A 70,152-nucleotide genomic window follows, 5' to 3' on the forward strand; every position below is an offset into this window, starting at 1 on the left:
AGTATGCAAAGGAGTCAGAGTACAGGCTTCAGGGGAGACTCGAGACAGGCTGTCAGTCACAGCTCTGTGCAACCATCGGTGGGGAGTAATACCAGGAATCAGGGACAGTACGACTGCAATGGTGGGGGATGTCGTGATAATTGTTTTAGGAGTTTCTAGCACACTTCTTGCCCTTCATGTGGCAGGAATCATCACGGCCCATGTCGTATTGGAGATAGAGTTTGTTATTTATGTGGTTAGCCTGGACACATCAGGAGATTCTGCCCTACTTTATCTCAGAGTGATAGCTCTGCAGGAGGGACAGCCTCACAGTATCGGCCTTACTCTGGCCAGACGACTGCTCTAGGTCAGAAAGGAGTGCAAACATGAGGTTCTACATCTACCTTTAGGAGTCAGACGACTGCTCTAGGTCAGAGAGGTCAGCCTAGTCGATCTCATACTCAGGCTCGAGTTTTTGCTTTGACGCAGCAGGAGGCACGCGGTGCACCAGAAGTTATTATGGGTATACTATCTATCCTTGGCCGCGAGGCTCATATTCTTATTGATCATGGATCCACACACTCTTTTGTTTCTCGTACTTTTGCTATGCACATAGAGCGAGAGCCTGAACTGCTAGATTGCGATTTAATTGTTCGTACACCTACCAGAGAGTCATTACTTGCTTAGAGTGTGTATCGAGATTGTATGATTGGAATAGGTGAACATGAATTTGAGGCGAATTTGATTTCCTTAGATATTCATGACTTTGATTCTATTTTGGGTATGGATTGGCTTGAATCTCATTATGCTACGGTGGATTGTTTCAAAAAGGACGTTGTGTTTAAAACGCCAAGGAAAACTGAGGTGAAATTCTGTGGGGAGCGCAAAGTTCTACCTTCATGTGTTATATCTGCTATTAGTGCAAGAAGGTTGCTAAGAAAAGGATGCTCAGCTTATTTATCTCATGTGATAGATACAGAAGCTCGAGAATTGAGATTGGAGGATATTACAGTAGTTAAAGAATTTTCAGATGTATTTCCAAATGAACTTTCTAGGATGCCACCTAACAGTTGAGTTTTCTATTGACTTAGTCCCTGGAACATCTCCAATATCTATGGCACTGTACAGAATGGCACTGTACAGAATGGCTCCAGTAGAATGGAAGGAACTGATGGTTCGATTGCAAGAGTTGGTGGAGAAAGGGTTTATTAGACCTAGTGTGTCCCCATGGGGAGCTCTAGTCTTATTTGTTAAGAAAAAGGATGGGACTTTTAGACTCTGCATCGACTACAGGCAGTTGAATAAAGTTACGGTACGCAATAAGTATCCACTTCCGCGTATTGATGACTTGTTTGATCAACTCCAAGGGCCAAAAGTATTTTCTAAGATCAATTTGCGCTCAGGTTACCATCAGTTTAGAATTAAAGATGTCGACGTTCCCAAAACAGCATTTAGGACCCGTTATGGGCATTATGAGTTCTTAGTGATGCCATTTGGGTTGACAAATGCCCCAGCTGCTTTTATGGACCTGATGAATAGGGTATTTCGCCCGTACTTGGATCGGTTTGTGATTGTATTCATTGATGATATCTTAGTGTATTCCCAAAGCGATGAGGTGCATGCAGAGCATTTGCGGACTATTTTACAGACTTTGAGACAGAAGCAATTGAATGCCAAGTTCAGCAAATGCGAGTTCTGGTTGGACAGAGTAGTATTTTTGGGCCATGTGATATCAGCTGAAGGCATTTATGTTGATCCTCAAAAGATTGAAGCAGTTGTGAAATGGGAACGACCTACAAATGTCACAGAGGTTCGGAGTTTTCTTGGATTAGCTGGTTATTATCATAGATTTGTGGAAGGATTCTCCAAGATTGCTACTCCTCTGACACAGTTAACCAGAAAGAATGCTAAGTTCCAATGAGATGATGACTGTGAAAATAGTTTTCAAGAACTTAAGACACATTTGACCTCAGCACCAGTTCTTACACTTCCATCTGGTAATGAAGGATTTGTGGTTTACAGCGATGCCTCTAGGCAGGGATTGGGTTGTGTATTGATGCAGCATGGGAAAGTGGTGGCTTATGCTTCTAGACAACTTAAGAAGCATGAACAAAACTACCCAACAAATGACTTAGAGCTAGCAGCAGTGGTATTTGCAATCAAGATATGGCAGCATTACTTATATGGGGAAACGTGTCAGATTTTCACTGATCATAAGAGCTTGAAGTATTTGTTTACTTAGAAGGAGTTGAATTTGAGACAGAGGAGATGGATCGAGCTGATTAAGGACTACGATTACACTATCGATTATCATCCGGGTAAAGCAAATGTGGTAGCTGATGCACTAAGTAGAAAGTCTTCCAGCTCTATAGCTCACTTGCAAGTGAAATATGTGCCTCTGTTGATCGAGTTGAGATCTTTGGGAGTCGAGTTGAACGCTGACAATCGTGAAGCTTTGATAGCTAATTTTTGAGTTAGGCCGACTTTGATTGACAAAGTTCACCAAATGCAAGCTCAGGACCCACAATTAATAAAGTTGAAAGATGATGTGCAGAAAAGTTTACGAACCGATTTTATGATGGGAAATGACGGAGTCTTATTCATGGGTAATAGACTCTATGTACCTGATATTAAAGATCTGAAAGAAGAGATTATGGAAGAAGCTCATTGTTTAGCATATGCGATGCATCCTGGTAGTACGAAAATGTACCGTACCCTGAGAGATCATTATTGGTGGCAGGGCATGAAGAGAGAGATAGCAGAATTTGTTTCTCGATGTTTAATCTGTCAGCATATTAAAGCTGAACACTAGAGGCCTGCAGGGTGTTCTCAGTCGCTTCTTATTCCTGAGTGGAAGTGGGAGCACATCACCATGGATTTTGTAGCGGGACTTCCACTAACTCAGAAAGGACATGATGGTGTTTGGGTGGTTGTTGATCGACTTACAAAATCTGCTCATTTCTTACCTTTCAAGACCACCTACTCGATGGACAAGTTGGGGAGTATTTATGTGGCTGAAATAGTTCAACTTTACGGAGTAGCTGTGTCTATAGTCTCAGATAGAGATTCCCGGTTTACTTCTACGTTCTGGACTAGCTTGTAACATGCCTTAGGCACCAAGTTAAACTTCAGTATAATTTTTCATCTACAGATTGATGGACAGTCAGAGCGTACTATTCAAACTCTGGAGGATATGTTGCGAGCTTGTGTTATGGAGTTTAAAGGTAATTGGGATAATTATTTACCTTTGATGGAGTTTGCTTACAACAACAGTTATCAAGCTAGTATCAAGATGGCACCATATGAGGCTTTGTATGGTAGAAAATGCAGGACTCCAGTATGTTGGGATGAAGTTGGTGAGCGGAGGTTATTCGGTCCAGAACTAGTCCAGGATACGAACGAGAAGATACAATTGATTCGGGATAGATTAAAGTTGGCCCAAGATAGACAGAAGAGCTATGCAGACAAGCGTAGGCGGGAACTTGAATTCGAAGTTGGTGATAGAGTTTTCATACGGATATCTCCTTGGAAAGGGGTGCTTCGATTTGGGAAACGTGGGAAGTTAAGTCCACGTTACATTGGGCCATATGAGATCATTGAGCGCATCGGTCCGTTAGCTTATCGATTGGCTCTACCACCCGAGTTATCCAGAATCCACGATGTGTTTCACGTCTCAAGGCTCCGGAAGTACATATATGACCCGAGTCATGTGTTATCGAAGCAACCAATTCAGTTGAAGGAAGATTTGACTTACGAAGAGGAACCAGTAGAGATACTAGAAGAGAAACACCAAGTTCTGCGTTCTAAGACCATTCCTTTAGTAAAAGTGCGGTGGATGAATCATACAAAGGAAGAGGCTACCTGGGAACGCGAGGACTTAATGCGAGCTCAGTATCCCTATCTTTTCTTATCAGGTACGTAAATTTCGAGGACGAAATTTTTATAAGGGGGGAGGATTGTAACATATGTGAATTTCAAAATGAAAATGAGGCGGTTAAGGCTTTTATAAGTAAAAGCATAAGCTGGAAACAGGGTAAAAACATGCACGTGAAAGCGTTTCGGCCGAACTTGGTACCAATCTGAAGCGTAGAAGCTGACCGTCGTTCCCCTGGCCGAAAACCAACCGGAACGCCGATGATCGAAGCTTGAACCCGTTACTGTTTCACTTTACTCCGCCGGGATTTTCGACGGTTTTGGATGACACCACCGGTTGGATCTTGTTCCCAACGACTCCCTCTTCCATTTTCGACCATCCATAGGCACCTAGAGTCACTGTGTTGCGCCGGTCAATTGTTGGAATTCACGGCTGCCGAGCTCGATTCCGGCGCCATTGCCGCGAGTTGGAGCTTACCGCCGGTACCATTGAACTCAGCGTGATTGGAACTTTCAGATTTGAGCTTCCTAGCCAGCGTTGACCAAATTCCGGTGACCGTTGGCCGGCAAGGGCATTTTGGTAATTTCACACTATGAGGGCAATTTTATAATTTCTGATCCTGTGGATATGTTAGTAATTCCTAGAATTGAGGAGTGGGTGTAATTACGATTTTGAGGGTAATTCAATGATGTACGATTTCAGAGTATGTGTTAATGATTTACGGACTCAAGGGCATTTTAGTAATTTTATGAACACGGGAGTTGTCAATTATGGATAGATGTTCGTTTCGAGTTTATTGCATAAATTTTATCGTAATTCCGATTTACAGAAAATAATTATGTCGTTTCCTTGATTTAGGAGGATCCACGAGCGAGAACTGGTCTGCGGACGTGGACGATAACCGACCGTGAACACTGTCACTGTGAGTGAAATATGCAAAACCTATTTTTATAGTTAATTATGATAGTAAAGCATGTTTGCGAAATAAGTATTTTGAATGTTCTGATTTAATGATTTCCTCGAACTAGATTTTATTCACGCATTGGTATATTATTAAAATGTTTGGTTAATGATTTTGCGTATCGACTTTGAATAAGCATGATAGTATTTTAAAGATAAGAAAAGTGGATTCAAATGTGGTATGATTTAAAGTATGATTAAAATGTATGTGAATATGAGTATAATGATTGTTTTTTAAAATCATTAGACAGTACCCTTCCCTCCAGATACATGTGATACAAATGAGATGAGAGGCCTTTGGGGCCCGTCTGAACACACATAGAGGCTTTGGGCCGTGTGTTTGGGCGCTTTTGCCTTTTGGGGGAATATGCATGCGGTATGATGAGTACAGATATACTGATATGAGATACAGACAACCATTGAAATACAAATGATACATATGATAAAGATGAGATACAGGCCTTTGGGGCCCATCTGAGTACACATATAGGCTTTGGGCCGTGTGCTTGGGCGTTTTTTTCCTTTGGGGACTAGATTATGCATGCACGGATATGATGAGATATGAGATGGTATTTTCCTGTCTATCCGTGTAGCTCTGGGGCGTGACGTTACCCAGATAGTACGTCATTGCCCGTCCATTGAGGTCTGGATATGACGAGATTATTTCCCTGGGTACTTGTTTGGTTATGATTTTCAGATTTGTGAATTCTATATGATATTGTGGTATGACTTATTACTGGTTTCTCGCTTATGGTTTAATGAAATCGTGTTTGGAAATGGTATGATTATTTCTTTTAAAGTAAGAATTAATTTTCAAAACTACTATCCACTCACTGATCTCACTGAGTTTTAAACTCATCCCGTTTTTATTATATTTTCCCCCCTCACCAGGAGGTTGCAAGTACACCAGACCGATCCAGCGACTGTAAATATATTTTGAGTCTTGGCCACGTGATGGTGTTAGAAGATATAGATGTTTTTGTTAGGACATCTTGGGCATCTTGTTCTTTTGGGATTGTATACTTTTGTTATATTATTCTTTTGGGAGTAAGAATAAATTGAGATATTAATATTAGTTATAATATTATCTTTTGAGACTCTAGAGATATAAAACTCAGCATTTTGGTTGAGGATGTTGAGCACTAGGGTTTGTTGTATATTGAATTGTATTAGGAGTGTTATATTCATATTTATAGATTGGGAGTGTTATATATATAAAGGAGACTCTGCCGAATTTTCGGCAGAATCTTTATGAATAGAATTATTATCAAGTCCGTTTTGATGAGACTAGATAGACTCGCCTGGGGGGATTCGGGAATTATTATTATGAAATGACTATAATGCCCCTAAAATATATAAAATACCTAATTAAAATAAAATAAGTAATTAAATCACAAGAGGTTAAATACATAAAAGTAAGGGTGTTAGTAAAACTTGAAGTGTAAAATGACGATTTTCTTCTTTATAAATATACATTTTCTAACACTCAACACACCCCCCAACCAGCTTATTGCTAGTCCCTAGCAAATAAAGCAAAAACAAAATTTAAATCCAAAATGAATTTTTTTTTCAACACTTGTGTTTATTCAATCAGACTAATGATAACAATCAAATAAAAGTATAAGCATTATCTCTAGTCTAAAGAAACATCACATTCACATCAACCATCCACATGAATCTGCCCAGTAGACTTTGTCACAGCTACTTTCAAGAAGACATGTTAAACCACAAAATCTCATTGGAAATTCTGACACTCTCACAAAGAAATTAAACCCAATAAAAATAGTCACTTCCAATAAATGGTAATTGAGAGAAAATAATAAAGAAGTGTTATCACATGCTCTCACCAAGATGAAAGAAATATGTCCTTAGCTTAGAAATAATACGATCTCAAGTCAAATAAAAATGCTAGTCAACCTAATTTATTTATCTTTTTTTTATTATGCACCACTACATCTTTTTAGCCCATATAACTAATTTCTACTTCAGATTATAGTTCCCTAAAATCAAGAAGAACTTTTATTAGGACATAACATATGTTAGGGACATGGCTAACAAATAAGGAAAATAAGGAAAAAAAAGTGTATGTTTGAGAACAATACTGATATATTTTTTTTTTAAAGTTGGAAGGTGGATTTCACCTATTATTGTTTTTTTTTCTTTTTGAAACAACAATTTTTTTGTTTTGTTTTGTTTTTTTTTTTTTTTTTGCTTTTGTTTGGCACAACGTCACTGAACAAAATAATTATTTACATTTTTCTCAAACATAAATAGGTAATGGAACTTGTAAGATATTAGGTAATACTCTAAATCGGAGTGGGTCAAGATGATAAGTTTGACAAAGAAAAATTTTTTTTTTTAAAGGCTCAAAAGGGTTAACTATGGATATTTGATCAAAGGGATGGCTAGAAAGGCTCAAACGAATCAAAGATGACCTTTCCATCATTTTTTAGGGCTCTAAATAATCTTTCATATCTACTAGTTAGATGGGCCTCCAAATGTAGCAACACACATTTTTTTTCTTTTTTTTTTATTTTATAAAATTTTTTTTAAGGGTTAACTCAAAAGAAATCTAGAGATCGTGTATAAAATAATAAACTGCTAAGCTGTATAAATAATGGGCAAAAGGGTTACTCTCCAAGAAAAATGATAGGTTCAAAAACTCACTTGGTACTTATTATGACATGTTCATTCCTTCAAGCAACTCATATTTGTCTCCGACATATTCAGTCATCTTCGACTCAAATATTTGAAAATGTATATATTATAAAGGTGAAATTAAAAAGAAGAAGAAAAATGAATATCAAAGCTTAATAAAGAAAAAGAAAATGTCTGAATTTTTTTAATTTTTTTTTTCAAACAATGAAGATGCGTTTCTAGAGTCACTACACTCCATATTCAGCCATCTTCAACACTAAAAGTTAGCAACAGTTAGTTTCTATAACAAAAAATCGGTAAAAACTGAACCAAGATTCCACAATTGTCGACTATTCCCTCCCCCCAACCAAAACGAAACATTATCCCCAATATTTTAAAGGAAAGAAGTAGAGTTTAGAAGACATCACCTGAGTGGTGTAACACAGAAGAAAATATTTACAGGCAGAGAATTAAATCTAATTTGTACTTCTTACTGCGGCTACTGTTACCATCATTATTTGGACGCTCCACCACAAAGGTCCAGGGGTCTGGTTCTGGTTTATATGCTTGTAACAGATCAAGTAACTCATTAGCAGTGTGAGCACAAATAAAAAGCTTTTTCGCTATGGAAGGAATGAAATAGTTTTTTATTACATGGTTAAGAAATGCGATAAAGGCATCATAAAAGTTAGTGACATTTAACAAACTGATGGGTTTTTGGTGAATGTACAGATGGGCCCAGGATACTAGTGTGATAAGTGCCTCTAGTGTTGCAAGATCTCCTGGAAGGAAAATAAAAGCATCAACATGATTAAGCATTTCAGTTGTTCTTTCTTGCATACCTGAGACGACTAACTCTTCTCCAGTCGATGAGTCAGACAAACTGCCCAAAGGTTTTAGGGCTCTTGGGATGATGCCTAATGTTGAGTGTTAGAAAATGCATATTTATAAAGGAGAAAACCATCATTTTACATTTCAAGTCTTACTAACAACCCTTACTTTTATGTTTTTAACATTCTTGTGATTTAATTACGTGTGTTTTATTTTAATTAAGTAATTTATGTATTTTAGGGGCATTATAGTCATTTCACAATAAAAGAGAGATCAGACGGCAAAACGGACATCACTTTTGAACTCAGGACGGTCGAAAACCTTAGGAGGAGCATAAAAGGAAAAATGGTACTATTCACATGTATGGTACTATTCACGTATACGGTATTGTATACGTTAATGTTCACAGCACTGTTCACATAGACGGATCGATGACGTGGCATTGACCGATGATGTGGCATTGACTGATGAGGTGTCACGATCCTGTTGGACTAAAATTCTTATGTACTGTTGATGGTGACGTGGCAGCATATCAGTGGACGAAAAATCTCGCGTACGGTGCATGCATCACACAGGATTATTTTCAACCAAATCGCGTTACTGTTCATCCAGGTCAAACTGTGTTACTGTTCATCTGCGTGGTCAAACCGTGGACTGTTGACTGATGACGTGGCGCAATCCTGAGCGTCCAAACTGTTTTTAATCCGATGGACATAATTTACTCCATGTATCTATAAAAAGGGGGCCTTCCCCCCCTAATTTGATAGCTCTGAATCCATTTTTGGGATCCATTTTCTGTAGTTCCTTCTCCATCTTGTATTTTCTTCTTATTTTAATAAATTCTCATTTTACCCCTAGTTCAATTATGAGTGGCTAATTTTCTTTCAAGCTTGGGTTGAAGGTGAAGTCTCAACATGTGTCATGGGCTTAATTTGGTAAATTTATTTTTTTTCCCCTCTAGTTTTTGTAGATGTTTTGACTTCTCGTCGATAAATAATAATAGTCTTGTCTAGATACCGCCTTGGTTACACCGGCCCTCTAGTACAAGGTTATTATTATTTGGCACGATAAGCCCTTAGCACCATATTGATTAGAGCGTGGTTCATGAGGTGTGGATTCCCCCCTCATGATTTAATTGGCATTAATACGGATTATTTAGCCCATGATGCATGTTGATACGGATCCAGATACCCAAGTACGACATTTCAATAGAATTCTCTTCAATTTATTCTCGCCATTTCAATTCTAATTTTAGAATTTATTCTCGCCATTTTAATTTAAGTTTTAGCATATTCCAAATCTTTTCCACCACAAATCCAACTACTCATTTTCAAAATTAATTCTACACACAATTAAAATCCACCTTCTCGTGGGATCGACACTCGTTACCATTGATCTATTCTACAATAGATTCGTGCGCTTGCGAGTACATTAAAATTTGCACAACAAGTTTTTGGCGCCGTTGCCGGGGAGGTAAGTAATTTTAATTCATAGAATTAATTTTTGTGAATAATTTCTTTTATTTGTTTTCTTGTATTTTTTTTATTAAAAAAAAAGAAAAAGAAAAAAAAGTGAATTTACATTTAAAGGTTAGTATTTCTTTTCTTTTTCTCTTCTTTAAAATTCTGTAATTTAATTTTCAATTGAATTTTTTTTTTGTTTATCTTATTAATTTATTTTTAGTTAATTTAATTTCACGTATTTGTTTTTATGTATTTTTATAGAAAGGTTGTAATAGCGCAATAAGGTTAGTATCGTAATTTCTCACTCTTCTTTATTTTTATTTGTTTTGTTTCCATCTTTATTTTTATTTTATTTGTTTTGCATGCATGGTCGTAGGTCATTATTACCTAATCTTGAACCTATAGACCTTAAATTAGAAAAAACACTTTGCACACACAGGCACATTAAAATAAAATTTGGAATGGATTTACAAGCACCACAAGAGAGGCCATTTAAAGACTATTTTAGTCCCTTAGCTAATTTGAGCACATCATGCATAAGATACCCATATGTAGCTGCTAGAAGTTTTGAACTAAAACCTAGTGTGCTAAATTGTCTCCCCACATTCTATGGCTTAGAAAATGAGGACCCATATAATCATCTGAATGATTTTCATGCCATTTGTCAAACATTTAAATATGAGAATTTTTCAGACGATGATGTTAAACTCAGATTATTCCCATTTTCTTTAAAGGATAGAGCTCGTTCATGGTTAAATACTTTGCCTACTAATAGCATCACATCATGGGAACAAATGGTTACAAAATTTTTGAATAAATATTTCCCAGTGCATAAAACCAATGCTATTCGCAGGGAAATCTCGAAGTTTACCCAGAGAGAGGACGAGCAGTTTTTCGAAAATGGCACCAATGCCAATACTTTTTAGAGGGATTATTGCCGAATGTGCAAGAATGGCTAATGGCAACAAGTGGAGGAGAGCTAATGTCAAAAAGTGCATCAGAGATTTGGGAATTCTTTCAGCGACAAGCGGATAATTCCCAACAACGGAGTCGATCACTCAGGAATACTAGACGAATTAAGGGAGTAAATGAGGTTCAAATTGGCGAGTCAACTTCGGGAATCAAAGAAGTCAAGGAGATGGTTGAAGGTCTTGCTCGACAAATAGCATCGTTATCGACTGCTAAATCAACAGAGCCACATGACCATGACTCATACTCAGATCAAGCCAATGCCATAGGTGTAATGAGAAAGCCATCAAATTACAACCCATACTCCAACACATATAACCCTGGATGGAGAGACCACCCCAATTTTTCATGGTCCCAAGGAATTCAACATAATGGACAAGTAGCTCCAGTTCCACCAATTCCACAAAATCCCCAAGCCTCTCAGCCCCCATTCAGACCATACAATCAGAACCAAAACTATTCTCAACCCAGACCATGGGAGGATGCATTCCAGAATTTCAGGAATGTTACTCACTCCACGATTGAGCAACAAAACCGCACCATTGATGGACTACGAAATGAATTGAGAGCGAGCTTCAACTCACAAGCCCAATCAGTTTCAAGGCTCGAGAAGATGGTGGGACAACTTGCTTCTTCAGTTCAGACCTTGGCAATGACTGTTGAGAAAGGCAAATTTCCAAGTCAACCAGTGCCTAATCCTAAAGGAGTGCATGAAGCAAGTACAAGTTCACCACAGCAGCATGGAGAAGTCAAAGCAGTTATGACCTTGAGAAAAGGAAAAGAAGTCGACAACAAAGTGGAGATGCCGGTGACAAAAGAAAATCAAATTGTACCTGTGAGTGTTGAGGACTCATCACCGAAGGAGAAAGAAGAAACCAACCCACAAGAATATGTTCCTAAGGCTCCATTTCCTCAGAGGTTAGCTAAAGGAAAAAAGGGAAAATCCACAGGTGAGATTCTTGAAATCTTCAAACAGGTAAGTGTTAACATCCCTTTGCTTGATGCTATTAAACAAGTTCCATCTTATGCCAAGTTTCTTAAAGACCTTTATACTAAAAAGAGAAATATGTATGTTCAAAAGAAGACATTTTTAACAGAAAACATTAGTTCTATACTCCAACATAAAATTCTTTTAAAATGCAAAGACCCAGGCTCCCCCACTATCTCATGTAGTATAGGGAACCACACAATTGAGAATGCTTTGTTGGATTTAGGAGCTAGTGTAAATCTTTTGCCTTACTCTGTATTCGTGAAACTTGGACTGGGAGAATTACACCCAACTCCAGTGGTGTTACAGCTTGCAGATCGGTCCACGAAAATACCTCGTGGCATTGTGGAAGACGTGCTTATCCAGGTAGACAAGTTTTATTTTCCTGTTGATTTCATTGTAATTGACACTCAACCAATACAGGACTCGAGGAAGCACATCTTCATTATTCTAGGCCGACCTTTCTTGGCAACTGCGGATGCTCACATTCAATGCAGAACTGGAAATATGCAGTTGTCCTTCGGCAATATGACTATGGAACTGAACATCTTCAACATTGCCAAACAACCTCACAATGCAGATGATGGAATTATTGATGTGGATTTAATTGAAACAATAGTTGATAACACTTTTCTTTCAAACCTTAGTGATGATCCTTTACAAACATATTTAACTCACTTTGGTTTTGATTTTGATATTAACAGATCGGTCTATGAGGTCAATGCCCTGCTTGACTCAGCACCATCCATGGACACTAATAAATGGAAGTCAAGAGTTGAACAACTAGCACCATCAGAGAAGAAATTCATCCCATCATCAGAATCACCACCGAAACTCGAGCTCAAACCATTACCCAACACTCTGGAATATGCATTTTTAGGAGAAGAAAGCACTCTGCTGGTAATTATCTCATCATCCCTCAATGACGAACAAAAAGGTAAGTTGTTGGATGTTTTAAAAGAGCACAAAGGAGCATTGGGATGGACCATAGCAGACATAAAAGGTATAAACCCAGTAGACTGCATGCATTACATTCACCTCGATGAAAATGCTAAATCTACTAGGGAAATGCAACGTCGGTTAAATCCTAATATGAAAGAAGTTGTTAGAACTGAAGTCCTTAAGCTATTAGACGCATGTATCATTTACCCAATTTCTGATAGTTCATGGGTCAGTCCTGTACAAGTCGTCCCCAAAAAGTCAGGAGTCACAGTAGTTACCAATGCTGATAATGAATTGATACCCACTAGAGTAACTACAGGATGACGTGTATGTATTGATTATAGAAAATTGAATTCTGTCACACGTAAAGACCATTTTCCTTTACCATTTATTGATCAAATGCTTGATAGATTAGCAGGCCATGAATTTTATTGCTTTCTGGATGGCTACTCAGGATATAATCAGATTCCCATAGCACCAAAAGATCAAGAGAAAACTACTTTCACTTGCCCTTTTGGCACATTTACATATAGGAGAATGCCATTTGGATTATGTAATGCACCTGCTACATTTCAACGATGCATGTTAAGCATTTTTTCTGATATGGTTGAACGATTCCTTGAAGTCTTTATGGATGATTTTTTTGTCTTTGGTGACTCGTTTGATCAATGTTTACATCATCTAACACTAGTTCTGCAGAGATGTATCGAGAAGAATTTGGTCTTAAATTGGAAGAAATGCCATTTTATGGTAAAACAAGGTATTATTCTCGGTCACATGATTTCGAGCAAAGGTATTGAGGTTGACAAAGCCAAGGTGGATCTCATTTCTAATTTTCTTTCACCTAAAACAGTCAGAGAAGTAAGATCCTTCCTTGGGCATGCTGGTTTCTATAGACGATTCATTAAAGATTTTAGCAAAGTTTCTAGACCCTTATGCAATTTACTTGCTAAGGATGTACATTTTATCTTTGATGATTCATGTCTTGTTGCGTTTGAAAAATTAAAGCATTTGTTGACATCATCACCCATCATTCAGCCCCTGAACTGGAACTTACCATTTGAGCTCATGTGTGATGCATCTGATTATGCAGTAGGAGCAGTATTAGGACAAAGAGTTGATCGAATTCCCCACGTTATTTACTATGCTAGTATGACATTGAATGATGCACAGTTGAACTATTCAACTACTGAAAAAGAAATGCTAGCAGTAGTGTTTGCATTAGAGAAATTTCGATCTTATCTCATTGGTTGTAAAATAATCGTGTTCACAGATCATGCTGCTCTTAAATATCTTCTCACAAAGAAAGATGCAAAAGCTAGACTAATTCGTTGGGTGTTACTTTTGCAGGAATTTGACTTGGAATTCAAATATAAGAAAGGGACAGAAAATGTTGTGGCGGACCACCTCTCTCGTCTCCATTTTGACACAATTACAGAACCATTAATATTGAATTAGTCATTTCCAGATGAACAATTAATGAGCGTGGAAGTATTACCTTGGTATGCTGATATAGTTAATTATCTTGTTACAGGTAAACTTCCAGAGCATTGGACCAAGCAAGATAAGGCTAAATTCTTTGCAAAGATAAAGAATTTCTTTTGGGATGACCCTTATTTGTTCAAGTATTGTGCAGACCAAATTGTTAGACGATGTGTCCCAGAAAATGAAATTCAGAATATTCTTTTATTCTGCCATGAACAAGCTTGTGGAGGCCATTTCAGTGCTAAGAAAACAGCGACTAAAGTTTTACAATGCGGTTTCTATTGGCCATCTATATTTTGAGACGCTTACACTTTCTGTTCTTCATGTGATAGGTGTCAACGAATTGGGAGCATTACACGAAGGAACATGATGCCACTAAATCTAATTTTAGTGGCTGAGATTTTTTACGTATGGGGTATCGACTTCATGGGACCCTTTCCCCCGTCTTTTGGCCATCAATACATATTGGTTGCTGTTGACTACGTATCGAAATGGGTAGAAGCAATTCCATGTAGGACCAATGAGCACAAGGTGGTGATAGCATTTTTGAAAAGCAACATTGTTTCACGCTTTGGATTCCCTCGAGCAATAATCAGTGATGGTGGTGCCCACTTTTGTAACAAAGCATTCAAGGCTCTTTTGACAAAGTATTCAATCACACACAAAGTGGCGACCCCGTATCATCCGCAAACCAGTGGCCAAGTTGAGATTTCCAATCGAGAAATAAAGCACATATTAGAAAAACGGTGAGGCCAGACAGGAAAGATTGGTCATTAAGACTTGATGATGCATTATGGGCATACAAAACGGCTTTCAAGACCCCGATTGGGATGTCACCCTACAAGCTAGTGTATGGAAAAGCTTGCCATCTACCTGTGGAACTCGAACATCGTGCGTATTGGGCCATCAAGAAATTTAATTTTGACATGCAGCAAGCCAGCTCAGAAAGAAGATTACAGCTGGCAGAACTTGAAGAAATTCGTAATGACGCATACGAAAATGCCAAGATTTACAAGCAACGAATGAAAGTCTTCCATGACAAGAAAATTATGAGAAAATCATTCACTCTAGGTCAGAAAGTGCTTTTATTCAATTCTCGCTTGCACCTATTCCCAGGTAAGTTACGCTCTCGTTGGTCTGGCCCATTTATTGTTCATACTGTTTTTCCACATGGAGCAATTGAAATTAAGGACCCAAAGAACGGTGTCACGTTTAAAGTTAATGGTCAAAGATTAAAGCCATATCTAGAATACCAACCACATGAAGAAGACACCGAAATAAATTTGAGTGACCCACCAAATTTGAATTGATTTTTTTTTCTTTTCGTTGATTTGATTTTTCTTTATTTCTTTTTATTATTATTCTTTTGCTAATTGAAATTGTTTTTGCATAAGTGTGTTTATTTTACCATTAAGTTTTCTCTTATCATTTTTAATCATGAGTCTCATACTTAGACCGTTCCTTCTGAACATTCTTAAACCACTTCAACGTGTCAAAACTCATCTCAAAAGGCAGATTCAATTTTGTAAAACACAACGCATTTGGTCTCTACAACCACCAAAGTTAGAAGCCTATGTTGAGGGTTTAGAACGCCAACTCAGAGACATTGAGAGAAGTGTTTACGACATCCAGTTGGAGCTTGAGGTAAATTCAATAAGAGGACGATTTTAATTTTCTTTGTGTGTTTTAATTTGTTTTTCTATTTGTGTGCTTTAGTTTGTTACCCCGGTGAAGTGGCGGATAACGGTACTCTATGACAATCAAGTCGGTTACTTCAGTTTCCCATAATAACTGATATTCTGAGGCGAAAGTATGGACAGAAATGAGATTCTAGCGAAGCTTCAAAAGCGATTCCCTTCACTTCCTCAGAATGCCCTCCTTACGATCTATAAAGCTCGGCCCGAACGCATGCGATTACTCATGAGGAATAACATACCTGCTGACATCCGTTGGTTAGTCGAGGCTAAAGTACGATCGGCAGGTGAGTTACCTCCAAAATTTATTGCATACATGCCTGGTTGTGCTAAAGGAAATTATGCAAGAAAACGACGAGCTCGAAGAATTTCTGTTGCTTGTCATAAGTGTGCCAGAATGAGTTGCAATAAAAACCCATGTTCTTTAGGAATGGTGTCTGATAACAGGGAAGATAAGATTCAATTCATTAGGGATGGCTTGAATAAGGAGTCATTGGATGATATCCTTTTGTCTCTTGAAACGCATCCCAGTGGATATGTGCAAGGAGCGATTCTCCAATTATGGCCATTATTCCAGAAAGAGCATGCACGATAAAGTCTCGGGAATCTAACTATAAACGACCCTGTTTGCCAGTTTGTAAGAAAACTGGATAGGAAGCCTATCCTCGACCCATAGAGGGCGTTCAAGCCGTTTCTGGACGTAAAACCAGAGGAAGATGTGAGCCACAGTCGCAACTACTTGTAAATATCCTTTTACTTTACTGTTATTTTATTTCACTATTATTTTATTGAGTGCATTATTTTCTTTAATAATTTTATTACTGTTTGCTTTTTTCTTTTTATTGTTTCCTTTTTTACTCGCGAGCCACGTGCTTTACGCGTTGACACTGACATGTTACCTCATATACAACTGTGACCCACTGTCACCAAGACTCTTAAATGTGATTTTTTTTTTATCAAGCACTCACAAATTATTTTTTGAGAAGTATCACAATGGCAGCTACTCCCAATAGACAATTCAAGAACATTTGTGTGTTTTCTGGATTTACCTATGGCAAACATAAAGAGTTTGTGGAGGCAGCCATAGATCTTGGCCGAAGCATAGCAGCGAGAAAATTACACTTGGTGTGTGGAGGAGATAATCGAGGGTTATCAAAAATGGTCTCAGAAGCAGCTTTTATCAGAGGCAGCCAAGTGTTAGGCATCATCCCAAGAGTTCTAAAACCATTGGGCAGTTCGTCTGACTCATCAACTGGAGAAGAGTTAGTCGTCTCAGGTATGCAAGAAAGAATAACTGAAATGCTTAATGATGATGATGCTTTTATTTTCCTTCCAGGAGATCTTGCAACACTAGAGGCACTTATCACACTAGCATCTTGGGCCCATCTGCACATTCACCAGAAACCCATCGGTTTGTTAAATGTCAATAACTTTTATGATGGCTTTATCGCATTTCTTAACCATGCAATAAAAAACTACTTCATTCCCTCTAATGCGAAAAAACTCTTTATTTGTGCTCACACTGCTAATGAGCTACTTGATATGTTACAAGCTTATAAACCGGAGCCAGACCCCTGGACCTTTGTGTTGGAGCGCCCAAATAATGATGGTAACAGTAGCCGCAGTAAGAAGTACAAATTAGATTTAACTCTCCGCCTGTAAATATTTTCTTCTGTGTTGCACCACCCAGGTGATGTCTTCTAAACTCTACTTCTTTCCTTTCAAACATTGAGGACAATGTTTCATTCTGGTTAGGGGGAGGGAATAGTCGACAATTGTGGAATCTTGGTTAAGTTTTTACTAATTTTTTGTTGTAGAAACTAACTATTGCTAACTTTTTGTGTTGAAGATGGTTGAATATGGAGGGTAGTGACTCTAGAAACGCATCTTCATCGTTTAAAAAAAATTAATTAAAAACAAAAAAAATTCAGACATTTTCTTTTTCTTTATTATGTTTTTATGTTTATTTTTCTTCTTTTTATTTTCTCCTCTATAAATATACATTTTCCAACTTTTGAGTCGAAGATGGCTGAATATGGAGTGTAGTGCCTCTAGAAACGCATCTTCTTTAAAAAAAAAAATCATTTTCTTTTTCTATCATTTTAAGTGTAACTTTTCTAATTAATTTTTCTACATCATTTTCACATTTCTGCATGCATATTTTTCTTTTATGTTTAGAATAGGCTGGGGGGTAGAATGTTGTTTTAAAAAAAAAAATTTGTGTGGTTTGTTTTAACATTGGATGACATGATTAATTTTAAATTTTAGTATTTGTATTATCTTTGGTCTTAAGTAATGTTACACTATGTTTGCTACTCTACATGTTGATGTCGGAGACAAATATAAGTTGCTTGAAGGAATGAACATGTCATACATAAGTGCCAAATGAGTTTTTGAGCTTATCATTTTTTTTGGAGAGTAACCCTTTTGCCCATTCTTTATACAGCTTAGCAGTTTATTATTGTATACACGATCTCTAGATTTCTTTTGAGTTAACCCTTAAAAAAAAAAAAAGTGTGTTGCTATATTTGGAGGCCCATCTAACTAGTAGATATGGAAGATTATTTAGAGCCCTAAAAGACGATGGAAAGGCCATCTTTGATCCGTTTGAGCCTTTCTAGCCATCCTTTTTATCAAATATCCATAGTTAACCCTTTTGAGCCTTTAAAAAAAAAAAAAACTTTCTTTGTCAAACTTATCATCTTGACCCACTCCGATTTGGAGTATTACCTAATGTCTTATAAGTTCCATCACCTATTTATGTTTGAGAAAATGTAAATAATTATTTTGTTCAGTGAAGTTATGCCAAATAAAAGCAAAAACAAAAAAAAAACAAAACAAAACAAAAGTTGTTGTTTCAAAAGAATAAAAATAACAACAATAGGTGAAATCCACCTCGCATCTTCTTAAAAAAAAAATCTCCGCATTTTTCTCAAACATACACTTTGTTTTCCTTATTTCCCTTCTTTGTTAGCCATGTCCCTAACCTACATTACGTCCTAATAAAAGTCATTCTTGATTTTAGGGAACTATAGTTTGAAGTAGAAGCTAGTTATATGGGCTAAAAAGATGTAGTGATGCATAATAAAAAAAAAAGATAAATAAAGTGGGTTGACTAGCATTTTTGTTGGACTTGAGATCATATTATTTCTAAGCTGAGGGCATATTTATTTCATCTTGGTGAGAGCATGTGGTATCACTTCTTTATTATTTTCTCTCTCAATTACCATTCATTGGAGTGACTATTTTTATTGGGTTTAATTTATTTGTGAGAGTGTCACTACTTCCAGTGAGATTTTGGGGTTTGACATGTCATTCTTGAAAGTAGCTATAACAAAGTCTACTGAGCTGATTCATGTGGATGGTTAATATGGGTGTGATATTTCTTTAGACTGGAGATAATGCTTATACTTTTATTTGATTGCTATCATTAATCTGATTGAATTTGAATTTTGTTTTCGCTTTATTTGCTAGGGACTAGCAATAAACTAGTTGGGGGGTGTGTTAAGTGTTAGAAAATGCATATTTATAAAGGAGAAAACCATCATTTTACATTTCAAGTCTTACTAACAACCCTTACTTTTATGTTTTTAACATTCTTGTGATTTAATTACGTGTGTTTTATTTTAATTAAGTAATTTATGTATTTTAGGGGCATTATAGTCATTTCACAATAAAGGAGAGATCAGACGGCAAAACGGACATCACTTTTGAACTCAGGACGATCGAAAACCTTAGGAGGAGCATAAAAGGAAAAATGGCACTATTCACATGTACGGTACTATTCACGTATACGGTATTGTATACGTTACTGTTTACAGCACTGTTCACATAGACGGATCGATGACGTGGTATTGACCGATGATGTGGCATTGACTGATGAGGTGTCACGATCCTGTTGGACTAAAATTCTTATGTACTGTTGATGGTGACGTGGCAGCATATCAGTGGACGAAAAATCTCGCGTACGGTACATGCATCACACAGGATTATTTTCAACCAAACCGCGTTACTGTTCATCCAGGTCAAACCGTGTTATTGTTCATCCGCATGGTCAAACCGTGGACTGTTGACTGATGACGTGGCGCAATCCTGAGCGTCCAAACTGTTTTTAATCCGATGGCCATAATTTACTCCATGTATCTATAAAAAGGGGGCCTTCCCCCCCCTAATTTGATAGCTCTGAATCCATTTTTGGGATCCATTTTCTGTAGTTCCTTCTCCATCTTGTATTTTCTTCTTATTTTAATAAATTCTCATTTTACCCCTAGTTCAATTATGAGTGGCTAATTTTCTTTCAAGCTTGGGTTGAAGGTGAAGTCTCAACATGTGTCATGGGCTTAATTTGGTAAATTTATTTTCTTTTCCCCTCTAGTTTTTGTGGATGTTTTGACTTCTCGTCGACAAATAATAATAGTCTTGTCTAGATACCACCTTGGTTACACCGGCCCTCTAGTACAAGGTTATTATTATTTGGCACAATAAGCCCTTAGTACCATATTGATTAGAGCGTGGTTCATGAGGTGTGGATTCCCCCCTCATGATTTAATTGGCATTAATATGGATTATTTAGCCCATGATGTATGTTGATACGGATCCAGATACCCAAGTACGACATTTCAATAGAATTCTCTTCAATTTATTCTCGCCATTTCAATTCTAATTTTAGAATTTATTCTCGCCATTTTAATTTAAGTTTTAGCATATTCCAAATCTTTTCCACCACAAATCTAACTACTCATTTCCAAAATTAATTCTACACACAATTAAAATCCACCTCCTCGTGGGATCGACACTCGTCACCATTGATCTATTCTACAATAGATTCGTGCGCTTGCGAGTACATTAAAATTTGCACAACACCTAACACTTGGCTTCTGCTGACAAAAGCAACTTCTGAGACCAATTTTGATTACCCTCGATTACCTCCTCCATACACCAAGTGTAATTTTCTCTCTGCTATGCTTCGACCAAGATCTATGGCTGCCTCAACAAACTCTTTATGTTTGCCACAGTTAAATCCAGAAAGCACACAAATGTTCTTGAATTGTTTATTGAGAGTAGCTGCCATTGGGATACTTCTCAAAAATAATTTGTGAGTGCTTAACAAAAAGTCATATTTAAGAATCTTGGTGATAGTGGGTCACAACTGTGTATGAGGTAACATGTCAGTGTCAATTAACGCGTAAAGCACATGGCTCGCCAGTAAAAAAGGAAACAGTAAAAAGAAAACGAAACAATGATAAAATAAAATTATTAAAGACAATAATGCAAATGATAAAACAACAGTGAAATAAAATAACAGTGAAGTAAAAGGATATTTACAGGTAGTTGCGACTGTGACTCACATCTTCCTCTGGTTTTATGTCCAGAAACGGCTTGAACGCCCTCTATGGGTCAATGATAGGCTTCCCATCTAGTTTTCTTATAAACTGGCAAACAAAGTCATTTATAGTCAGATTCCCGAGACTATATCGTGCATGCTCTTTCTGGAATAATGGCCATAACTGGAGAATCGCTCCTTGCACATATCCACTGGGATGCGTTTCAAGAGATAAAAGGATATCATCCGATGACTCCTTATTCAAGCCATCCCTAATGAATTGAATCTTATCTTCCCTGTTATCAGACATCATTCCTAAAGAACATGGGTTTTTATTGCATCTCATTCTAGCACATTTATGACAAGCAACAGAAATTCTTTGAGCTCTTCGTTTTCTTGCATAATTTCCTTTACCACAACCAGGCATGTAAGCAATAAATTTTAGAGGTAACTCACCTATCAATCGTACTTTAGTCTCGATTAACCAATGGATGTCAGCAGGTATGTTATTCCTCATGAGCAATCGCATGCGTTCAGACCGAGCTTTATAGATTGTAAGGAGGGCATTCTGAGGAAGTGAAGGGAATCGATTGTGAAGTTTTGCTAAGATCTCATTTCTGTCCATACCTTCGCCTCAGAATATCAGTTATTATGGGAAACTGAAGTAACCGACTTGATTGTCACGGAGTACCGTTATCTGCCACTTCACCGGGATAACAAACTAAAGCACACAAACAGAAAAACAAATTAAAACACATAAAGAAAATTAAAATCGTTCTCTTATTGAATTTACCTCAAGCTCCAACTGGATGTCGTAAACACTTCTCTCAATGTCTCTGAGTTGGCTTTCTAAACCCTCAACATAGGCTACTAACTCTGATGGTTGCAGAGTCCAAATGCGATGTGTCTTACATAATCGAATCTGCCTTTTGAGATGAGATTTTACATGTTGAAGTGGTTTAAGAATGTTCAGGAGGAACGATTTAAGTACGGTACTCATGATTAACAATGATAAGAGAAAACTTAATGGTTAAACAAACACACTTATGCAAAAATAATATCAATTAACAAAAGCATAATAAAAAGAAAGGAAAAAAAATCAAATCACCGAAAAGAAAGAAAAAAAAATCAATTCAAATCTGGTGGGTCACTCAAATTTATTTCGGTGTCTTCTCTATGTGGTTAGTACTCTAGATATGGCTTTAATCTTTGACCATTAACTTTAAATGTGACACCGTTCTTTGGGTCCTTAATTTCAATTGCCCCATGTGGAAAAACAGTGTGAACAATAAAAGGGCCAGACCATCGAGAGCGTAACTTACCTGGGAATAGGTGCAAGCGAGAATTGAATAAAAGTATTTTCTAACCTGAAGTGAACGATTTTCTTATAATTTGCTTGTCATTAAAGACTTTCATTCACTACTTGTAAATTTTGACATTTTCGTATGCATCATTGCGAATTTCTTCAAGTTTTGCCAGTTGTAATCTTCTTTCTGAACTAGCTTGCTGCATGTCAAAGTTGAATTTCTTGATGGCCCAATATGCACGATTCTCGAGTTCCACAGGTAGGTGGCAAGCTTTTCCATACACTAGCCTGTAGGGTGACATCCCAATCGGGGTCTTGAAAGCCGTTCTATATGCCCATAATGCATCATCAAGTCTTAATGACCAATCTTTTCTATCTAGCCTCACTGTCTTTTCCAATATGTGCTTTATTTCTCGATTGGAGATCTCAACTTGGCCACTGGTTTACGAATGATATGGGGTCGCCACTTTATGAGTGATTGAATACTTTGTCAAAAGAGTTTTGAATGCTTTGTTACAAAAGTGGGCACCACCATCACTGATTATTGCTCGAGGGAATCCAAAGCGTGAAACAATGTTGATTTTCAAAAATCCTATCACCACCTTGTGATCATTGGTTCTACATGGAATTGCTTCTACCCATTTCGATACGTAGTCAACAGCAACCAATATATATTGATGGCCAAAAGAAGGGGGAAAAGATCCCATGAAGTCGATACCCCATACATAAAAAATCTCAACCACTAAAATTGGATTTAGTGGCATCATGTTCCTTCGTGTAATGCTCCCCATTCGTTGACACCTATCACATGAAGAACAAAAAGTGTAAGCGTATCGAAATATAGTTGGCTAATAGAAACCACATTGTAAAACTTTAGTCGTTGTTTTCTTAGCGCTGAAATGGCCTCCACAAGCTTGTTCATGGTAGAATGAAAGGATATTTTGAATTTCACTTTCTGGGACACATCGTCTAATAATTTGATCTGCATAATCCTTGAACAAATACGGGTCATCCCAAAAGAAATTCTTTATTTCTGCAAAGAATTTAGCCTTGTCTTGCTTGGTCCAATGCTCTGGAAGTTTACATGTAACAAGATAATTAACTATATCAGCATACCAAGGTAATACTTCCACACTCATCAATTGTTCATCTGGAAATAACTCATTCAATGGTAATGGTTCTGTAATTATGTCAAAATGGAGACGAGAGAGATGGTCTGCCACAACATTCTATGTGCCTTTCTTATCTTTAAATACCAAGTCGAATTCCTGCAAAAGTAACACCCAACTAATTAGTCTAGCTTTTGCATCTTTCTTTATGAGAAGATATTTAAGAGTAGCATGATCAGTGAATATAATTATTTTACAACCAATGAGATAAGATCAGAATTTTTCTAATGCAAATACTACCGCTAGCATTTCTTTTTCAGTAGTTGAATAGTTTAATTGTGCATCATTCAATGTCATACTAGCATAGTAAATAACATGGGGAATTCGATCAACTCTTTGTCCTAATACTGCTCTTACTGCATAATCAGATGCATCACACATGAGTTCAAATGGTAAGCTCCAGTTTGGGGGCTGAATGATGGGTGATGATGTCAACAACAGTTTTAATTTTTTGAAATGCCACAAGACATGAATCATCAAAGACAAAAGGTATGTCCTTAGCAAGTAGATTGCATAAGGGTCTAGAAACTTTGCTAAAATCTTTAATGAAACGTCTATAAAAACCAGCATGCCCAAGGAAAGATCTTACTTCTCTGATTGTTTTAGGTGGAGGAAGAATATAAATGAGATCCACCTTGGCTTTGTCAACCTCAATACCTTTGCTCGAAATTATGTGACCGAGAACAATACCTAGTTTTACCATAAAATGACACTTCTCCCAATTTAAGACCAAGTTCTTCTCGATACATCTCTGCAGAACTGGTGTTAGATGATGTAAACATTGATCAAACGAGTCACCAAAGACAGAAAAGTCATCCATAAAGACTTCAAGGAATCGTTCAACCATATCAGAAAACATATTTAACATGCATCGTTGAAATGTAGCAGGTGCATTACATAATCCAAATGGCATCCTCCTATATGCAAAAGTGCCAAAAGGGCAAGTGAAAATGGTTTTCTCTTAATCTTTTGGTGCTATGGGAATCTGATTATATCCTGAGCAACCATCTAAAAAGCAATAAAATTCATGGCCTGCTAATCTATCAAGCATTTGATCGATAATTGGTAAAGAAAAATGGTCTTTACGTGTGACAAAATTTAATTTTCTATAATCAATGCAAACACGTCATCCTGTAGTTACTCTAGTAGGTATCAATTCATTATCAGCATTGGTAACTACTGCGACTCCTGGTTTTTTGGTAACAACTTGTACAGGACTAACCCATGAACTATCAGAAATGGGGTAAATGATACCTGCATCTAATAGCTTAAGGACTTCAGTTCTAACAACTTCTTTCATGTTAGGATTTAACCGACGTTGTATTTCCCTAGTAGGTTTAGCATTTTCATCAAGGTGAATGTAATGCATACAGTCTACTGGGTTTATACCTTTTATGTCCGCTATAGTCCATCCTAATGCTCCTTTGTGCTCTTTTAAAACATCCAACAACTTACTTTTTTGTTCGTCGTTTAGGGATGATGAGATGATTACCGGTAGAGTGTTTTTTTCTTCCAAAAACGCATATTCCAATGTGTTGGGTAATGGTTTGAGCTCGAGTTTCGGTGGTGATTCTGATGATGGAGTGAGTTTCTTCTCTGATGGTGCTAGTTGTTCAACTCTTGACTTCCATTTATTAGTGTCTATGGATGGTGCTGAGTCAAACAAGGCGTTGACCTCATCGACCGATCTGTCAATATCAAAATCAAAATCAAAGTGAGTTAAACATATTTGTAAAGGGTCATCACTAAGGTTTGAAAGAAAAATGTCATCAACTAATGCTTCAATTAAATCCACATCAACAATTCCATCATCTGCATCATCTGCATTACGAGGTTGTTTGGCAATGTTGAAGATGTTCAGCTCCATAGTCATGTTACCGAAGGACAACTGTATATTTCCAGTCCTGCATTGAATGTGAGCATCCGCAGTTGCCAAGAAAGGTCGGCCTAGGATAATGGGGATGTGCTTCCTTAAATCCTGTATTGGTTGAGTGTCAATTATAATGAAATCAACAGGAAAATAAAACTTGTCTACCTGGATAAGCACGTCCTCCACAATACCATGAGGTATTTTCGTGGACTGATCTACAAGTTGTAACACCATTGGAGTTGGGTGTAATTCTCCCAGTCCAAGTTTCACATATATAGAGTAAGGCAACAAATTTACACTAGCTCCTAAATCCAACAAAGCATTCTCAATTGTGTGGTTCCCTATGCTACATGAGATAGTGGGGGAACCTGGATCTTTGCATTTTAGAGGAATTTTATGTTGGAGGATAAAACTAACGTTTTCTGTTAAAATTGCCTTCTTTTAAACATGAATGTTTCTCTTTTAGTACAAAGGTCTTTAAGAAATTTGGCATAAGATGGAACTTGCTTTATAGCATCAAGTAAAGGGATGTTAACACTTACCTGTTTGAAGATTTCAAGAATCTCACCTGCAGATTTTTCCTTCTTTCCTTTAGCTAGCCTCTGAGGAAATAGAGCTTTAGGAACATATTCTCGTGGGTTGGTTTCTTCTTTCTCTTCCGATGGTGAGTCCTCAACATTCACAGGTACAATTTGATTTTCTTTTGTCACCGGCATCTCCACTTTGTTGTCGACTTCTTTTTCTTTTCGCAAGGTCATTATTGCTTTGACCTCTCCATGCTGCTGTGGTGAACTGGTACTTGCTTCATGTACTCCTTTAGGATTACGCACTGGTTGACTTGGAAATTTACCTTTCTCAACAGTCATTGCTAAGGTCTGAATTGAAGAAGCAAGTTGTCCCACCATCTTCTCGAGGCTTGACACTAATTGGGCTTGTGAGTTGAAGCCTGCTCTCAACTCATTTCATAGTCCATCAATGGTGCGGTTCTGTTGCTTAATCGTGGAGTGAGTAACATTACTGAAATTCTGGAATGCATCCTCCCATGGTCTGGGCTGAGTGTAGTTCTGGTTCTGATTGTATGGTCTAAATGGTGGCTGAGAGGGTTGAGGAACTTGAGGAATTTGTTGCATTGGTGGATCTGGAGCTGCTGGTCCATTCTGTTGGAATCCTTGAGACCATGAAAAATTGGGGTGGTCTCTCCATCCAGAGTTATATGTGTTGGAGTATAGGTTGTAATTTAATGGTTTTCTCATTACACCTATGACATTGGCTTGATCTGAGTATGAGTCATGGTCATGTGGTTCTGTTGATGTAGCAGTCGTTAACGATGCTATTTGTAGAGAGAGACCTTCAACCATCTCCTTGACTTCTTTGATTCCCGAAGTTGACTCGCCAATGTGAACCTCATTCACTCCTTTAATTCTTTTAGTATTCCTGAGTGATCGACTCCGTTGTTGGGAATTATCCGCTTGTCGCTGGAAGAATTTCCAAATCTTTTATGCACTTTTTGACATTAGCTCTCCTCCACTTGTTGCCATTAGTCATTCTTGCACATTCGGCAATAATCCCTCCAAAAATTATTGGCATTGGTGTCATTTCTCGTACCCATGATGTGGACACTTCAAGAGTAGCCCATTGAATCACTCCCATGTTTCGAAAAATGCTTGTCTTCTCTCTGGGTAAACTCTGAGATTTCCCTGCGAATAGCATTGGTTTTATGCACTGGGAAATATTTATTCAAAAATTTAGTTACCATTTGTTCCCATGATGTAATGCTATTAGCAGACAAAGTATTTAACTATAAACGGGCTCTATCCTTTAAAGAAAATGGGAATAATCTGAGTTTAACATCATCATCTGAAAAATTCTCGTATTTAAAAGTTTGACAAATAGCATGAAAATCATTCAGATGATTATATGGGTCCTCATTTTCTAAGCCATAGAATGTTGGGAGACAATTTAGCGCACTAAGTTTTAGTTCAAAACTCCTAGCAGCTACATTTGGGTATCTTATGCATGATGTGCTCAAATTAGCTAAGGGACTGAAATAGTCCTTAAATGGCCTCTCCTGTGGTGCTTGTTGTTGTTGCAAATCCATTTCAAATTTATTTTTAACGTGCTTGTGTGTGCGAAGTGTTTTTTCTAGTTTAAGGTCTATAGGTTCAAGATTATGTAATAATGACCTACGACCATGCATGCAAAGAACAAAAAAATAAATAAATTAATGGGACAAAACGAATAAAAATAAAGAAAAAGGAGAAATTACAATACTAACCTTATCGCGTCATTACAACCTTTTTATAAAAAAAAACACACTTAAAAAAATACGTGAAATAAATTAACTAAAAAGAATTAGTAAGATAAACAAAAATTACAAAGAAAAATAAATTGAAAATTAAATTACAGAATTTTAAAGAAGAGAGAAAAAGAAAAGAAATACTAATCTCCAAATGCAGATTCATTTTTTTTCTTTTTTTTCTTTTTTTAATAAAAAAATACAAGAAAATAAATAAAAGAAATTATTCACAAAAATTAATTCTATGAATTAAAATTACTTACCTCCCCGGCAACGGCGCCAAAAAATTGTTGTGCAAATTTTATTGAACTCACAAGCGCACGAATCTATTGTAGAATAGACTAATGGTGAGGAGTGTCGATCCCACGAGGAGGTGGATTTTAATTGTATGTAGAATTAATTTTGTAAATGGTTGGTTGGATTTCTGGTGAAATTGATTTGGAATATTCTAAAACTTAAATTAAAATGGCGAGAATAAATTGAAGATAAATCTATTGAAATGAAGCACTTGGGTATCTGGATCCGTATCAACATGCACCATAGGCTAAATATTCCTTATTAATGCTAATTAAATCATGAGGGGGGAATCCACTCCTCATGAACCACACTCTAATCAATATGGTGCTAAGGGCTTATCGTGCCAAATAATAATAACCTTGTACTAGGGAACCGGTGAAACCAGGGCAGTATCTAGACAAGAGTATTATTATTTGTCGACGAAAAGTCAAAACATCCACAAAAATTAGAGGGGAAGAGAAAATAAATTTACCAAATAAAGCCCATGACACATGTTGAGACTTCACCTTCAACCCAAGCTTAAAAGAAAATTAGTTACTCATAATTGAACTAGGGGCAAAATGGCAATTTATTGAAATACGTAGAAAATACAAGATCAAGTAGGAATTATAGAAATTAGAGTCCAAAAATGGATTCAGAGATATCAAATTAGGGGGGGAGATCCCCATTTTTATAGATACATTGAGTAAATTATGACCATCGGATCAAAAACATTTCGGACGCCCAAGATTGTGCCACGTCATCAGTCAACAGTACGCAGTTTGACAACGCAGTTGAACAGTAACACGGTTTGACCCAGCTTGAACAGTGACGTAGTTTGGTTGAAAATAATCCTGTGTAATGCATGTACTGTACACGAGATTTTTGGTCCACTGATATGCTGCCACGTCACCAATCAACAGTGCATAAGAATTTTAGTCCAACGGGATTGTGACACCTCATCAGTCAATGCCACATCATCGATCCGTCTATGTGAACAGTGTCGTAAACAGTAACGTAGACAGTACCGTATATGTGAATAGTACCGTACAAGTGAATATGCCATTTTTCCTTTTATGCTCCTCCTAAGGTTTTCGACCGTCCTGAGTTCAAAAGTGATGTCCGTTTTGCCATCTGATCTCTCGTTTATTGTGAAATGACTATAATGCCCCTAAAATACATAAAATACTTAATTAAAATAAAATACACGTAATTAAATTACAAGAAGGTTAAATACATAAAAGTAAGGGTGTTAGTAAAACTTGAAGTGTAAAATGCTGATTTTCTCCTTTATAAATATACATTTTCTAGCACTCAACACCAATGACAAGAAAATTGATCAGAAGTAGAGAGTCGTGTTTCTAAAAGATCTGATAGTTGGCAATGTAGAGAAAAATGATTAGTCTCAGTCATCTCCAGAGATTCCTATTATTCCAACATCAGTTTCTCCACTTGTAATTGATAATGATCATGATCAGTTGGAGAGGAAAATAATGATGGTCCAGTAGAACCAGTTGAATAGGCACCTCTAGAACCACTTGCACCACTAGTTGAGCCAGAATTAAGGAGATCCATCATACAACGGCGACCTTCCACCGGATATCCTCCATATGAGTGTGTGATGCCTACAGATGAAGGGGAGCCAGAATATTTTGAAGAAGCCATATCTCACTGGCATAAAAGTGAGTGCGTTAAAGCCATGCAAGAGGAAATGAAATCCTTGAATAAAAACCACACTTATAACTTAGTAAAGCTTCCTAAAGGAAAGAGAGTATCGAAGAACAAATGGGTTTATAGGTTAAAGACTGAAAATAACTCACAACATAAGCTTGCAGAAAGCGTATTTACTCATAAAGCAGTGGATTATTACCTAGTGCTTACATTGGCTTCACTAACCCAAAATCAGATCCATAACTTTCTCCATGGGTCGACCCGTGCAATGCATTGAGCACTCATTCGGACCACTGATCACTCTTGATCTAAGCACTGATTCTTCCATATCATTAGATTTTGACCAAATCGTTGATTATGTTCATCCACATTTTACCAAATATTGTTTACCCTTAGATTTGCCTATTTTGACCACGATCGAATGCTTTTAAAGTAGCCACATCATCTAAATTTTGAACCTTTGATTATGGATGATCCAACATCCATATCTGCTCCAAATTTAATATATAAGCTAATCATAATAAGCCCTAAGAGATGAGCCGGTCTAGCAAAAAAGAAGAAAAAAAAGGGGCTATGGTTTCAATATTGAATTGAAGACATACAATTAGCTTGGGCATTTATTTTGGGGAAGATTTTAGTGAGTGGCTAATATTTTTATTCCCAAATTTTTTTTTTAGGTTTTAAACAAATATTTTTAAAGGTTAGAGGCTATAGTTTAGGTTGGGATTTTCGAGTGAATACTTATTAGTTTTAATTTTAAACACCAAAAATCAAATAAACCTTAATTTTCTTCGCTCATTTTCTGCATTAGTCAAGCTTTGAGATGGTATTTTTCTTTTTTTAAACTTGGTCTTGCTAAATTTGTGAGGACCATGAGCTTGACCCAACGAGATTTTGATGTGAGGTGCTTACAGGTGCAATGCCTTGCAAGTATTCTTGATCCATTGTAAAATTACATTATTTTCATAGTGAATTGTTTCATCTACACTTGGATATAATCACTTTGATGTAGGATGGTTGCATATTATGATCGGGGTGTCTACCTGAGGACATAACTCGGGCAACAAGTGTTTGTTCTACCCCATGGTCAAGCAAAAAATTCCACTTCTTTATTGGTCATTCTTCAATTTTAAGACATTATCCTATTTTTCTTATTTCTTCTAGGATTTGTTTTTGTATTTGGATTCATACATCGTGTATTTTCCTTTTCTTATTTAGTTTAGAAGAATTTTACTATAAAATAATATTTCATATTTTCCTATTTTGCTAAATTCGCAATATTTAGGGTTAGGAATAATATAAAGGGTTCAAAACCCTAGCTTTATTAATTCAGACTTATTCAATAAACTTCATTATTCAAAAACTTTTGTTTCTTTATCTTTCAACCTTAAACGTTTTCGTTTCGTTAGTTGGCATCAGAGCATGTTCGCTTGTCATCATGGTATGACCACACGAACAATAGAGCAACCGCCTTAAAGACGATGATCAAGGGATGCAACCACAGACCATGGAGGCTATTAAACAGGCTGCCATAGAAGTAGCCTTGCATGCAATGAATGATGTCTATAACTCAAGATTAATGGTGATAGAGCGGACAATCGAGAGTCTTAGGCTTTCTATAGATAAAAACTGAGAGGGAAGTCAATAGCAAAGAGTTAATCACGAGGAAGAATTTAAGGGTGTCAGTCATGGTGAACAGCCTGAAGATTTCAACCATGTAGAGATACTTTAGGGGATCAATCATGAAAAAAAACCTCAAGGCATCAATGGCAAAATAGTGCCTCAAAATTTAGGCCATGCGTAATGAATGTAGTGCACATGCGTGAAGAGTTAGGAAGCGATTCGTAAGAGGATTAATTTTTGGACAGAGATAGGACATGCATAAAGAGTTTATATTACAAGATTAATGTTAATATTCTAGATTTTTAGATTAGGATGCATGTCAAGAAATTTGTAGATTGGATATTGATAACTCTATAAAATGAGAGTTATCATGGCACTTTTAGACTTAAATCAATAATACTTAGAGAGTAAATGAGGTGTTTTCATTGTATTTTTGTTACATTTTACATAAACATTCATTTTAATTTAGTCTTAATAAAATTTGCTTGATTTAGAGTAATTCGTGCCCAAATTGTGTGCTTAATTGTAGGTGTCTAGAAGCTTATCTTTCACGAAAGGGATGCTATTGCAACAGGCTCACAAAAATGAGGAAGAACATGGCTACATAAGAATTGAAACAAAATCTGGAACAATGTGGTGATGTAGCCGTTGCTGGAGCAGCCATTGCTGTAGCAATCCTGGAACAACAACATAGAAAATTTAACACGGGATATATATAGAATCGATATCTGCAGTTTCCTAATATGACTTATGCGTGTCCTAAGCTTCGACTTACCCTAGTTTTCAAATATAAAAAGAGCACGCATCATACGAAAAAAGGGCGGCAAATTAACATTGGAGAAATCAAAGGGAAAAAGAGAACAAAATCAGAATTGACGGGAAAGCAAATCTGCACCAGTGAAGATAAACAAGCAGAGCTATTGTGGATTCAATTTTCATCGTTCTTTACTTATTCCTTTACTTACTCTTTGATTGAACCGATATATTTCATGGATGATATTTTGCTGTTTGTTTTTCTTTTTCAAAGTATGAACTAAATTTGATTGTAGTTGAGTGACAAACAATCTAAATGGGTTTTTGATTGTTCTTATGAGTTGCTGCAAGATTGCTATAGCATTTTACTCTAATAGCTATTATTATAATCATTATTTCGGTTGACCACCCATTTAATGGTTCAAGTTAAGATAAAGCCGCAAATGGGCTTGTGTTAGTAGAAATTATTAGAGTAATACTTGATCTTAATTTAAGTTTCCTGTACTAAGATTACTTGAGTCCCAAAAGGACTATATTTGAGTTAAGATTTGTGAAGAACTAGACATAGGAATTCACCTTGTAGGGTAGAGAGAGTGTATGCTCATAATGTCATACCGTAGGTGGGTTAACAACTGGTCATTGTTAGGGTGCTTAAGGGTATGAGAAATCTGATAAGCGACAGCTGACGATGCAAATTAATTATGCCCAGTGCTGTAGGAATTGTTGTAGCAACTGGTATTAATTTAGACAAAACAGTAAGTCCATGAAGAGAGTTTAATCACTTAGCTACCTCATTCCCATTGAAATCTTTTTACGCAATTTATTTAATTTATTTTATTACTGCATTGATTTGTTTTATTTTTCTTTTATTGTCTATTTCGGTAGTAATTCACTTTTAATTATAATCTTTTTAGAACAAAGGAAGTTTGCACTATCGTGATTGCTGTAGCTTTTCTAGTAACATCAATCTTTGTGGAGACAATCTCGAATATTCATCACTTTATTATTTGTTGTGTTCACTTGCACATTGACATCAATACCAATTGAGTTAAAAAATAACCAATAAGTTTTTGGCACCGTTGCCGGGGATTGATTGTTTATTTTCGAAGTGTAAAGTCAATCTTGACAGTGCTAACTTGATCTAATTCGTTCTATTTATTAACATATCAACACTTCCATGCGCAAAGACAGATCTATGGAATTTTAAATTGATCCTGAGATTGAAAGGACTGTAAGGAGACTGCGAAGAGAGCAAAGAAATTCAAAAATTATTTCAAAAATGGATAATTTACAGGATGTGGGAAACTTGGATCCTCATGGGCCACTACAACCTATCAATGTTCAAGAGGGGCAAAATGAGCATGTTAATTAGAGATAACCAGGCAACAACAATATCATTTACATGGCAGATAACAGAGACAGAGCTATCAGAGATTATGCCGTGTTAACTCCTCAAGTTGTACATCCTAGAATAGTCAAACCTGAAGTGGAAGTTGCTTATGTTGAACTTAAACCAGTGATATTTTAAATGCTGCAAACAGTGAGCTAATTTAATGGCCTGCCATCTGAAGATCCTCATCTCGATCTTAAGTTGTTTTTGGAAGTGAGCGATGCTTTTAAAATTACTAGAGCAACACATGATGCTTTAAGACTAAGGCTTTTTCCTTACTCCTTAAGAGATCGAGCTAGAGCATGGTTGAATTCATTACCCTCTGATTCCATCACTACATGAAATGACTTGGCTGACAAATTCTTAATGAAATATTTTCCACCAACCAAGAATGCAAAATTACGGAATGAGATCACTTCCTTTCACCAACTTGAAGATGAGAGTTTGTATGAGGCTTGGGAGGGATTTAAAGAGTTGCTCAGAAGGTGTCTTGATCATGGCATTCCCTGTTGTATACAGCTATAAACCTTTTACAATAGGTTGAATCCAAGTACGAGATTGATGGTTGATGTTTCAGCAAATTGAGCTTTGCTATCTAAACTTACACTTAAGCTTATGAAATTTTGGAGAGAATTGCCAACAATAAATATCAGTGGCCATAAACTAGACAGATGGCAGTGAGAGGAGCAACAGGGGTACATAATATAAATGCAATTACAACATTATCAGCACAATTAACTTCATTGACTAACATGGTAAAAGCCATGACTTCTACTTCTGCAGTAGTAAAGCAAGTGCTGAACTGTCTTGCGTGTATTGTGGTGAGGAACGTGTATTTGACAAATGTCCAGGAAATCCAGCATCAGTAAACTATGTGGGCAATTTCAACCGACAGCCTCAAAATAACCCATACTCAAATACTTACAACTCTGGATGGAAGCAACACCCAAATTTCTCATGGAGCAATCAAAATTAAAATACTCCAGCACTGAGTGGACAGAACAGAAATACTCAACCGCCAGGTTTTCATCAGTAGAATCAAGGGCAAAAACACACTAGTCATGATCCACTTACTTCATTGGAAACACTGATTAAGGAATACATTGCAAAGAATGAAGCAATTATGCAAAGTCAAGTTGTATCTCTAAGAAACCTGAAAAACCAAATTGGACAGCTTGCCACAGCAATGAGTATTAGATCTCAGGGAAGTTTACCCAGCAATACAGAAGATCCAAGAAGAGAGGGAAAAGAACACTGTAAAGTAATCAACTTAAGATCTGGAAAGAATGTTGATATCCTGTTGATGTGACTAAAAAAAGGTTGGAACTTAACTCCTCACAAGAATCACCTCAAGATGAGAGCATGTTACAGCAACCCAGCCATCAAGATACTGGAGTTAGTGGTCAAGCTACAGCAACTATGGAAGGGGATCAACCAATAAATACTGAAGAAAAAGTTGTAACACCAGTGGTGACAACTTACAATAAATCAAATGGTCAGAGATTGGTACCTCTTGAACCTGCTTAGCAATTTAGGCATCCACCTCATTTCCCACAAAGATTCCAGAAACAAAAACAAGACAAATTTTTTAGCAAATTCCTGGAAGTTCTAAAGTAGTTATACATCAATATACGTTTCGTGGAAGAATTAGAGCAAATGCCTAATTATGTGAAATTTTTAAAAGATATCTTGGCAAGAAAAAGAAGGTTGGGAGAATTTGAAGCTGTTGTTTTAACACATGAATGCAGTCACATGCTTCAAAGTAAGATCCATCAAAAATTGAAGGATCTAGGAAGCTTCACAATACCATGTTCCATTGGAATTAGGTACAATGGCAGAGCACTCTGTGACTTGGGAGCCAACATTAATCTGATGCCATTATCTGTATTTCAGTAATTAAGAGTAGGAGAGTGCAGACCAACAACAGTCACTATGCAATTAGCTGACAGATCCCATGCATACCCTAAAGGAAAGATTGAGGATGTATTGGTGAAGATTAACAAATTCATCGTTCCAGTGGATTTCATTGTACTAGACTTTGAGGCTGATAAAGAGGTACTAATTATACTTGGGAGACCTTTCCTAGCAACCGGGAAGACTCTGATAGATGTACAGAAAGGGGAGCTCACAATGAGGGTAAATGACCAACAAGTCACCTTCAATGTATTAGAAGCCATGAAGAACCCTGATGAGGCAGAAGATTGTAATTTCCTGAGTGTTGTGGATCTTGCTGTAGCAGACAGAATAAATAGATGCTGCAGTAACGTGGTTAACGAAGTTGCCACCTTTAAACGCATTGAAGAAGAAGATGTTGCAGCAATTCAGATAGATTGGATGGGAGAAAGACAATCTAACAGACATAGCAGATTTATTGAACCTCTAAATCTTTCAGACAGAGAAGTAAATGCAACTTTACCATCTATTGAATCACCTCCTACTCTTGAATTAAAATTGTTACCTTCACATTTGAAATATACTTATATTGGTCAGAACAATACACTTCCTGTAATCATTTCATTTACTTTGGATATAGATCAAGAAAGGAACCTGGTAGATGTGCTTGGGAAATATAGAAAAGCAATTGAATGGACTATGGCAGACATTAAAGGGATCAACCTATCCATATGCATGCATAAAATTCTATTAGAGGACTGCTGCAGCAATTCAGTAGAGCAACATAGAAGGTTAAATCCCATTATGAAAGAAGTTATGAAAAAAGAAATCATTAAATGGCTGGATGCTGGGATCACACACTCAATATCAGACAGTTCATGGGTAAGCCCAGTTCAATGTGTTCCAAAGAATGGAGGAATAATAGTGATAGCAAATGAAAAGAATGAACTTATTCCTATAAGAAGAGTGACTGGATGGAGGGTATGTATGGATTACAGGAAGCTCAATAAAGCCACACGAAAGGATCACTTCCCACTTCCATTTATAGATCAAATGTTGGACAGACTTGCTGGAAAACAATATTATTGTTTCCTAGATGTGTATTCATGTTACAACCAAATCGCTATAGACCCAGAGGATCAGGAAAGGACTACATTTACCTGTCCTTATGGAACTTTTGCCTTCAGAATGATGCCCTTTGGTTTGTGCAATGTGCCAGCAACTTTCCAGAGATGTATGGTGTCTATTTTTTCGGATATAATGGAGCAAACATTAGAAGTCTTCATGGATGATTTCTCAGTCTTTGGAAAGACATATACTGATTGTTTACACAACTTGGAAGAAGTTCTTAAAAGATGTGTGTTGACTAACTTAGTACTCAATTGGGAAAAATGCCACTTCATGGTGCAAGAAGGCATAGTGTTGGGTCATAAGGTGTCCAAGAGTGGCATTGAGGTAGATAAAGCGAAGATAGAAGTGATAGATAAACTGCCACCGCCCACTTCAATCAAAGGGATTAGAAGAGTTTTGGGTCATGCTGGATTTTACAGAAGATTCATAAAAGACTTTTCCAAAGTAGCTAAACCATTATGCTCATTGTTAGAACATGACATGCCTTTTCATTTTGATAAAGATTGTCTTCAAGCCTTTGGAGAATTGAAGAAAGCTTTGATCACTTCACCAGTGGTTATAGCACCAGATTGGACTCTACCATTTGAGCTGATGTGTGATGCCAGTGACCATTCTGTTGAGGCAGTGTTGGGGCAGAGGAAGAATAAAGTTTTCCACTCTATATACTATGCCAGCAAAACTCTTACTCAAGCTCATATTAATTACACCACTATAGAGAAAGAGTTGCTAGCGGTAGTATTTGCTTTCGTCAAGTTTAGAGCTTACTTAGTGGGTACTAAAGTGACAGTGTACACAGATCATGCAGCCATCAAGCACCTAATCTCAAAGAAGAATGCTAAACCGAGATTAATGCGATGGATCTTATTGCTTCGGGAGTTTGATTTGGAAATTAAAGATAGAAAGAGGACTGAAAATCAAGAAGCAGACGCAAGCACATTGACAAAAAAGGCATCACTGAAACTTTTCCTGATGAACAACTGTTAATAATACAACAGGCACAGATGCTGCAGCAATCAGGATCTCCATGGCATGTAGATTTTGTTAACTACTTAGTAAGTAGATTGCTACCATCTGAGTTGAAGTTTCAGCAGAAAAAGAAATTTCTTCATGATGTTAGAAGCCATCAGTAGGATGACCCATATTTGTATAAGTTATGCTCAGATCAAGTAATACGAAGATGTGCTTCAGAGGAAGAAATTCCGTATATACTGGAATCTTGCCATGTTGCAGCATATGGAGGACATTTTGGTGGTCACAGAACAGCTGCTAAGATTCTGCAATCAGGTTATTACTGGCCTTTTATTTTTAAAGATGCTTATGAGTTTGCTAAATGTTGTGACAGGTGTCAAAGGACAGGAAACATAACTCAAAGACATGAAATGCCATTGACGAACATTCTGGAAGTAAAGATTTTTGATATATGGGGAATAGACTTCATGGGTCATTTTCCACTATCCTTTGGGAACTTATATATCATGGTTGCTGTGGATTATGTGTCCAATTGGGTAGAAGCTGCAGCATTACCTATCAATGATGCTAGAGCAGTAGTGAACTTCCCTCAGAAAAGCATTTTTTCTAGGTTTGGCACTCCACGAGCAATTATTAGTGATGATGGTACTCATTTCTACAACAAACTATTTGCTGCAGCTATGGTGAAATATGGAATCAAGCATAAAATAACAACAACATATCACCCACAATCCAATGGCCAGGCAGAAGTGTCTAATAGGGAGATTAAGAAGATCCTTGAAAAAGCAGTGAAACCCATCAAGAAAGGATTGGTCCTTGCACTTACATGACTCCCTATAGACTTACATAACAATATACAAGACACCACTAGGCATGTCTTCCTACCAAATTGTGTATTGAAAAGCTTGCCACTTGTCACTCAAGCTAAAGCACAAAGCATACTAGGCACTGAAGCAATTAAATTAGGATATACATGTTGTAGAAGAGCAAATGAAACTTCAACTATGTGAGCTTGATGAATTGCGGCTATTCTCGTATGAAAATGCAAGAATCTATAAAGAGAGAACAAAACACTGGCATGACAAACACATTCAACACAGGAAATGAATCCCTGGTCAACAAGTTATGCTCCATAATACGAGGTTAAGACTATTTCAGGAAAGTTGAAATCTAGATGGTCTGGACCTTTCAAGATGCTCAGAATTTACCATCATGGGGTTGTTGATCTCCTAGATGAAAAGACAGGCCAGGACTTCAAAGTTAATGGGCACAGAGTTAAGCATTACATGCATTCAGCTACAGATTGTTCAAAGAAGGTCTTACTCCTTAGAGAACCGGCATTATGAGCACTCAAGTAAGGTATGACTGAAGGACCTTAAATCAAGCGTTCGATGAGAGGCAACCCATTGATGAGGCAGTCATTTCGAATGAGATGGACCCTCCATGGTTTTGTCATAGAATTTTTTTATTTATTATTATATTTATTCAGCTACAGATTGTTCAAATAAGGTCTTACTCCTTAGAGAACTGGCATTATGAGCACTCAAATAAGGTTAGGCTTAAGGACTTTAAATTAATTGCTCGATGGGAGGCAACCCATTATTGAGGCAGTCATTTCGAATGAGATGGACCCTCCATGGCTTTGTCATAGATTTTTTTTATTTATTATTATCTTTATTCATGATGGTTTAACTTTTATCTTTTTTTGTTTTTTTCTACAAAAAAAGGCCCATTCACGTACTTATTGAAGTTGGATTCAATACTAACAATTAGGGTTGTAATGTTAACAGATTACAGAGGCAAGCCACGTGTCAGCAGCTATTTGAGGAGAGTGTGTAACCGTTGCTAGAGCACACACTTGGGTGCTGCAGCAACCAATATTACTGTTACAGTAACTTAATCATGGAGCCTCCCACTTTACCTTTGTAGATAATATGTGACAGATGGCTGGGTGGATTTGGATAGAAATTGAGGAAGAATATCTCTTACATTAATGCATTAATTTCTCTTGTCTATTTTTATGGGATATGCTTAATAAATTTAAAAATTCTTCTCTAATTTATCTCTTTTACCAGATTTGTTTTCATTTAATTCCATCTATATAAGGGCGTCACTGTTCATATTGACCTCTAACACTATTTTCTTTCCCCTTCGCAGTTACGACTCTAGTACTTAATAACCTTTTCTTCTCATTTCACTCTTGGGCATATTACTATCAAAATTTTACTGCTATCGCAATGCCAAGGTACAAAAGGACAGCCAATCGACTAAAAGATCCCTCACGATTCTAAAGTTACCATGCGGAAGAAAAGTATGAAGAATTTATTGAATCGTGCAAGATTCTGGAAAAAAAAGTGTTTCAGTTCCCACCTCAACCCTCAAGAATTGTCCAATCATTATACAATGCTGCAGCAAAGCGCGAGTGGCTGGAGTTTTGTAACCACCCTCGAGACCCTGTGTTGCCATTAGTGAACGAATTTTATGCCAATTTGGTAAGCCCTGGTTAACACAATATTTGGGTAAGAAACTCGCTTGTTCCATTAGTTTCTCGAGTTATAAATGCTTTCTATAATTTACTTTCTGAAGTTAATTGTGAGTATGCCAAATTGCTTGACAAAGTAACCCCACAAAGATGGAACAAAATTTGTACAACACTTACCGTAAATGGTGCATATTGGGCTAATGAAGAAGGGCGTGTGATTAATAGAATAGATTTGACACCCATTGCTAATGTGTGGGTGAAATTTCTAAAATCCAGACTTATGCCAACCACCCACACCACTACTGTTTCACAAGAAAGGCTAATACTGTTGTATGTTATTGTTAGAGGGTTACCCATAGATGTGGGAAGCATTATAGAAAAACAAATTCGGGACTGTGCCATGAAAAACCACCAACCAGCAGCCTTGTTATTTCCTTCACTCATCCCAGCATCTGTGTGGTATCGGGAGTTCGCCTTGATGCAAAAGATGAGCATGTCAAGAATGATGTGTGATAACTCTAGGAAATGAGAGTTATTACATCTGTTCTAGACTTAAATAAAGGGAATTTAGAGAGCAAATAATGTGTTTTGATTACATTTTGGTGACCTTTTGCATAAACATTCATTTTAGTTGAGTTGTAACAAGTTTTGCTTGAATCATAGTAATTTATGCTAAAAACAGGTTTTAATTTGTAGGTTTTAAATTCATGAAAGGAAGCAGAGACAGTAGATGAGAAAGAGAAGGAAAGAAGATGGTCACAAAAGAAAGAAAGCACAATCGAAAATAATACAAGTGTTGCTGCGGATGTTAGAGCAACCAGTGCTGCAGCAATTGGGGAATGACGCAGGAGAAAATATAGGCGCGGTCAGCAATTAAATCACAATCTGCATGTTTCCCAATTTAAACACATGCACGCTCATGGGTTTCAGTTTTAACCTAATATTGCAATATATAAAGGAAGCATACACCACATAGCAGGCGGCAGAGAATCATTATCATAAAAAAAAGACAATTACAAAGGCGAGAAGAAGAATAAGATTAAGGAGTGTTGTTCGGCTTCATCGAAGAATTGAGAAAGATCCTTAGACTTTCATCGTGCTTAATTCATATTATTTTTCGTCTTTTGACTGATTGAATGTATTTTGTGATCAGTATCATTATATTTATTTTTCTCATCCAAAGTATGAACTAAATTTAAGTGTAGTTGAGTGACAAATAATCCAATGGGTTCTTGACTGTTCTTATATGTTGCTATGAAAATGTTGTAGCATTATACTCTAATAGCTTTTATGAACATAATTGTTATTTCGGTTGACTACCAATTTAATGGTTTCAGTTAAGATAGAGCAGCAAAATGGCATATCTTAGTGGATATTATTAGAGTATTACTTGTTCTTAAGTTGAGTTTCCTGGATTAGGTTATCCTAAATCCCATAAGGGCAATACTTGAATTAAGATTTGTGATATCCTAGACATAGGTGTTCACCTTGTAGGGTAGAGAGATTAAAGGTCATAAAGCCATACATTAAATTTATGAGCAACTGGTCATTGTTAGTAGATTTGAAAGTATGAGATTTCCAACATGCGATAGCTGCGGAAACAAATTTGTTCTACCCAGTGCTACAACACTTATCATAAACAACTGGTGCTAATTCGGTAATCAACAGTCACCCCATTAGGAGAGTTTGATCATTCAACTACTACGTTCTCAATTGATTCTTAAACACAATTAACTTAGTTTATTTCGTACAAGTATTAGTTTATTTCTATCTCTCATAATTATTGGTTACGGGAGAATAATTTGACAAGTTTTTGTTTCGATTTTTAGTTGATTGCATTATTGTGGTTGCTTTAGCACTTTGAGTAACATCAATCCCTGTGGAGACGATTTTGAATACTCATTACTTTATTACTTGTTGTGTACACTTGCACTTTGGCATTGATAATAATTGATTATATAAATCAACCAATAAGTTTTTGGCGCCGTTGCCGGGGATTGATTGTTTATTTCTGAAGTGTAAAGTAAATCGTGATATCACTAAACTAAACTTGATTCATTCTATTGATTGGCAGATCAGTACGTGCATGCGCAAGGACGGATCTGTGATATTCTAATTCGATCCTGAGATTGAACGGACTATCAGGAGATTGCGAAGAGAACAAAGAAATCCAAAGACTGTTACAGGCATGAATAACTTGCAAGATGAGGGAAATTTGAACCCTCACGGGCCTTTACAACCAACCAACATTCAAGAATAGCAGAATGAACATGCTAACGGGAGACAGCCAGGAAATAACAATATTATTTACATGGCAGATGACAGGGACGGAGCTATACGAGATTATGTCGTGCTAACTCCTCAAGTTGTCCACCCTGGCATCATCAGACCTGAAGTAGATGTTGCCAACTTTGAGTTAAAACCAGTGATGTTTCAAATGTTGCAAACAGTTGGGCAATTCATTGGTTTGCCAAATGAAGATCCTCATCTCCATCTTAAATTGTTCTTGGAAGTAAGTGATACTTTTAAGATTGCTGGAGCAACGCAAGATGCCTTAAAGTTGAGGCTTTTTCCTTATTCGTTAAGGGATCGAGCAAAAGCATGGTTAAATTCATTACCATCTGATTCCATCACTACATGGAATGAATTGGCTGATAAATTCCTAATGAAATACTTTCCACCAACAAAGAATGCAAAATTACGGAATGAGATTACCTCCTTCCATCAAATTGAAGATGAGAGTTTGAACGAGGCTTGGGAAAGATTCAAGGAATTGCTCAAAAGGTGTCCTCATCATGGTATCCCCTGTTGCATTCAATTGGAAACTTTCTATAATGGATTAAACCCGAGTACAAGGTTAATGTGGATGCTTCAGCAAACGGGGCCCTGTTATCCAAATCCTACACTGAAGCTTACGAAATTTTAGAGAGAATTGACAATAATAACTACCAATGACCTTCAGCTAGGCAACCAGTAGCCAGAGGATCAGCAGGGGTACACAGCATTGATGCAATTACAGCCCTATCAGCTCAAGCAACTTCATTGACTAACATGGTAAAAGCCATGACAGCTGCTCCAGCAACAGTAAAGCAAGTTACTGAACTTTCTTGTGTTTACTGTGGTGAAGATCATGATTTTGATAATTGTCCTGGAAATCCAGCCTCAGTAAATTATGTGGGTAACTTCAATCGACAACCTCAGAACAACCCATATTCAAATACTTACAACCCAGGCTGGAAACAACACCCAAATTTCTCATGGAGCAATCAGAATTGAAATGCTCCAGCATTGAATGGGCTAAGTAAAAACACACAGCCACAACCACCTGGTTTTCATCAACAAAGCCAAGGGCAAAAACATGTCAATCAAGATCCAATCACTTCATTGGAAGTATTAATTAAGGAGTACATTGCAAAGAATGAAGCAATTGTTCGGAGTCAAGCTGTATCCTTGAGAAATCTTGAAAACTAAATGGGACAACTAGCTATAGCAATGAGCAACAGAACTCAAGGAAGCTTACCCAGCAACACAGAAGATCCTAGGAGAGAGAGCAAAGAACACTGCAAAGTGATTAGTTTGAGATCTGGAAAGCATGTTAATATACCATTTGAGGTAACCAAAAATGGGATGGAATGCAATTCAGCTCAAAAACCAAATCAAAACTGAAGTCTATTATAGCAGACTCCCCATCAAGACACAGATGAAATGGATCCAGCTACAGCAACTGCAAAAGAAATTCAACCAGAACTTGCTAAAAAAAAGTTACAACACCAGTAGCCACAACCTGCACCAACTTAAACAAACAGAGTTTGGTACCTCCTGAATCTAACCAGCAGTTTAGACATCCACCACTCTTCCCTCAAAAGTTCCAGAAGCAAAACAAGACAAGCAGTTCAGCAAATTTCTGGAAGTGCTGAAGCAATTGCACATAAACATACCTTTTGTGGAAGCTTTGGAGCAAATGCCAAATTATGTGAAATTTCTAAAAGATATCTTGGCACGAAAAAGAAGGCTGGGAGAGTTTGAAACTGTTGCTCTAACACAGGAAAGTAGCCATATGCTTCAGAGTTAAATTCTGACAAAATTAAAAGATCCAGGGAGTTTTACAATACCTTGTTCTATAGGGAATAGGTATGCTGGCAGAGTACTTTGTGATCTGAGAGCTAGTATTAATTTGATGCCATTATCTGTATTTAAGCAGCTTAGAGTAGGGGAGTGCAGACCAACAACTGTCACTCTGCAATTGGCTGACAGATCTCATGCATATCCTGAAGGAAAGATAGAGGATGTACTGGTGAAGGTTGACAAATTCATTTTCCCTGTGGATTTCATTGTGCTAGACTTTAAAGCTGACAAAGAAGTTCTCATTATACTTGGCAGACCCTTTCTAGCAACTGGAAAGACTCTGATAGATGTACAGAAAGGAGAGTTGACCATGAGAGTAAATGATCAGTAAGTCACATTTAATGTACTAGAGGCTATGCGAAACCCTGATGAAATAGAATATTGTAATTTCCTCAGTGTAGTGGATCTTGTTGTAGCAGGCAGAGTGGACAAATGTTGCAGTGATGTACTTAATAAAGTCACCACCTTTGAGGAGGTTGAAAAGGAAGATGTTGCAGCAATTCAAACTGATTGGATGGACAAACAGCAATCTAATAGGCACAATAGAGCTATTGAACACCTAAATCTTTCAGACAGGGAAGTAAAAACAACTTTACTATCTATTGAATCACCCCCTAGTCTTGAATTAAAAATGTTACCTTCACACTTAAAGTATGCTTATCTTGGTCAAAATAACACACTCCTTGTAATAATTTCTTCTACTTTGGATGCAGGTTAAGAACAAAGCCTAGTGGATTTGCTGGGAAAATACAAAAGAGCAATTGGATGGACCATGGCAGATATAAAGGGTATCAACCCATCAATATGTATGTATAAGATCCTGTTAAAAGACTATTCCAGTAATTCGGTGGAGCACCAGAGAAGGCTGAATCCTATTATGAAAGAAATGGTAAAGAAGGAAATCATCAAATGGTTGGATGCTGGAATCATATACCCAATATCAGATAGCTCATGGGTAAGCCCAGTTCAGTGTGTTCCAAAGAAATGAGGGATAACAGTAATGGCTAATAAGAAGAATGAACTCATTCCTACAAGGACAGTGACTGGATGGAGAGTGTGTATGGATTACAGGAAGCTCAACAAAGCCACAAGGAAGGACCATTTCCCACTTCCATTCATAGATTAGATGCTGGACAGACTTGCAGAAAAACAGTACTACTGTTTCTTAGATAGGTATTCAGGCTACAACCAGATTGCTATAGCACCAGAGGATCAAGAGAAGACTACATTTACTTGTCCTTATGGAACATTTGCCTTTAGAAGAATGTCATTTGGGCTATGCAATGCTCCAGCAACATTTCAGAGATGCATGTTGTCTATATTTTCCGATATGGTAGAGCAAACTTTGGAAGTTTTCATGGATGATTTCTTGGTTTTTGGAGAAACATATAGTAATTATTTACACAACTTGAAAGAAGTTCTTAAAAGATGTGAGATGACTAACTTAGTACTTAATCGGGAGAAGTGCCATTTCATGGTGCAAAAAGGAATAGTGTTGGGTCACAAGATATCCAAGGAGGGTATTGAGGTAGACAAAGCCAAGATAGAGGTAATAGATAAACTGCCACCCCTAACTTCAGTAAAGGGGATTAGGAGTTTTCTGGGTCATGCTGGACTTTACAGAAGATTCATTAAGGATTTTTCCAAAGTCGCCAAGCCTCTTTGTTCATTGCTGGAGCATGACAAACCATTTCACTTTGATAAAGAATTCCTGCAAGCATTTGGAGAATTAAAGAAAGCCCTCATTACTGCTCCAGTAGTTATATCTCCAGATTGGAATTTACCATTTGAATTGATGTGTGATGTTAATGATCATTCTGTAGGAGCAGTATTAGGGCAAAGGAAGGATAAGGTTTTTCATTCCATATACTATGCAAGCAAAACTTTCACTCCAACACATATCAATTACACCACTACAGAGAAAGAGTTGTTGGCAGTAGTTTTTGCTTTTGACAAATTCAGAGCTTACCTGGTAGGTACTAAAGTAACTGTTTACACAGACCATGCAGCCATCAAATACTTAATTTCAAAGAAGGATGCCAAACCAAGACTAATCAGATGGATCTTATTGCTTCAAGAATTTGATCTGGAAATTAAAGATAGAAAGGGGATTGAGAATCAAGTGGCAGACCACTTGTCAATGTTGGAACCAGACACTAGTACATTGACAAGGAAAGGCATCACTGAAACTTTTCCTAATGAACAGTTGTTGGTAGTACAGCAAGCACAGATTGACGGGAAAGCAAGTCTGCACCAGTGAAGATAAACCAGCAGAGCTATTGTGGATTCAATTTTCATCGTTCTTTACTTGTTCCTTTACTTACTCTTTGATTGAACCGATATATTTCATGGATGATATTTTGCTGTTTGTTTTTCATTTTCAAAGTATAAACTAAATTTGATTATAGTTAAGTGACAAACAATCTAAATGGGTTTTTGACTGTTCTTATGAGTTGCTGCAAGATTGTTATAGCATTTTACTCTAATAGCTATTATTATAATCATTATTTCGGTTAACCACCCATTTAATGGTTCAAGTTAAGATAGAGCCGCAAAAGGGTTTGTCTTAGTAGAAATTATTAGAGTAATACTTGATCTTAATTTAAGTTTCCTAGACTAAGATTACTTGAGTCCCAAAAGGGCTATATTTGAGTTAAGATATGTGAAGAACTAGACATATGAATTCACCTTGTAGGGTAGAGAGAGTGTATGCTCATAATGCCATACCGTAGGTAGGTTAACAATTGGTCATTGTTAGGGTGCTTAAAGGTATGAGAAATCTGATAAGCGACAGCTGAGGATGCAAAATAATTATGCCCAGTGCTGTAGGAATTGATGTAGCAACTGGTGTTAATTTAGACAAAAGAGTCAGTCCATAAAGAGAGTTTGATCACTTAGCTACCTCATTCCCATTGAAATCTTTTTACGCAATTTATTTAATTTTTTTATTACTGCATTGATTTGTTTTATTTTTTTATTGTCTATTTCGGTAGTAATTCACTTTTAATTAGAATCTTTTTGGAACAAAGGAAGTTTGCACTATCGTGATTGTTGTAGCCTTTCTAGTAACATTAATCCCTGTGGAGATAATCTCAAATATTCATCACTTTATTACTTGTTGTGTTCACTTGCACATTGACATCAATAGCAATTAAGTTAAAAAATAACCAACAGATATCAATGGTCGATAGTTTCTTTGATTATATAGAGATTCCCCCTCAAAAGTGGGTTAAGTTTGTGGCATTTAAATTAAAGGGCACAACTTTAGTATAGCGGCAACACATACAAAACTGAAAGTGAGTTGCGAGTAAATCATTTATTCAGCCATGGCCTAGAATACAACAGATGACGAAAGAGTATTTCCTGCCAGTAGATTACCAACAGCACTTGTATTTCAAATATCGAAATCCTAGACATGGAAACATAGTGTGGATGAATACACAAACAAATTTTATAATCTTCATAAAAGAAATAATACGGATGAACTTGAATTTCGGACAATTACGAAATATATTAGCGGATTGAAACAAGAGATACAAGATGAGATAGTGGATATGATTTGGTACTTAGGCTCAATAGTCGCTAGGGCTAAAAAATTAGAAGAAATAAGGCAGTGAGCTATTTTTAGAACTCAACTACGATAACTCATTGGTGTGTAAAATACACCGATTGGTCTTGAGGCTGAGAACAAGCAGAAAATATAGGCTGGAAGTAGTCAGATGCAACAACCACCATAGTAGCAGCTAAGGCAGTAGCCACCTAGATAGTAGCAACCACCTAGACAGTAGTAGAAAAACCCATATGCGGAGCCTATGCTAAACAAGTATTTGAAGTGTAGAGAGTTAGGCCTTCGACCGAGTGACTATCTTCCAAAAAATTTAAATTTAGTAGAGGTTGAAGTCAACGAGATAGGTGCAGATGTTGTTAAAGATGGGGATGACGAAAAAGCTTTGGAGTTGGTGGCAGATGAAGGTGAGATGCTGAATTGTATTGTGCAAAAAGGTTTATTAGCATCAAAATTTAAAGAGGAACAATTAGCAAAACAAGATTTTCAGAACAGGTGTCACCATTAGTGATGAGGTGTGCAACGAGTTAATTGACAGTGACAGCAATGAGAACATAGTTTTGAAGGCACTAGTTGAAGTGATAGGACTCAATATCCAGCACTTTACAGAATGGGGTGGATAAAGAAAGGGACAAAAACACGGGTAACAGAGGTGTGTCGTGTTCCCCTCTCCATCAGGAAGATTTATAAGAATAATTTGGCATGCGATGTAGTGGATATAGATACGTGTCATTTGTGATTAGGCAACCTTAGAAGTCTGATATTGGTGCAGTCTACAGACAAGAGGATAATGTGTATGAGTTTTGGTATAATAGTAAAAATGTATGTTTAGAGCCTTTAACGAACAAAAAAAAGAATTCCAAGGTAGAAGGAAAGATCTCTCTGAATATTATGAAGGGATATTTAAAGAAAGATTAGGATGATTACAAAAAGCTACAAAAAAAAAGATGAATTCGAGATGAAAATTATTTCTGAATAAGTGTAGCCATTGTTAGTTGAATTAGCTGATATTACAACAGCAGAGATGCATCATCATATAGACTTAGTTCATAGTGCAAGTTTTCCTAATTTGCCCCCTATTGCATGAGCCCTTATGAGCATGCGATCTTATAATGATAGGTTGATGAGTTGCTGCGGAAGGGGTTTATTCGTGAGAGTATAAGTCCATAAATTATCCCAACTTTATTAGTGTCCAAGAAATATGGGAGTTAGCATATGTGTGTGACAGTAGGCAAATTAACCAAATTATGGGAAAGTATTGATTTCCCATTCCAACCTTTCTCGAAGATAGACCTGGATAGTAGATATTATCATATCATAATTGAGCTTGGTGATGAGAGGAAGGCAACATTCAGGATAAAAGAAGGTTGTATGAGTGGTTCGTAATCCATTTAGGCTGTCTAATGCACCAAGCACTTTTATGCACTTAATAAATAATGTTCTTAAGTCTTTCGCCTGTAAATTTATTCCGGTGTGTTTTGACGATATTTTGGTTTATTCCATCGATGTGGTGACACAATTATAGCATTTGAGAATCGTTATAAAGGTGTTACAAAGAAATAAACTTTATATTGATCTAAAGAAATGTAGCTTTTTGTAGAGTATTGTGGAATTCATGGGTTTTATAGTTAGTAGAAAGGGGATTTGAGCTATTAAGTCAAAGACGCAAGCAATTAAAGAATGACCTATGCCTAAGATAGTAGGTAAGGTCCGTAGTTTTCATGGGCTAGTAATGTTTTATAGAAGGTTCATTCATGATTTTACCACTATAGCCCCACTTATTACTAAATGCTTGAAGAAAGGAAAGTTTAAGTAGAGAGAAAAAAAAAGGCGAGTTTTGCTTTACCAAAGGAGAAGTTGTCTACCACTCTTGTGTTAGCCTTGCCAAACTTTGATAAGTTGTTTGAAGTTGAGTGTGATGCTTCTAATAAAGGTATTAGGGTTATTTTTTCCCAAGGGGGGTGACCAATTGAGTATATGAGTGAGAAATTGAATGGAGCACGACAGAAGTGGTCTACTTATGATCAAGAGTTTTATGTGATCCTTTGGCCAGTAAAGTCATGGGAGCATTACTTGATCCAAAAGGCATTCATGTTTGGCAGTGATCACTAAGCCTTGAAGTACTTCAACAACCAGTAAAATCCAAGCAAAATGCATGCAAGATGAGTAAACTATATGTAGAAGTTCACTTTTATTGTGAAGCATAAATCTAGGCAGCAAAATAAAGTGGCTAATGCACTCATTAGGCGAGCGACTTCACTGGTAATTCTGGTTAATGAAGTTGTTGATTTTGAATGCCTGAAAGATTTATATGTGAAGGATGAAGACTTTGTGCAAATTTGGGATCACTGTTTCGACCATCAGAATGCAAAGGATTTTCTCATTTAATATGGGTATCTATTCAAGGCCAATTAGTTGTGCATGCCACGAAGTTCTTTAAAGAAGCAAATTATTATTGCATGGAGGAGGGTTAGGTGTTCATATTGGTTGAGATAAGACAAAGCGCTTGTGGAAGAGCGATATTGTTGGCCATAGTTGAATAACGATGTGTGCGAGATTGTTCAAAGGTTTCAAATTTGATAATAAGGCGAGGTGCATGTACATAATATAGGTTTATACATGTTATTACCTATTTTAAAGAATTTTTGGTTGGATCTGTCCATAGATTATGTGTTGGGGTTGCCTCGCACATGGTTTGGGTGCGATTTTTTATTAGTCGTTGTTGATAGGTTTTTGAAGATGGAACATTTCATTGCATGTCAAAAGACTAAAGATGCTACCTTAGTTGTGTTAGCCTATATGGCTATAAATATTGATTTTGATGATAACAAACCACATGTATTTATTAAGCAAAGATTTATGAATTGTGCTTTTATAATAAGAAAATGATGTTATGGAATTAAAGTATTTTGGACTAAAAAAAAAGTATTTTTAAAATCCTTGATAGTGTTTTTAAATTTCAGATTTGGACCTATTTGAAACTATTTAAATATTTTTGGGCCATTCTATAATTTCACAAAGTTTGGGCGAAATCATAATTTCAAAAAATTTTGGGATTGAGAAAGCATTATTTAAAATTCTGAAAATGGACCTATTTGTAAACTTTTATAACTTTTGGGCCATAGTACAGTTTTATACAGTTTTAGGGTCAAACTAAAATTTTAGGAAACATTTCACTGTAGCAGGTTACGGTAGCAAGCGGCTATCCATATTCTGAAAACTGGAAATCCGAATACGGGCAGTAAGCGTCCAGAACAAAAACGGCTTACTGGATTCCGTAACCAGCAAGCCAGATAGGCAAAATTTAAATTTTTGCCTTAACGGTAACATAAATCCGGCTTACCGGATTCCATAAACGGCAAACCGGATACGCCTGGAATGTGAGTAACGGCTAGTTTTTGAGCTCAAACTATAAGAACTCAAATCCAACTCATTTTGAAGCTCTCTAACAAGCAAAAATAAAAAGCACACGAGATATCTTGAGCCTTCAAACTTGCAAACTACATACATTGAATCATTCATTGTTCTTCATCTTTGAATATCTACTCATTGAGTTTCATTGTAACTTTCATTTCTTCATTTCAATTGTAAGAATTTGAGTGTGTGAGACACTTGAGTGAAGAGATTGGGAGATAATTTCTTCGTTGTAAAGGTTTATTGACACCTCGAAGTCAATTGTAATCGGTTGAAGCCTCGGAAAGGCTTGGATAGTGAAATCCTCAAGCTTGGATTGCTTGGAGGCGTGGACGTAGGCGGGGATTGCCGAACCACGTAAAAATCCGTGTGTTTGTTTCTCTTCTCCCTTACTTTTTAATTATTGTGCCTTTATTAAACTTATTGCTTTCAATTTTTATTAGGGCATTAGATTGTTTGTTGTGTGGATTTGCTAGGATAATTTTTAAATTTCCAATTCACCCCCCTCTTGGGTTGCACACTTATATTTCATTTGGTATCAGAGCAAGGTGCTCTTATTTAGATTTAACCATCTAGAGCTAAAGATCAATGGCAACTCAAAATGATTCCACATTTAGAGAAGGGCAGTCCACCACTAGACCACCTTACTTTGATGGAAACGATTACCCATATTGGAAAACTAGGATGAGAATTTACTTGCAAGCCTTAGATTATGAGATTTGGGAAATCGTTAATGATGGTCCTTTTATGCCTTTAACTAAAAATGAAGTAGGAGAAGATATTCCAAAACCTTCACGAGATTGGAATGATTTCGAGAAAAGAAAAGCTTCTCTAAATTCTAAGGCCATGAATGCCTTGTTTTGTGCTTTAGATAAGAAAGAGTTTCATAGAGTGTCTAGTTGCGAAAGTGCTAATGAGATTTGGCACAAACTTGAGGTTGTCTATGAAGGCACGAACCAAGTGAAAGAATCTAAAATAAGTAGGTACACTCGACAATACGAATTGTTCTAAATGGAACAAAATGAAAATGTATACTCTATGTATACTAGATTCACGGACATAGTGAACACTCTAGGAGCCTTAGGAAAGACTTTTTCAAATAGCGAAAAAGTCAAGAAAATCATTAGGTCACTACCTAAGGAATGGAGACTAAAAAGGACTGCCATTGAGGAAGCCAAGGATTTAAATATATTACCTATTGATGATTTAATTGGCTCTCGTATTTCATATGAAGAAGATTTGGCAGCTGAAAAAGGGCATGAGGAAAAGAAGAAAAACATTGCTCTCAAGGCTTCAAAACATGAGAGTGATGAGGAAAGCGAAATGGATAATGAGGAGCTGGCTAGAAGATTCAGAAAATTTTACAAAAAGAACAATGAGCAAAGAAAGTTCAGAGGCTACAAGAATAAGAAGGAGAAGAAGGAGCCAATCACTTGTTATGAATACAAGAAGCCCGGACACATACGACCGGAATGTCCTTTTCTCAACAAATTCAAGAAAAAGGCTATGGTGGCCACATGGGATGATAGTGATGAGGAAACAAGTGACGATGATGAGCAACAAGAAATGACAAACTTAGCTCTCATGGCTATTGGGGAAGAATCATGTGATGAACTTGATGAGGTAATTGTTCTTCCTACATATGATGAATTGCATGATGCTTTTAAGGATTTGCATGATGAGCTAATGAAGATTGGTAAAAAGAATATATGTCTTAAAAAGAAGATGATAGAGCTTAAGAATGAAAATGATTCATTTAGTGCAAAGATTACATGCCTAGAATTAGAAAATAAAACATTGCGTGATAGTATTACATTATTTGAGAATTCTAGCACCTCACATGAGCACTTAGAGTCACACATGAATGACTTGAAAAATGATAATGAAATGCTTAGAAAGAAGAGCAATGAACTAAATGAAATTGTGCTAAAATTCACAAATAGGCAAAAGATGTTGGACAATTTGCTAAACTCACAAAAATGTGTATTTGACAAAAGTGGCATAGGTTATAAACCGAATTTGAAACAAAAATTTTACAAGAGTTATTTTATGAAGAATACATCTATTAAAAATAAAATTGTATGTCATTATTGCAATCAAGATGGCTGTTGAGTGTTAGAAAATGCATATTTATAAAGGAGAAAACCGTCATTTTACATTTCAAGTCTTACTAACAACCCTTACTTTTATGTATTTAACCTTCTTGTGATTTAATCACATGTGTTTTATTTTAATTAAGTATTTTATGTATTTTAGGGGCATTATAGTCATTTCACAATAAAGGAGAAATCAGACGGCAAAACGGACATCACTTTTGAACTCAGGACGGTCAAAAACCTTAGGAGGAGCATAAAAGGAAAAATGGCACTATTCACATGTACGGTACTATTCACGCGTACGGTACTGTCTACGTTACTGTTCACGACACTGTTCACATAGACGGATGATGACGTGGCATTGACCGATGATGTGGCATTGACTGATGAGGTGTCACGATCCTGTTGGACTAAAATTCTTATGTACTGTTGATGGTGACGTGGCAGCATATTAGTGGACGAAAAATCTCGCGTACGGTGCATGCATCACACAGGATTATTTTCAACCAAACCGCGTTACTGTTCATCCGGGTCAAACCGCGTTACTGTTCAAAGTCGGGTCAAACCGTGTTACTGTTCATCCGCGTGGTCAAACCGTGGACTGTTGACTGATGACGTGGCGCAATCCTGAGCGTCCAAACTGTTTTTAATCCGATGGCCATGATTTACTCCATGTATCTATAAAAAGGGGGTCTCCCCCCCTAATTTGATATCTCTGAATCCATTTTTGGGATCCATTTTCTGTAATTCCCTCTCCATCTTGTATTTTCTTCGTATTTTAATAAATTTCCATTTTGCCCCTAGTTCAATTATGAGTGGCTAATTTTCTTTCAAGCTTGGGTTGAAGGTGAAGTCTCAACATGTGTCATGGGCTTAATTTGGTAAATTTATTTTCTCTTCCCCTCTAGTTTTTGTAGATGTTTTGACTTCTCGTCGACAAATAATACTAATCTTGTCTAGTACCGCCTTGGTTACACCGGCCCTCTAGTACAAGGTTATTATTATTTGGCACGATAAGCCCTTAGCACCATATTGATTAGAGCGTGGTTCATGAGGTGTGGATTCCCCCCTCATGATTTAATTGGCATTAATACGGATTATTTAGCCCATGATGCATGTTGATACGGATCCAGATACCCAAGTACGTCATTTCAATAGAATTCTCTTCAATTTATTCTCACCATTTCAATACCAATTTTAGAATTTATTCTCACCATTTTAATTTAAGTTTTAGCATATTCCAATCATTTCCACCACAAATCCAACTACCCATTTACAAAATTAATTCTATATATAATTAAAATCCACCTCCTCGTGGGATCGACACTCGTCACCATTAGTCTATACTACAATAGATTCGTGCGCTTGCGAGTACATTAAAATTTGCACAACAAGTTTTTGGCGCCGTTGCCGGGGAGGTAAGTAATTTTAATTCATAGAATTAATTTTTGTGAATAATTTCTTTTATTTGTTTTGTTCCCATCTTTATTTTTTGTTTTGTTTGCATCTTTATTTTTATTTTATTTATTTGCATGCATGGTCGTAGGTCATTATTACCTAATCTTGAACCTATAGACCTTGAATTAGAAAAAACACTTCGCACACACAAACACGTTAAAAATAAAATGGATTTACAAGCACCACAGGAGAGGCCATTTAAGGACTATTTTAGTCCCTTAGCTAATTTGAGCACGTCATGCATAAGATATCCAAATGTAGCTGCTATGAGTTTTGAATTAAAACCTAGTGTGTTAAATTGTCTCCCTACATTTTATGGCCTAGAAAATGAGGATCCATATAATCATTTGAATGATTTTCATGCCATTTGTCAAACATTCAAATATGAGAATTTTTCAGATGATGATGTTAAACTTAGACTATTCCCATTTTCTTTAAAAGATAGAGCTCGTTCATGGCTTAATACATTGCCTGCTAACAGCATTGCATCATGGGAACAAATGGTTACAAAATTTTTAAATAAATATTTCCCAGTGCATAAAACCAATGCTATTCGCAGGGAAATCTCGGAGTTTACCCAGAAAGATGACGAGCAATTTTTCGAAACATGGGAGCGATTCAATGGGCTACTCTTGAAGTGTCCACATCATGGGTACGAGAAATGGCACCAATGCCAATACTTTTTGGAGGGATTACTACCAAATGTGCAAGAATGGCTAATGGCAACAAGTGGAGGAGAGCTAATGTCAAAAAGTGCATCAGAGATTTGGGAATTCTTCCAGCGACAAGCAGATAATTCCCAACAACGGAGTCGATCACTCAGGACTACTAGAAGAATTAAAGGAGTAAATGAGGTTCAAATTGGCGAATCTAGCTCAGAAATTAAAGAAGTCAAAGCAATAATTGAAGGTCTCTCTCGACAAATAGCATCATTATCGACTGCTAAATCAACAGAGCCACATGACCATGACTCATACTCAGATCAAGCCAATGCCATAGGTGTAATGAGAAAACCATCGAATTACAACCCATACTCCAACACATATAACCCTGGATGGAGAGACCACCCCAATTTTTCATGGTCTCAAGGATTCCAACAGAATGGACCAACAGCTTCAGCTCCACCAATTCCACAAAATCCTCAAGCCTCTCAGCCCCCATTTAGACCATTCAATCAGAATCAGAACTACTCTCAACCCAGACCATGGGAGGATGCATTCCAAAATTTCAAGAATGTTACTCACTCCACGATTAAGCAACAGAACCGCACCATTGATGGACTACGAAATGAATTGAGAGCGGGCTTCAACTCACAAGCTCAATCAGTTTCAAGCCTCGAGAAGATGGTGGGACAACTCGCTTCTTCAGTTCAGACCTTGGCAATGACTGTTGAGAAAGGAAAATTTCCAAGTCAACCAGTGCCTAATCCTAAAGGAGTGCATGAAGCGAGTACCAGTTCACCACAGCAGCATGGAGAGGTCAAAGCAATAATGACCTTGCGAAAAGGAAAAGAAATCGACAACAAAGTGGAGATGCCGGTGACAAAGGAAAATCAAATTGTACCTGTAAACGTTGAGGACTCACCACCGGAGGAGAGAGAAGAAGCCAACCCACGAGAATACGTTCCCAAAGCTCCATTTCCTCAGAGGTTAGCGAAAGGAAAAAAGGGAAAATCTACAGGTGAGATTCTCGAAATCTTCAAACAGGTAAGTGTTAACATCCCTTTACTTGATGCTATAAAGCAAGTTCCATCTTATGCCAAGTTTCTTAAAGATTTGTGTACTAAAAAGAGAAACATGCATGTTCAAAAGAAGGCATTTTTAACAGAAAACGTTAGTTCTATACTCCAACATAAAATTCCTTTAAAATGCAAAGACCCAGGCTCCCCCACTATCTCATGTAGTATAGGGAACCACACAATTGAGAATGCTTTGTTGGATTTAAGAGCTAGTGTAAATTTATTGCCTTACTCTGTGTTTGTGAAACTTGGACTGGGAGAATTACACCCAACTCCAGTGGTGTTACAACTTGCAGATCGGTCCACGAAAATACCTCGTGGTATTGTGGAGGACGTGCTTATCCAGGTAGACAAGTTTTATTTTCCTGTTGATTTCATTGTAATTGACACTCAACCAATACAGGATTCAAGGAAGCACATCCCCATTATTCTAGGCCGACCTTTCTTGGCAACTGCGGATGCTCACATTCAATGCAGGACTGGAAATATGCAGTTGTCTTTCGGCAACATGACTATGGAGCTGAACATCTTCAACATTGCCAAACAACCTCACAGTGCAGATGATGGAATTGTTGATGTGGATTTAATTGAAGCATTAGTTGATGATACTTTTGTTTCAAACCTTAGTGATGATCCTTTACAAACATGTTTAACTCACTTTGGTTTTGATTTTGATATTGACAGATCGGTTGATGAGGTCAACGCCCTGCTTGACTCAGCACCATCTATGGACACTAATAAATGGAAGTCAAGAGTTGAACAACTAGCACCATCAGAGAAGAAACTCATCCCATCATCAAAATCACCACCGAAACTCGAGCTCAAACCATTACCCAACACATTGGAATATGCATTTTTGGGAGAAGAAAGTACTCTACCGGTAATCATCTCATCATCCCTCAATGACGAACAAAAAGGTAAGTTGTTGGATGTTTTAAAAGAGCACAAAGGAGCATTAGGATGGACCATAGCAGACATCAAAGGTATAAATCCAGTAGACTGCATGCATTACATTCACCTTGATGAAAATGCTAAATCTACTAGGGAAATGCAACGTCGGTTAAATCCTAATATGAAAGAAGTGGTTAGAACTGAAGTCCTTAAGCTATTAGATGCAGGTATCATTTACCCCATTTCTGATAGTTCATGGGTCAGTCCTGTACAAGTTGTCCCTAAAAAGTCAGGAGTCACAGTAGTTACCAATGCTGATAATGAATTGATACCCACTAGAGTGACTACAGGATGGCGTGTATGCATTGATTATAGAAAGTTGAATTCTGTCACACGTAAAGACCATTTTCCTTTACCATTTATTGATCAAATGCTTGATAGATTAGCAGGACATGAATTTTATTGCTTTCTAGATGGCTACTCAGGATATAATCAGATTCCCATAGCACCAAAAGATCAAGAGAAAACTACTTTCACTTGCCCTTTTGGCACATTTGCATATAGAAGAATGCCATTTGGATTATGTAATGCACCTGCTACATTTCAACGATGCATGCTAAGCATTTTTTCTGATATGGTTGAACGATTTCTTGAAGTCTTTATGGATGATTTTTCTGTCTTTGGTGACTCGTTTGATCAATGTTTACATCATCTAACACTAGTTTTGCAGAGATGTGTCGAGAAGAACTTGGTATTAAATTGGGAGAAATGCCATTTTATGGTAAAACAAGGTATTGTTCTCGGTCACATCATTTCGAGCAAAGGTATTGAGGTTGACAAAGCCAAGGTGGATCTCATTTCTAATCTTCCTCCACCCAGAACAGTCAGAGAAGTAAGATCTTTCCTTGGGCATGCTGGTTTCTATAGACGTTTCATTAAAGATTTTAGCAAAGTTTCTAGACCCTTATGCAATTTACTTGCTAAGGATGTACCTTTTATCTTTAATGATTCATGTCTTATGGCGTTTGAAAAATTAAAACGGTTGTTGACATCATCACCCATCATTCAGGCCCCAAACTGGAGCTTACCATTTGAGCTCATGTGTGATGCATCTGATTATGCAGTAGGAGCAGTACTAGGACAAAGAGTTGATCGAATTCCCCATGTTATTTACTATGCTAGTATGACATTGAATGATGCACAGTTGAACTATTCAACTACTGAAAAAGAAATGCTAGCAGTAGTGTTTGCATTGGAAAAATTTCGATCTTATCTCATTGGTTGTAAAATAATTGTGTTCACAGATCATGCTGCTCTTAAATATCTTCTCATAAAGAAAGATGCAAAAGCTAGACTAATTCGTTGGGTGTTACTTTTGCAGGAATTTGACTTGGAATTCAAAGATAAAAAAGGGACAGAAAATGTTGTGGCGGACCATCTCTCTCGTCTCCATTTTGACACAATTATAGAACAATTACCATTAAATGAGTCATTTCCAGATGAACAATTAATGAGTGTGGAAGTATTACCTTGGTATGCTGATATAGTTAATTATCTTGTTACAGGTAAACTTCCAGAGCATTGGACCAAGCAAGATAAGGCTAAATTCTTTGCAGAGATAAAGAATTTCTTTTGGGATGACCCATATTTGTTCAAGTATTGTGCAGACCAAATTGTTAGACGATGTGTCCCAGAAAGTGAAATTCAGAATATCCTTTCATTCTGCCATGAACAAGCTTGTGGAGGCCATTTCAGCGCTAAGAAAACAGCGACTAAAGTTTTACAATGTGGTTTCTATTGGCCATCTATATTTCGAGACGCTTACACTTTCTGTTCTTCATGTGATAGGTGTCAACGAATGGGGAGCATTACACGAAGGAACATGATGCCACTAAATCCAATTTTAGTGGTTGAGATTTTTGACGTATGGGGTATCGACTTCATGGGACCCTTTCCCCCTTCTTTTGGCCATCAATACATATTGGTTGGTGTTGACTACGTCTCAAAATGGGTAGAAGCAATTCCATGTAGGACCAATGATCACAAGGTGGTGATAGGATTTTTGAAAAGCAACATTGTCTCGCGCTTTGGATTCCCTCGAGCAATAATCAGTGATGGTGGTGCCCACTTTTGTAACAAAGCATTCAAAGCTCTTTTGACAAAGTATTCAATCACACACAAAGTGGCGACCCCGTATCATCCGCAAACCAGTGGCCAAGTTGAGATCTCCAATCGAGAAATAAAGCACATATTAGAAAAAACGGTGAGGCCGGACAGAAAAGATTGGTCATTAAGACTTGATGATGCCTTATGGGCATATAGAACGGCTTTCAAGACCCCGATTGGGATGTCACCCTACAGGCTAGTGTATGGAAAAGCTTGCCACCTACCTGTGGAACTCGAGCATCGTGCATATTGGGCCATCAAGAAATTCAATTTTGACATGCAGCAAGCCAGCTCAGAAAGAAGATTACAGCTGGCAGAACTTGAAGAAATTCGCAATGACGCGTACGAAAATGCCAAGATTTACAAGCAACGAATGAAAGTCTTCCATGACAAGCACGTTATGAGAAAATCGTTCACTCCAGGTCAGAAAGTGCTTTTATTCAATTCTCGCTTGCACCTATTCCCAGGTAAGTTACGCTCTCGTTGGTCTGGTCCCTTTATTGTTCATACTGTTTTTCCACATGGGGCAATTGAAATTAAGGACCCAAAGAACGGTGTCACGTTTAAAGTTAATGGTCAAAAATTAAAGCCATATCTAGAATACCAACCACGTGGAGAAGACACCGAAATAAATTTGAGTGACCCACCAGATTTGAATTGATTTTTTTTTTCTTTCTTTTCGTTGATTTGATTTTGTTTTCGTTCTTTATATTATTCTTTTGCTAATTGAAATTGTTTTTGCATAAGTGTGTTTATTTTACCATTAAGTTTTCTCTTATCATTGTTAATCATGAGTCTCATACTTAGACCGTTCCTCCTGAACATTCTTAAACCACTTCAACGTGTCAAAACTCATCTCAAAAGGCAGATTCAATTTTGTAAAACACAACGCATTTGGGCTCTACAACCACCAGAGTTAGTAGCCTATGTTGAGGGTTTAGAAAGCCAACTCAGAGACATTGAGAGAAGTGTTTACGACATCCAGTTGGAGCTTGAGGTAAATTCAATAAGAGGACGATTTTAATTTTCTTTGTGTGTTTTAATTTGTTTTTCTGTTTGTGTGCTTTAGTTTGTTACCCCGGTGAAGTGGCGGATAACGGTACTCCGTGACAATCAAGTCGGTTACTTCAGTTTCCCATAATAACTGATATTCTGAGGCGAAGGTATGGACAGAAATGAGATTCTAGCGAAGCTTCACAAGCGATTCCCTTCACTTCCTCAGAATGCCCTCCTTACGATCTATAAAGCTCGGTCCGAACGCATGCGATTACTCATGAGGAATAACATACCTGCTGACATCCGTTGGTTAATCGAGGCTAAAGTACGATCGGCAGGTGAGTTACCTCCGAAATTTATTGCATACATGCCTGGTTGTGGTAAAGGAAATTATGCAAGAAAACGACGAGCTCGAAGAATTTCTGTTGCTTGTCATAAGTGTGCCAGAATGAGTTGCAATAAAAACCCATGTTCTTTAGGAATGGTGTCTGATAACAGGGAAGATAAGATTCAATTCATTAGGGATGGCTTGAATAAGGAGTCATTGGATGATATCCTTTTGTCTCTTGAAACGCATCCCAGTGGATATGTGCAAGGAGCGATTCTCCAGTTATGGCCGTTATTCCAGAAAGAGCATGCACGATATAGTCTCGGGAATCTGACTATAAACGACCCTGTTTGCCAGTTTATAAGAAAACTGGATAGGAAGCCTATCCTCGACCTATAGAGGGCGTTCAAGCCGTTTCTGGACGTAAAACCAGAGGAAGATGTGAGCCACAGTCGCAACTACCTGTAAATATCCTTTTACTTTATTGTTATTTTATTTCACTATTGTCTTATTGTTTGCATTATTGTCTTTAATAATTTTATTACTGTTTGCTTTTTCCTTTTTACTGTTTTCTTTTTGACTTGCGAGCCACGTGCTTTACGCGTTATTTGACACTGACATATTACCTCATACACAACCATGACCCACTATCACTAAGACTCTTAAATGTGATTTCTTTTTTGTCAAGCACTCACAAATTGTTTTCGAGAAGTATCACAATGGCAGCTACTCCCAATAGACAATTCAAGAACATTTGTGTGCTTTCTGGATTTACCTATGGCAAACATAAAGAGTTCGTTGAGGTAGCCATAGATCTTGGTCGAAGCATAGCAGCGAGAAAATTACACTTGGTGTATGGAGGAGGTAATCGAGGGTTATCAAAAATGGTCTCAGAAGCAGCTTTTATCAGAGGAAGTCAAGTGTTAGGCATCATCCCAAGAGTCCTAAAACCATTGGGCAGTTCGTCTGACTCATCAACTGGAGAAGAGTTAGTCGTCTCAGGTATGCAAGAAAGAATAACTGAAATGCTTAATTATGCTGATGCTTTTATTTTCCTTCCAGGAGATCTTGCAACACTAGAGGCACTTATCACACTAGCATCTTGGGCCCATCTGCACATCCACCAGAAACCCATCGGTTTGTTAAATGTCAATAACTTTTATGATGGCTTTATCGCATTTCTTAACCATGCAATAAAAAACTATTTCATTCCCGCTAATGTGAAAAAACTCTTTATTTGTGCTCACACTGCTAATGAGCTACTGGATCTATTACAAGCTTATAGACCGGAGCCAGACCCCTGGACCTTTGTGTTGGAGCGTCCAAATAATGATGGTAACAGTAGCAGCAGTAAGAAGTACAAATTAGATTTAACTCTCCGCCTGTAAATATTTTCTTCTGTGTTGCACCACCCAGGTGATGTCTTCTAAACTCTACTTCTTTCATTTCAAACATTGAGGACAATGTTTCGTTCTGGTTGGGGGGAGGGAATAGTTGACAATTGTGGAATTTTGGTTAAGTTTTTACTAATTTTTGTTGTAGAAACTAACTGTTGCTAACTTTTTGTGTTGAAGATGGCTGAATATGGAGTGTAGTGACTCTAGAAACGCATCTTCATCGTAAAAATAAAAATAAAAAAATAAAAAATAAAAAATAAAAAAACTAAAAAAAAAAATTTCAGACATTTTCTTTTTTTTTATTATATGTTTATGTTTATTTTTCTTCTTTTTAATTTCTCCTCTATCAATATACATTTTCCAACTTTTGAGTCGAAGATGGCTGAATATGGAGTGTAGTTCCTCTAGAAACGCATCTTCTTTAAAAAAAATAATAATAAAAAATTATTTTCATTTTCTATCATTTTACGTGTAACTTTTCTAATTAGTTTTTATGCATCATTTTCACATTTCTGCATGCATATTTTCCTTTCATGTTTAGAATAGGTTGGGGGGTAGAATGTTGTTTAAAAAAAAAAAAAAAATTTGTGTGATTTGTTTTAACATTGGGTGACATGATTAATTTTAAATTTTAGTATTTGTATTATCTTTGGTCTTAAGTGATGTTACATTATGTTTGCTACTCTACATGTTGATGTCAGAGACATATATGAGTTGCTTGAAGGAATGAACATGTCATAATAAGTACCAAGTGAGTTTTTGAGCCTATCATTTTTCTTGGAGAGTAACCCTTTTGCCCATTCTTTATACAGCTTAACAGTTTATTATTGTATACACGATCTCTAGATTTCTTTTGAGTTAACCCTTAATAAAAAAAAAAAAAAAGTGTGTTGCTACATTTGGAGGCCCATCTAACTAGTAGATATGGAAGGTTATTCAGAGCCCTAAAAGACGATGGAAAGGCCATCTTTGATCCGTTTGAGCCTTTCTAGCCATCCCTTTTATTAAATATCGATAGTTAACCCTTTTGAGCCTTTAAAAAAAAAAAAACATTTTCTTTGTCAACTTATCATCTTGACCCACTCCGGTTTGGAGTATTACCCGATGTCTTATAAGTTCCATCACCTATTTATGTTTGAGAAAATGTAAATAATTATTTTGTTCAGTGAAGTTATGCCAAATAAAAGCAAAAAAAAAAACAAAAAACAAAAACAAAAATAAAAACAAAAGTTGTTGTTTCAAAAGAATAAAAATAGGTGAAATCCACCTTGCAACTTCCAAAAAAAAAAAAAAAATAATAATAATAATTCTCTGCATTTTTCTCAAACATACACTTTGTTTTCCTTATTTCCCTTCTTTGTTAACCATGTCCCTAGCCTACGTTACGTCCTAATAAAAGTCCTTCTTGATTTTAGGGAACTATAGTCCGAAGTAGAAGCTAGTTATATGGGCTAAAAAGATGTAGTGATGCATAATTAAAAAAAAAAAAAAAAAAAAAGAAGATAAATAAAGTGGGTTGACTAACATTTTATTTGACTTGAGATCGTATTATTTCTAAGCTGAGGGCATATTTATTTCATCTTGGTAAGAGCATGTGATATCACTTCTTTATTATTTTCTCTCTCAATTACCATTCATTGGAGTGACTATTTTTATTGGGATTAATTTATTTGTGAGAGTGTCACTACTTCCAGTGAGATTTTGGGGTTTGACATGTCATTCTTGAGAGTAGCTAAAACAAAGTCTACTGGGCTAATTCATGTGGATGGTTGATGTGGGTGTGATGTTGCTTTAGACTGGAGATAATGCTTATACTTTTATTTGATTGCTATCATTAATCTGATGGAATAAATACGAGTGTTTCTATTTTAAAAAAAAAATATTTTGAATTTGAATTTTGTTTTCGCTTTATTTGCTAGGGACTAGCAATAAGCTGGTTGGGGGGTGTGTTGAGTGTTAGAAAATGCATATTTATAAAGGAGAAAACTGTTATTTTACATTTCAAGTCTTACTAACAACCCTTACTTTTATGTATTTAACCTTCTTGTGATTTAATCACATGTGTTTTATTTTAATTAAGTATTTTATGTATTTTAGGGGCATTATAGTCATTTCACAATAAAGGAGAAATCAGACGGCAAAACGGACATCACTTTTGAACTCAGGACGGTCAAAAACCTTAGGAGGAGCATAAAAGGAAAAATGGCACTATTCACATGTACGGTACTATTCACGCGTACGGTACTGTCTACGTTACTGTTCACGACACTGTTCACATAGACGGATGATGATGTGGCATTGACCGATGATGTGGCATTGACTGATGAGGTGTCACGATCCTGTTGGACTAAAATTCTTATGTACTGTTGATGGTGACGTGGCAGCATATTAGTGGACGAAAAATCTCGCGTACGGTGCATGCATCACACAGGATTATTTTCAACCAAACCGCGTTACCGTTCATCCGGGTCAAACCGCGTTACTGTTCAAAGTCGGGTCAAACCGTGTTACTGTTCATCCGCGTGGTCAAACCGTGGACTGTTGACTGATGACGTGGCGCAATCCTGAGCGTCCAAACTGTTTTTAATCCGATGGCCATGATTTACTCCATGTATCTATAAAAAGGGGGCCTCCCCCCCCTAATTTGATATCTCTGAATCCATTTTTGGGATCCATTTTCTGTAATTCCCTCTCCATCTTGTATTTTCTTCGTATTTTAATAAATTTCTATTTTGCCCCTAGTTCAATTATGAGTGGCTAATTTTCTTTCAAGCTTGGGTTGAAGGTGAAGTCTCAACATGTGTCATGGGCTTAATTTGGTAAATTTATTTTCTCTTCCCCTCTAGTTTTTGTAGATGTTTTGACTTCTCGTCGACAAATAATACTAATCTTGTCTAGTACCGCCTTGGTTACACCGGCCCTCTAGTACAAGGTTATTATTATTTGGCACGATAAGCCCTTAGCACCATATTGATTAGAGCGTGGTTCATGAGGTGTGGATTCCCCCCTCATGATTTAATTGGCATTAATACGGATTATTTAGCCCATGATGCATGTTGATACGGATCCAGATACCCAAGTACGTCATTTCAATAGAATTCTCTTCAATTTATTCTCACCATTTCAATACCAATTTTAGAATTTATTCTCACCATTTTAATTTAAGTTTTAGCATATTCCAATCATTTCCACCACAAATCCAACTACCCATTTACAAAATTAATTCTATATATAATTAAAATCCACCTCCTCGTGGGATCGACACTCGTTACCATTAGTCTATACTACAATAGATTCGTGCGCTTGCGAGTACATTAAAATTTGCACAACAATGGCCATATGAAAAATAGATGTGCAGTGAAGAGAAATGCATATTATGGTATGAAATGTGTTTGGGTTCCAAAAGGAACCATTGCTAACTCTCAAGGACCCAAAAAGGTTTGGGTACCTAAAACTTGAGATTTTTTCTACAGGGCTCAAAGAAGAAGAAGAATAAGTGGTACTTGGACAGGGGTTGTTCAAGACACATGACAGGGAATTATTCTTGGTTTTCAAGCTTTACCTAGATCGAAAATGGTGGAGATGTTTCGTTTGGGGATAATTCAAGAGGAAAAATCATTGGGATTGGAAATGTCGGTAATGTATCCTTTACTCTCATTGAAAATGTGTGTTTGGTTGAAAACTTGAAACACAATTTGCTTAGTATTAGTCAATTATGTGATAAAGGATATAGAGTTATTTTTTATGAATCAAAGTGTGTTATTGAGAATGCATGTGATGGGAAAGTCTTGTTTGTAGGAAATAGATGTGTTAATGTCTATACCATTATTATAGATTGTGCATCAACAAATGAGAAATGTCTCTCTGTATTGCATGATGATGGTTAGTTGTGGCATAGAAGATTAGGTCATGCAAGCATGGATTTGATTTCAAAAATCGTGAAAAATGATTTAGTAAAAGGTCTTCCAAAAATCAATTTTCAAAAAGATAGAACTTGTGAAGCATGCCAATTTGGAAAACAAATTAAAACTTCCTTTAAAAGCAAGAATCATGTCTTCACTTCAAAACCACTTCAATTGCTTCATATATATTTATTTGGACCTTCTAGATATGCTAGTTTAAGTGGCAAATTTTATGCATTTGTAATTGTGGATGATTATTCTAGATACACATGAGTATTGTTCTTGGCTAATAAGGATGATGCCATTGATGCATTTCGAATTTTCTATAAAAAAGTTCAAAATGAAAAAGGTTATTCTATTTCTTGTATTAGAAGTGATCATGGTGGAGAATTTGAAAATCATACATTTGAAAATTTTTGTAATGATTTTGGCATTGAACATCAATTTTCATCACCTAGGACTCCACAACAAAATGGAGTAGTAGAGAGAAAGAATAGGTCTATTTAAGAAATGGCTAGGACCATGTTGAATGAAAACTCTTTGCCTAAGTATTTTTAGGCCGAAGCCGTCAACACCGCTTGTTATGTTTTAAATCAGGTGTTGATTAGACCTAATCTTAATAAAACTCCATATGAGCTTTGGAAAGATAGAAAACCCAACATTGGTTATTTTAAAGTTTTTGGATGTAAATGTTTTGTTTTGAACACAAAAGATAATCTTGGTAAATTTGATCCAAAATCTGAAGTTGGCATTTTTCTTGGTTATTCAAATTCAAGCAAAAGCTTATAGAGTTTATAATAAAAGAACTTTAGTTGTGGAAGAATCTATGCATGTTACATTTGATGAGTCTAACCCCTCCTCTACGGAGAAAGTTGTTGTTGATGATAATGCAGAAGAAGAACAATAAGAAGAAGCATCGAATGACAACAAAGAAGATGCGCCACATGGAATTCAAGAGGAACATCATGAAGAAATAAATGCAGAGCAAAATGAAGGTACTTCACAAACACTCCCCAAGGAGTGGAGGTATGTATCCTCTCACCCTAAGGATGTAATTTTAGGAGATCCCTCACGAGGTGTTACCACTAGGTCATCCCTTAGAAACACATGTGAGCATGCTGCATTTATTTCTCAAATTGAACCAAAATCCTTTGCGGATGTGGAAAACGATGAATCTTGGATTATAGCAATGCAAGAGGAGTTGAATCAATTTGAGAGAAACAATGTTTGGGAGTTAGTTCCTAATCCGGAACATCAATCCATTATAGGTACTAAATAGGTATTTAGAAACAAAATGGATGAATCCGGTGTGATTGTAAGAAATAAAGCTAGATTAGTGGCTCGAGGTTACAACCAAGAAGAAGGAATTGATTTTGATGAAACTTTTGCACTTGTAGCAAGGTTAGAATCCATTAGGATGTTGTTAGCATATGCATGTCATAAGGATTTTATTTTATATCAAATGGATGTCAAGAGTGCTTTCTTAAATGGATATATTATGGAGGAAGTCTATGTGAAACAACCTCCTGGTTTTGAAAATGAAAAATTTTCAGATCATGTGTATAAGTTATCCAAGGCTTTGTATGGTTTAAAACAAGCACCTAGAGCTTGGTATGATATGCTTAAAAATTTCTTGTTAGATAATGATTTTTCAATGGGAAAAGCGGACACAACTCTTTTTGTTAAGCATAAGAACCAAGACATACTTATTGTTCAAATTTATGTTGATGACATTATTTTTGGTTCTACTAATGTGTTGTTGTGTAAAGATTTTTCATCATGTATGAGCCAAGAATTTAAGATGAGTATGATGGGAGAGTTGAAGTACTTCCTTGGACTTCAAATCAAACAAAACGAGGAAGGAATTTTCACAAACCAAGCCAAATACGTGAAAGATCTACTCAAAAGATTTGGCTATGATAATGGAACGACAAAAAGCACTCCTATGAGTACTACCATCAAGCTGGACAAAGATGAGAAAGGTAAGGAAGTTGATATCAAGACATATCGAGGTATGATCGGATCCTTACTCTACTTGACTGCTAGTAGGCCTGATATTATGTTTAGTGTTTGCTTGTGTGCTAGATTTCAATCTTGTCCTAAAGAGTCTCACATGCTTGCTGTCAAATGCATTTTTCGATATTTAATTGGCACTATTAATCTTGGCCTTTGGTATCCTAGAGGAACTCATATTGATTTAACTTGTTATTCGGATGCCGATTTTGCTGGGTATAAGGTTGATAGAAAAAGTACCAGTGGAACATGTCACTTCCTAGGCCATTCTCTTGTCTCTTGGTTTAGTAAGAAACAAAACTCGGTTGCGCTTTGAACCACCGAGGCAGAATATATTGCCGCAGGTAGTTGTTGTGCACAAATTCTATGGATGAAACAAACTCTTAGAGACTATGGTATTAAGCTTGATCAAATTCCTATCTTATGTGACAATACTAGTGCCATAAATCTCTCTAAAAATCCTATTCAACATTCTAGGACTAAGCATATAGAAATTAGACATCATTTCCTTAGAGATCATGTTCAAAAAGGAGATGTGGTAATTAAATTTGTTTCCACTGAAAATCAACTTGCGGATATCTTTACAAAACCTCTTAGCGAAGAGCATTTTATAAAGATAAGACATGAGCTTGGAATTCGCGTGCATGCTTGCTGGAACAAAACCGGATTTCCGGTTCAAGATAATCCAAAAAACCGGACTTTTGGAGGCTCTCGAAACCAGCCAACCGGTTAAGGAAATCGGCAAGCCGAATTGCCTCTTGCTGCTCTCGGGTCCATATCCGATTTACCGAATTTCAAATTCGGAAAGCCAGTTTCGGCTTTCTCCAATTCTGCCCGCTAACCGGCTTGCCAGTTAGGAAATCCGGCAAGCCGGATTCGTGACCCTTTTAAGTTGTTCATCCTCTTCCTCATGCATTCGGAAAACTGGTTCTTCATCTCTCTAAAAACCGTTATCATTCTCTCTCTTTTTCACGCCAAAATCCTTCATTTTCTATCCTTTTCACATCAAATTGAATCTAAAAAATCATTCCCCATCTTATTAAGAACTCAAAACCATCCTTGGAATTCATTTTGAACATCTAAATCTTTAGATCCCATTTTCAACCTAGGTTTTGAGCCATTTTTTTCTCTCTCTAGATTTCTCCCTCTCAAGCCATTTTTGATCCAATTTTCTTCTCCAAATCACTCTCAATCTTCATCATCATCATTCTCCTTATCCTTTTTAACTCAAAATCAACCAAATCTAAATGTCAAGCTTCCGATGATGACCTGGACATTTTTTCTCTTAGGAAACCTCCTGATATTGATGACTATGTTCATGTTGATGCCGTTCGAAATATTTGTCGGCGTAGTGATCTTTCTGTTGAAGACTGTACCATTCATTTCCATACTCAGTGTCTTTGTCTTCAAACTCGTTTTTTGCTTCGTATCATCCAGTCCATTGTACTTCCTAGATCAGGACATTTGGATGAGGTTTCTCACATGGATGTGGCCATGATTGACTATATTCTTAGAGGTCGCCTGGTTGACTTGGGCTATTCAATCATCCGCACCATGTTGAGCATTCATGCCTTGATTACCCGCTCTCTTCCTTATGGTCACTTCATTACCCGAATTCTTAAATTCTTTGAAGTGCCGATTCTAGAACCATCTTGTAGGCCGTCCAAGGGTATTGGGGATGAGGTTATTGTTGGATTAGGCTTTGAGTGGAAGGATGGCACTTGGGTCAAATACAGCGATAACAAGTTTACCTTTCTAGCCCCAAGTGATGATCGGCCACTTAATGCTGTGATTCCAACTGATCAGCTTCCAGTATTCTCACTCTCTTTTCGAGGGCAGCGTAGACGCCGAGTTTCTTCTACGGTTGCTTCGGCTCCTAGTGCATCTGCATCTGTTTCATCACCTCCACGGCCTCCTATCTCTGGAGATGTTACTCTTCAGCAGCTTGTGGATGAGGTGCGGACACTTTCGGTGCGGCAGACTGAGCTATAGCAGCAGCAGCTCATTCATGGACAGCGCCTCCTCTTTGAGCACTTCGGCATTCCATATCCATTTCCACCTCCTTCACCTCCATCCTCACCACCTGAGT

The 70,152-nt window shown here is 36.9% G+C and overlaps 1 protein-coding gene, 1 long non-coding RNA gene and 3 other non-coding genes across 5 annotated transcripts; 2 read left to right on the plus strand and 3 right to left on the minus strand.

Moving 5' to 3' along the window:
• Nucleotides 1-4,262: 4,262 nt before the first annotated feature.
• LOC127902249 (uncharacterized) lies at nt 4,263-5,848 on the plus strand. Its single transcript, XR_008054719.1, has 3 exons — nt 4,263-4,432; nt 4,712-4,775; nt 5,705-5,848. It is a non-coding gene; the product is annotated as an uncharacterized LOC127902249 (long non-coding RNA).
• Nucleotides 5,849-33,894: 28,046 nt separating this feature from the next.
• On the minus strand, nt 33,895-34,002 carry LOC112498042 (small nucleolar RNA R71). The gene has a single exon (XR_003065127.1). It is a non-coding gene; the product is annotated as a small nucleolar RNA R71 (small nucleolar RNA).
• A 1,429-nt stretch (nt 34,003-35,431) lies between these two features.
• Nucleotides 35,432-38,322, plus strand: LOC127903078 (uncharacterized). The gene is made up of 2 exons (XM_052443738.1): nt 35,432-37,502; nt 37,685-38,322. The coding sequence occupies exons 1-2, from the start codon at nt 35,432-35,434 to the stop codon at nt 38,320-38,322; spliced, it is 2,709 nt and encodes a 902-aa protein (XP_052299698.1).
• A 4,346-nt stretch (nt 38,323-42,668) lies between these two features.
• On the minus strand, nt 42,669-42,776 carry LOC112498043 (small nucleolar RNA R71). Its single transcript, XR_003065128.1, has one exon. It is a non-coding gene; the product is annotated as a small nucleolar RNA R71 (small nucleolar RNA).
• Nucleotides 42,777-55,183: 12,407 nt separating this feature from the next.
• On the minus strand, nt 55,184-55,287 carry LOC127898897 (small nucleolar RNA R71). The gene has a single exon (XR_008050617.1). It is a non-coding gene; the product is annotated as a small nucleolar RNA R71 (small nucleolar RNA).
• Nucleotides 55,288-70,152: the final 14,865 nt, after the last annotated feature.

The sequence above is a fragment of the Citrus sinensis genome, chromosome 1 (assembly GCF_022201045.2).
Source record: "Citrus sinensis cultivar Valencia sweet orange chromosome 1, DVS_A1.0, whole genome shotgun sequence".
In the NCBI taxonomy this organism is placed as follows: domain Eukaryota; kingdom Viridiplantae; phylum Streptophyta; class Magnoliopsida; order Sapindales; family Rutaceae; genus Citrus; species Citrus sinensis.

Bases quoted from the DNA above. Each gene is read 5' to 3' on its own strand.
- LOC127903078 (XM_052443738.1), top strand. From the start codon at position 35,432: ATGCAATTAGCTGACAGATCCCATGCATACCCTAAAGGAAAGATTGAG. The intron at 37,503-37,684 runs GTTAATAATACA...AGTTATGCTCAG, and splicing joins ACTTTTCCTGATGAACAACT to ATCAAGTAATACGAAGATGT.